Raw genomic sequence first — 72,089 nt, 5'->3', positions numbered from 1 at the left:
TCAGGAAGAGATGGAATGACATATGGGGAAAGGTACGTTCCACTGCAGCAAGACACCAACTCGCTGTACAGAGGACTGGCGGTGGACCCCCATCTCCTCCCCCACAACTAACATCATGGGAGGAGCAAATCTTGGCAATCAAGCATCCTGAGGGCCTGGCAGGAGTAGCAGGAAGACTGGACTCTGGTAAGTCAAATCTTTACTACTATCACCCCCCTACCTGCATGCCATTACATACCCTCACCCTCACTCCCATCGCTTCACCACCTCACACTACCCCCACATCACATCTCACTCATCCCAATGCCAAGCCCTGCATGCCATACCAATGCATGGACACCACTCACAGACCTGCATGGACCCCCATCACTGAAGCATGCACACTAGAGTTAATCAGCTAGCCCACCAAATAACTCACTCAAGGCAAAGCTGCCAAGGCAATAACAACCATAGGCAACCTACCCATGTACAAGATGTCACACACAGAAACAATAACACTGCTTTTACATCCCCACAGGTATCGCAGCCAATGTCACTGGAGAAGAGGTGCTAGCAACATCCAGTCCCCCCACAGCAGAGGCCCACAGTGATGACAGCAGCTCTGCCCGCCTGGATCTGGATGACCAACCTGGCCCATCAGGCACCTCTGGACAGTCGGTTACCCAGGCACACTGTCACACCATCACGGAGCCTCCCCCTCAGGAAACACCAGCACAGCACCCACCCAGTGGGCCCATACCTCTGTCCCCAGGACACGTCAATCAGCAGTGTGTCTACCACTGCAGGGACCCCAAGGCACACCACAAATCCAGGACAATCAGGGACCTGGGGTCAGTGGCAGTGGGCACACGGTTCAGGGGACAGAGGCACAGGACAACAGGGAAGCTGGGAGGACTGCTGTGCGACAGGGGGAGGACAGGCCCGAGAACCGACCTTCCAGGAGGCACTCACCACAGTCCTGGGAGCCTACCAACATGCCTAGGATACGCTGGGCCAGATTCTGGACAAGATGGGGGAGAACATGCGGCTGCAGGAGGGACAGTACATGGGGATCAGGGTGGACTTGAAGTCCATTAACACCACCCTGGTCTCTATTTCAAGGGTGCTGGCAGACATGCCCTCAGTATGAAGGAGGCAGTGGCACACCACCAGGCCCCTGACACTAGCCTGTCTACTGAACAGCCCTCCACCTCCGCTGCTGCTAGTTCACAGGAGGCCCCGCCACAGGACCAACAGGCCACCAGCACCCCTCCCCCTGAAGAAGGTGAACCACCCCGCAAACATTCCCTGCAATCCAGGCAGAAGCCAGAGACTATTGCCAAGACCCCCGCCAGGAAATAAGGCTCTCCTGATTGTCACCCTTGTGTCCCACTCTGTCACCCTGTCCACTTTGAACTTCCATTGCTCCCCTTCCTATGCCCCCTTGGACACTGCACCTGTGATACAAATAGACTGGACTCGAACCATGACTTTCCTCCATCATCAAACCATCCCATTGCACTACCCCCTCTTCTTCAGAACACTGCATTAAACACACTTTGAAAGACATACAAGTATGGTGTCTGTTAAATGATTTCAAAATGTATTCGTTTAACAAGGTTCAAACATTGCAATTCAACTGTACAGGAATGTTAACATAGGAAAGACCTGTAGTTGGCTGCACTGAACACACAAGGAGTAATAATGGGGCACCAACATCTGCAAAAAGAGATGCCAAAGGGTACAGTGAGTGGGCATAGAAGTAGGAATTCACAGCCTGGCAGTGACAATGTCACACATCAAACTGTAAATGAAATGTGAAATAACAGTGTCTTACCTGTGTGTCATTGGAAGTATTAACGAATGACTGCACTTCTGTTGTCCTCATCCTCATCCTCTGCCTCCTCATCTTTACTGTCCACAGGGTCCTCTGCTGCCTCATGACCATCTTCAACCTCCTCCTCCTGCAGAAAAGGCACATGGTGTTGCAAGGCAAGGTTGTGCAACATACAGCATGCCACAATGATCTGGCACACCTTCTTGGATGAGAAGCACAGGGATCCACCAGTTAGATGGAGGCAACGAAACCTGGCCTTCAGGAGGCCGAAGGTCTTTTCTATTATCCTTCTTATTTGCCCATGTGCCTCATTGTAACGTTCCTCTGCCCTTGTCCTAGGATTCCTCACAGGGGTCAGTAGCCATGAGAGGTTGGGGTAACCAGAGTCACCTGTAAATATTGAGGGACAACTGTTAGCCACACACTCACCCTTAGGGCCCACAACATACCCATACACCAACATCTTCTGGGTGGAAAACAGGGCTCACCTATTAGCCACACGCTGTGCCTCTGGAGTTGGCCCATCACGGTGGAGTTGGAGCGACTGGTGGATGGGTCCTACCCCAGTACCGACTGCTGTATGGGCCTCCAGACCAACAGGTGAGTACACCGTGAGTACGATGCATGGGGCATGAATGCATGGAGTGCTGTGTGTGAAGGCCTCGTGTAGGGGAGGTTGGTGGATGGACCCTGGTCAGCCTGCAACATGTATGCTGGGCCATGTCTGTGAAAATGGAGATGGGAAGGGGCATGGTGGGCCATAAGTGTAACAGGCAGGACGGTCAGACTAATACCTTTCCCTGTGTGTATTTCCCAGCAGGTCAGTGCCCATCAAAAGAAGGGTATATGGTGTCCCATCGCCAAGCACGTGCAGACCCTGGGGGCTACGGCAGGCGGAGCACCCACCGTTTCCAATGCTGGGCATGGAAGCGGACGGAGGCCTAGCTGGGGATGGCCTCCCAACGAGGAAGGGGTGCCCGTTGAACCCTGACCCCCCCCTGATGGCCCACATACTGGCGGTGGCCTATCCGGAGCTAGATGGGCGATTGGGGGCATCACACCAGCATCAAGGGGGTGAGTACAGTGCCCTTCATTACAACTTATGCCTGGTGGGGTGGTATCCGGTTGGGGCATGTGGGTCTTGTGGGTGCCCCTAGGCCAGGCCTGACATTGCAGAGAAGGTCCCATGTTGGGCAGGGTTCTGATGTGAAGGTCCTCCAAACAAGCTAGTAGGCACCCACTACTGGGCAGGGATCTGTGGGTCTCAGGTATTCTGCAATTGGCGTTAGGTGTCCCTATCCATGGGCTGATGACTACCATTGCAACTGGTAGTTCATTGCCTAGTGCGTAGGGCTGCTCCCTGTGTGAGTGTGTTGTGTACGCCAACGGTGGTGTTGGTGCTGCCATTGACCAAGTGTATCCTTTGTCTCTTCCCCCTCTTTTTGTTTTGTCACCCTGTCCTTATGTGCATTAGCATCATCTGGTGGAGGAGTAGAGGCACCAGTGATGGAGGGAGCTGCATCCCACAGGACCCAGGAGGCCAAATCCACCGACTGTGAGGGCACCAGTGGGACGGAGGGTGAGGGGAGCACCACGGCGGAGACTGGAGGGGACAGTTCGGACACGGATACCTCTTCTGAAGGAAGCTCACTGGTTGTGGCAGACACCTCTGGGCCACCCCAGCTACAGGTGCCGCTGCCACCCCCCATACCAGCACCGCCCTCCCAGCAGACCCTCAGCGAATTGCCAATGCCCGCTCACTCAGGAGGATGGGCATCTCCTTCACCCCAGATACCTCAGGCCCTGCCCCAATTAGCCCTGCTGCCCTGAGTGAGGAGGCTATTGACCACCCTTGATCCATCTCTGTTGGGCAGTCCACCATTGTGAATGCCATCCAGGGGCTGGCAGCCCAATGCAACAGACCAATGCATTTCTGGAGGGACTCATACTGGCTTGGCGGCCCAACAGAGATCAATCCAGGCTCTGGCCTCCTCTCTGATGGCAGCCATTGTCCCTGTTTCCCCCCTCCAACTTCCTCCATCCAATCCCATTCCCCTCAACCACAACCTATCCCAAGCACACAGGCAGATGAGCAGGCACCAAGGACAACACACAAGAGTGGACATGGCAAACACAAGCACCACACTTCATCCCACAGGCACTCACACAAACACCATCCAGATGCTGACATACCAACATCCACTGCCACCACGGTGGCCCCTCCCTCCTCCTCGTCCACCTCACTCCCAGAAGCATCTCCACTCACACCTGCAGCCACTACATCCTCATCTATTATCAACATCACCAGCACACCTATCAGTACACACCCCTCACTGGCACCCCAACATCCATGTACACATCCCCGTGTCTTCTCCCACTGTGTCTTTGCCCCCTCCACTCAAAGTACACAAACGCAAGCACTCAGACACCCAACAGCCATCCACCTCACAACAGCATCCAGCCCATGCACCTGCACCCAAACACAGCAGACTGACACCTCCTACAACCACTCCCTCTTCCTCCACTCCCTAACCATCTCCCTTTTCCCACTCCAATGTCCCTAAGAAGCTTTTCCTGTCCACCATTGACCTCTTCCCTACCCCTCCCTCGTCCCTCACGTCAGGCCAGGGTGGTCAAACCCGGGCAAGCATCTCAGCCACCCAGTCCACGGGCACAGTAGTGTCACTAGCAACTCCAGGTGGAAAAGGATCCCATCCACCAGCCAGCAAGACGGAAAAAGTGCCTGCCCCAAGTGCTTCAAGGAAGGGCAAGGAGCCAGCCCCAGCTGCAGGAAGGAAGGGCAAGGAGCCAGCCCCAGCTTCAGGAAGGAAGGGCAAGAAGCCATCCCCAGCTGCTGGCAGGAAGGGGCCTGCACCAGCGGCCAGTGAGGACAAGGGGCCTGGTGCTGTGACTGAGTCGGAGCTCCCACCACCAACCATGGTGGTGCAGCCGTCCGAGGCTGCAGGGGATGGGCTGGAGCCTCCCCCCGCCATCTTCATCAGCACCGCTACCAGCACCACCAACACCAGCCCTAGTGGGCAGCAGTCTGAGGCTGCCAGGGATGTGCTGGAGCCTTCCCCACCACCACCAGCAGCAGTGGGCAGCCATCCAAGGCTGCATGGGATGGGCTGGAGCCTCCCCCCACCACCACCAGCAGCACCACCACCAGCACCACCACCAGCAGCAGCAGCCCCTGTTGGCAGCCGTCCGAGGCTGCAGGGGATGGGCTGGAGCCTCCCCCGCCACTACCAGCAGTAGCAGAACCACTGCCACCACTGAACAGCGGTCACCACCGGAGGACAGTGTGTAGTCCTGCGTCCATGGGCTATTGTGCAGCCTGGCCCCTGCACATCCTGTGAGACTGAGCTGAGAGACTGTGACCTTGCACTCCCCAAGATCCAGAACCAGTGGAGAGGCCATCCACTCACCCCATCCTCCCCTGGATGAAGCTCTCTGAGCACGATGCCCCCTCTAGAAACAGTGGAGAAGACATCCACTCACCCCATTCTCCCCAGGATGAAGCTCACTGGACACGATGCCCCCTCCAGAACCAGTGGAAAAGACAACCACTCACCCCATCCTCCACAGAATGAAGGTCAATGGGCACGATGCCCCCTCCAGAACCAGTGGAGACCCAATCCACTTGAGAGACTGTGGCCTTGCACTCCCCAGGACAGAGCAAAGGGCATGTTGCCCCCTCCAGAGCCAGTGGGAAGTCACCCCCTCAAGAGACTGTGGCCTTGCACTCCCCAGGACAGAGTAATGGGCATGTTGCCCCCTCCAGAGCCAGTCGGCAAGTCACCCACTCAAGAGACTGTGGCCTTGTACTCCCCAGGAAACAGTAATAGGCATGTTGCCTCCACCAGGACCAGTAGCATTGTACCATCTTCCGGCTGAGATGCCCCCCTTTCCCGTCCCCCTGAGGTGCCCGCCTGTTTTCAACCTGATCCCCCTGCAGTGTTCTCTCCATGTTGTTGCAGGAGTGAGGTGGGGTCTTGGACTTTGTCATGTGGCCATGTGGCTCTGTGGCCCACGAACACAGGACTGGGCAGTGTCCTTTGATTTGTGAATATGTATATACTTTTTTATTTGGATGAACGTATTCCTACTATATTTATCTTATTACACCCACTTTAATCTATTGGTGTTGTCCTTGCATTAATCCTGAGGGGCACGGGGTCAATATGCTATGTTACTGCATCTGCTTGTGTGTATGGTGTTGGGGGTGGGGGGAGTTGCGTGTTGTGTGTTGGGTGTGTGTATCCCTCTCTCCCCCCTCCCCCTTGTGTGCTAGGCGGCTCCATAGCATTGTGGTTCTTCCCTGAGTCTCCACAGGTGAGTCGCTTCCCTTCAGTGCAGTGTTTCTGCCAGGATTTTGATGTTGTTGGTACCGCCCTGGAAAAGGTGGCGGACTGGCATGTCTTAATACAGTGGGTGGAACATTGTCTTCTGCCTGGCTGTAGGCGGTTACCGCAGTGGTGCCTGTTGTTTCCGCCCTGGCGGCCGGTTTGTTAAAGTGTCTCTGTCTGAACTGTTTCCGCTGTGGTTGTAATTTGGCAGGAATTACCGCTGGCCTGTTGGCGGTATTACCGCCACTTTATCACCGACCGCCAGGGTTGTAATGAGGGCCTAAATTCTTTAAGGGGCAATTGGAATCTATTTTTAGTATTTGCAGAAATTAAAAATCTGTCCAACTCCTACTAAGCCTTTTATCCATTGAAGGTCGAAATATTGAGTACCAAAAACTGGAGAATAGTAACATCTGTTATTTATTGCACCTAGAAACGGCATATGTTCAGTATTACATTTTGTATGAAAAACACATTATTATTATTATGGACGGAGGTAATTTTTGCCATTTAGGAAGTTCATGACTCGATATCCGGGGTCTTCACTCTATAATTACAGAGACATCTTGGGGTTGGAAGTATTATGGTGGTCTTTATAGCTATTGACTCTCTCTCCAGATCAATGCCAGAGTAAACGCATTTCATCCCATATATTTAAGATGCAAAGGAAATAGTATATATTTTGCCTTTTTATCTGCAGACGAACTGGGCTGGGGTCTTTAGAAGTGGTTGGCAATGCAGTTGAGACCAGGCTTTAGAAAGGTGAACACCGTTACTATCATTATATAAAAATAAGATGCTTTATTATTCGAGTAGCCCAAAATCCTGGTTTACTTGAATAAGAAGAACTTGAGTTTTGTAAATGTTTACAATATTTAGTTCAATGATTTTAAGATGATTGAAACGTGCGTTATCAATTACTGGAAGAATGAACATCTTTAAGAGGTTGAGCACGCCTCTATTATTTGAAACTTCTATCCATTACTTTCTTAATGGAGTGCCTTTGCTTATGAACGTTTAAAGGCTTCATTTGACACAAGTGGTTATGTGCAGTGTTTTATTGTTAATATTGGTATTCTTATTAGTTTAGAATGTTTGAATGTGATGAAAAACATCAGAAGAAGCAAGGTGAGAGTAGGTGAGCATAGTTATGAGATGATTGTCAGTGGTAAACCCCCAAAAGTATTGGATGCACCATATTTGATGGCATCTTATCCACTGTCATAACGCTACATTACAATGTAAGTATAATAGGCACTAGGTAACTGCAATAACTAATTTGACTAGGTAGTTGATATGAACATGAAAATAATCTATAATAGTATTGAGATGATAGCAGATGATGGAGTTGTAAAGTGATGTACTAGACGTAATATAATTTTAGATTCATACCCCTCACCTGAGTATATATTCATGTAGCAGGAGCTGAGCACACTTGAGACGTAGCACTTGCCTCCATGTGACAACAAAATATGCCTCCATGTATTTATGTGCAGCTCTGGAGAAAGAACTGGGCAGTGATGTTGATATGAACTCTGCCTGTGACCATACATATTGCTGTACATGATTGTACAGTGCATACTTACTCTGTGCATGCTGTACTCACATGCACTTGAGCCCATAAGTTATTACAGGGCCTAGTCACAGAAGTAAATTTGTGGAGGCAAAAGTACATTTAGACAGTTGGACTGTCGCAACGGCATGTGCCTTCTTTAGGTCTGGCTTTAGCCAAGACCTTTTGATTCTAAAACAAATATAAGTATACTATGTATATAGTCACTAGAAAAAACAAAGGTTACAGGGACGTCATAGTTAGGCTCACATTTTAAATGTGCAATACCAAAGAAATTCACCTTTTAGAGTTATCTCAAGTAACTATCACTCGTGCCCTAAGGTAACTATAACTTGCGCCCTGCCATGCACAGCTTTTTCTTAAACAATGTTACGACAAATGTTACATTGATATTATTAACGGTGTTATCAAAGATGTTTCATGAGTGCCGTAATTTGTGGGGTAATTAGCAGTGCATGGCAAGGGAGAAAGGTATAGTTTACCGTTTTCTATAAGCATTCTATAAACGCTTTTCTATAGAAATATGGTCCTGACTATAACTACCTAGTGGCACCCACCACTAGGTAATATGAAATGATATATACATATATGTATATATATATATATATATATATATATATATATATATATATATATATCTCTACAATGCAAACATTCAACCCCAGTCACAAAGCTTTTAATCCATTGTTTTTTTTTGCTCACCACGCCACCCCAGTTTGGACCTAGCTGTATGCAAATTAGTCTTGACCCTGTTCCTCATGGGAACAGTCCAGCCCGAAATGCCAAGCCAGGTCCTCTCAGGACTGGAAACAAGCATCCTAGGACCGGTTTCAGGGTATCACCTTTCATCGGCTAGCCTAGCTTGAATCCAGTGGTGCAGTGAGCACGGGACCCACGTCCGGGCATACCCTTCCCATGTGGATTGACAAATGCAAAAAGAACAGATGGTGGACAGAATGCTGAACTATGTAAACATTCACCCCCAGTCACAAAGATCTGGGTTTAATCCATCAGTGTTTTGGCCACAAGCCAAAGAAAACGGGCACTTTGCAGTGTGTGCAATTTAAAAAATCCTTTATTGCAGCGGAACACACTCTATAACACCATTGCATTTCAACTTCAAAAGCCTTTCTCAAGGTTTTATACTTAATTAAAAGGTCGTTTAGCCACCTGTCTTCATCCATTGGTCTGTTGATGTATGACTCACTTTTTGCTTCTGCCCACTGCAGCATAAAGCATGAGGCAAGGGATCACCCACTCGAGCCAGTACATAGCTTCACTCCGAGTGACTGCATTTTGCTCTTTCAGAAGGAGCACATCTGCACCAAAGGTAGTTCTCTTCAATGCCAGTGTTTCTGCTTTTACTTTATTACTTTGGTGTTGGCTTTGTGTTTAGATTCTGATGTGATAGCAGGATGTTTTCTACCAGTTCTTCCATGTTGAGCACAGGGTATACTGCAAAGTTATCACAGTATACCATGGCACAAAAATATAACTAAGGCTTAACTGTATTATTGGATTGTGGTACTCTTGAGTCACTCATGCTGTTGCCTAGGGAACGCAATACCTAACTCAGATTTACAAAGGCACGCAAGGCCACCATGCATGGCCCTATATTGAGTTGCATTACTCTGCACACTATAATCTACATTGCTGCTAAATTTCACATAGTTCTGTATGCCATGCCACTGTAGCTATTCTACTATATGATAATCCACTCTACACCATTCCACTTTACACCCCTCCACTGTACGAGACTCCATTCTATGCCACTCCACTCTATACTATTACACTATACGCAACACCACTGTACGCCACTCTAGTCTATGCCACTCCACTGTACGCCACTCCACTGGATGCTACTCTACTATACGCTATTCCAATCTACACAATTCTACTGTATGTCAGTCTACTGTACAACACTCCACTGTTTGCTAGTCCACTTCAGTGTACACTACTCCACTCAATGCCACTCCACTGTATAGCACACCACTCTCCCCTTTTCATTGTACACTATTCAATTGGACCCCAATCTAATGTCCGCATTTCCACTATATGGTATTACACTTTCCCCATGCCACAGTATGCCAGTGTACCCATTACACACCACTTGATTTTACGCTACTCCACTGTACACTATTACACTCTATGCCATTCCACTGTACAACATTCTGCTCTACGCCGCTCTACTCTATTACACTGTACATACCTCCACTCTACATCAGACCACTCAATACTATTGCACTGTATGCAACACCAGTCTATGCCTCTTCAGTGTACGCCACTCCACTGTACTCCTCTCAGCTATACGCTAATCCAGTATTTGTTATTCAAATCTATGCCACTCCACTCTATGTTGTCCCACTGGATGCCACTCCACTGTATGCTATTCCACTCTATGACACTCCATTGTATGGCACTCCACTTCACACAACTTTATTCTACACAATTCAACTGGACACCACTCCAATGTATGCCACTCCACTGTATGGCATTACACTCTACCCCATTCCACTGCATGTCACTCCAGTCTACACCACTCCATTATAAACCACTCCACAGAATGCTACTCCAATATTCACAAATACACTGTACTGTAAAACACTCCACTCTACACCACACCACTCTACGCTATCACATTGTAGACAACTCCACTCTACACCAGTCGACTGTATTTCACTGTATGCAACTCCACTCTATGACTTTTTAGTGTACGCCACTTCAATGTATGTCACCTCGCTATATGCTACTCTAGTATATGCTATTCCATTCTACCCAGTTCCACTGTATGCCACTCCACTGGATTCTACTTCACTGGATGCTACTCCCACTCTATCCCACTCCAGTGTATGACACTCAACTCTATCCCACTCCATTCTACGCTATTCCATTGGATGCCACTCCACTGTACTCCACTTCTCGGTATGTTCTTACAGTCTAACACATTCCAGTGTAGGCTACTCCAGTCCACAGCACTGCACTCTATGCCATTGCACTGTAGACTATTGCACTATACACTATTCCAGTCTGTGCCACTCTACTGTACACCACTCCACTATATGCTAATCCACTGCACTCTACACCACTCCAGTGTACAACACTCCACTCCATTCTATGCTAGGTCATTGTGCATCACTCCACTCTACTCCACTCCATGCCACTCCACTATATGCCATTTCACACCACCCCACTCCACTGCACACCACTCCAGTCTACACCATTCCACCATATGCCACTCTACTCTGTACTATACTACTCTACACTATTCCACTCTATATTATTCTATGAAACGCCACTCCTCTGTGCTCCACTCTACTGCATACCAGTGTACATCAACCCATTCTATGCTGTTACACTCTACGCCCTCTACTGTATGGTATTACACTTTACCACACTCAACTGTTCCCCACTCCACTGCATGCTGTCACGCTCCACCCCACTTCACAATACACCAGTCCAGTCTAAACCACTTCACTGTATGCCACTCCACAGTATGCTGCTACACTATCTGCTACAACATTTTATGCCACTCCACTGTACGCTACTACATTATACACTATTGCACTCTATGCCACTCTCCTGTACTCAACTCTAGTGTATGCTACTCTACTCTATGCTATTCGACTTTATGCCACTCCACTCTATACTACTCAAACAATCAGTGATTTTTAAAGCGCTACTAATCACTCGTAGAGTCTCAAGGCGCAGTTTGTGGGCGTGCTGCTCAGTCGAAGAGCCAAGTCTTGAGGTCCTTCCTGAACTGCTTCAGGGATATGGTCTGCCTGCACTTGAGAGGTAGTGTGTTCCACGTCCGAGCTGCGAGGTAGGAGAAGGATCTTCCTCCTACTGTGGTTTTCAAGATCTTGGGAATGGCCGCAAGGACGAGCTGGGAAGAAGGGAGATGTCTGTTGGGCACATAGAAGGAGAGGTGGTGATTGAGGCATGCCAGTCCTCTGTTGTGTAGTGCTTTATAGGTGTAGATCAGGAGTTTGTATGTGATGCACTTGTTGACTGGGAGCCAGTGCAGGTCTCTGAGGTGGGATGAGATGTAGCTGTGTCAGGGTATGTCCAGGATGAGTCTGGCTGCTGTATTTTGGATTCATTGCAGTCTTGATTGTAGTTTCTTGGTGATGCCGGCATAGAGTGTGTTGCCGTAGTCCAGTTTGCTAGTGAAGAGTGGGTAGGTGACTGTCTTCCTCGTGTCGGAGGGGATCCACTTGAAAATCCTTCTCATGACACAGAGGGTGTGGAAGCATGACGATGAGACGGAGTTGATTTGGTGGGTCATGGATAGAGAGGAGTCTAGGATGATTCCTAGATTGCATGTGTGGTCCATGGGAGCTGGGGCATTTCCCAATGTGGTGGGCCACCCAGAGTCGTTCCAGGTGGAAGGGGTAGAGTTGATTATGAGGATCTTTGTCTTGTCCGAGTTGAGTTTGAGGCAGCTGGCTTCCATCCAGGTGGCGACTGCTCTCATCCCATTGTGGAAATTTCTCTTGGCCTTTGCAGAGTCATCAGACAGGGAAAGGATCAGTTGGGTATCTCAATTGGGCTACTCCACTCTATCCCACTCCAGTGTACCTCCTCCATTTGATATAACTCCACTTTATGTAACTTCATTTTATATAACTCCAATCTACAAGACTCTACTACATTCTGTGCCACTCTGTTAGACTCTACTCCAGTCTATGCCCTTACACACCACTGTCCAAATTTTCACTCTATTGTATGCCCATACACTCTATTGTACAACACTCTGCTACACTTTATGCCACCTTTTGGCATTTGACTTCAGTCTATACCTTTTCACTCCACTATTCAAAAGCGTACTATACTGTTTGTCACTGTACAACACTCTACTCCACTCTACTCTATGATACCATAGTCCAATCTATGATACTACAGTCCACTATACAACAGTATAAGCAACTCTTTGTGTGCCACTGCACCCCACTTTACTCCACTCTACTCTGACACAGTACTTCACTCTACTCCACTACTCCACTGTGCGCTGCTCCACTCCAGTCAATGCTACTTAATGCCATTGTACTTTGTAACATAGTATTTTGCCAATTCACTTTATCATACTCTACAATACTGTACTGTAGACCACTCTACTCTACAAACATCAACTAGACTGTAGGCCACGCTACTCTACGCTAGCCTACATCACCTTCCAATACTGTATGATACCCCACTACACTCTACTGTAGAACACAGTACTCCAATTTATGACACTTTACTCGACTGTATGCTATGCCACTCTGCTCTACTGTACTCCACACCACTATAGTCTACAACACAATCCATTACCTGACACTTTACTCCACTGTACACCCCCTCACTCCAGTGTACTCCACTTCGCTATACTACACTCTTCTACACTTTTCCTAGTCTACATCACTGTACTATACTCTGCTCTACACCGTTCCACTGTCGGACACCCTACTCCACTGTATGCAACTCCACTCTACAACACTGTACTACACTCTATGACACTCTAGTCCACTCTATGCCCAATTACTCTATGTCACTGTAATACACTGTGTGACACTCAACACCACACCATCTAACTTCTCTCTATGGTACCCCACTCAACCATATGACATGGTACCCCACTCTACTACACACTGCTCCACTGAACTCTACAACACTCCTAGTGTTAAAACTCCACTTAATGACACTCTCCTTCACTCTACTCCACTCTAAGACACTTTACTTCCCTCTATGACAGTCTACAATACCCTGTTGTACTGTTCAACACACCATGCCACTGTACAACTTGCTGCTCCAGTCTACAATACTTGACTCCACTATATGAGACAACATGCCACTACACTATATAACACTTAACTACACTGTACAATATGCTATTACACTCTCCTCAACTCCACTCTCTTCTAATCTGCAATATTCCAGTCTGTGACAATAGACTTCACAACACTCTCCTACAATGTACTGTACGACACTCCACATAACAACTCTCCACTTGTGACACTAGACTCTATGACTTGAAGCACATTTTCATTAAAAAGTTTTAAAACATTGACATCCAATGAAAAAAACAAAGGTTGAAGCTTAGTTATAGTTAGGAAAACCTATTGTTCCCATACAAACCAATTTTAAACTACACTTATTTTTAAAATGTTAACATTATAGCATTCATTTACAATTATTCACCATCTCCCAATTAATATAAGAAGCGGACCTCATTACACAATCTTTTCAGCTCAGTAACCAGACAACCCTAACTATGATTTGCTGTTGGAAATGGCCCTTTCTGCAGGGATTCCCCTGTCTTTTTGGCTTCTGACCTCCCGTTTTGATCCTGTGTTGAATTTAGTTTTTGCTGGCTTTAAGACTCTGGGCACTTTACCACTGCTGACAAGTGCTAAAATGCAAGTACTCTCTGTCTAAATTGTATTGGTGATTGGTTTATCCATGATTAGCATGTTTGATTTGCTAGTAAGCCCCTAGTATAATGCACCTTGTGTGCCCAGGGCCTGTAAATGAAATGCTACTAGTGGGCCAGCTCCACTGATTGCGTCACCCACAGAAGTAGCCCTGTAAACATGTTTCCAACCTGCCACTGCAGTGTCTATGTGTGCACTTTTAACTGGCAGTTCGACCTGGTAGGTGCACCCACTTGCCAGGCCCAAACCTTCCCTTTTACTACATGTAAGTCACCCCTAAGCTACGTCCAAGGCAATCCCCTGGGCAGGGTGCAGTGTATTTAAAAGGTAGGACATGCACTGGTGTGTTTTACATGTCCTGATAGTGCCAAATTCGTTTTTCACTATTGCAAGGCCTAGCTCTCCCACAGGTTAACATGGGGATTGCTTTGAAAGACTCTGAACTCACAGTTTAAAAATACATCTTTTGGTGAAGTTGGTTTTTAAATTGTAAGTTTGAAAATGCCACTTTTCAGAAAGTGGGCATTTTCTTGCTTAACCATTCTGTGCCTTTTCCTGGCTGTGAAATAAACGTCTGGGTCATTTAGACAGTTAGACTGTTTGTGAATTCACTTTAGACAATCACACAAAGGGAGCTGAGGTGTGCCCTACATATCCTGATGGGTCGTCCTGGGCTAGCGTGGTGGGAGGAGCCGACACTTGCACTTGAATAGGGCTGTGCCTGTCCTTGCACAAAGCAGTCTCCAAACCTCTGAAGTGTGTCTGGGGCCAGGGCAGGAAAAGCAGGGTCTTGTGCACTACAAAGACTTTCCTTTGAACTTTGCCCACTTCAAAGGTTAAAATGAGTATAGGTATTGGACCTTTGATATCACAACTTTAGAATCCTGGACTGACGACGTTCTAACAGGAAGAATAGCTAGAAGCTGTAGGAAGGACTTCCACTCTGCCTGTTGCTTTGCTGTGCTGGCCTGTTGCTTGCTGCTTCCATCCAGAAATTGAAAGTACTGGACTTTGCTTTCTACATCCTGCTTCCAAAGTTTCTTCAAGGGCTTGAACTGAGTTTGCCTCCTGTTAGAAATCTCAGGGACATCAAAGCCTTCATCTGCCAGCACCTGGGCTCTGTTGTTGAGAGTCCTGACTCACCAAGTGGTGCTTAATCCAGTTCCTGGACCCTTCGGAGTGAGTCCTAGTGCAACAAAGAAGAAACCAAGTACATTGACTACGGAGCAGCTTCGGAGCTGGTGCCGCTGTACGACTCCATGCTGCTGTACACACTGGCACATTGGTCCCCGCTGAGTACAGTGACCACGACCAACGTCGCAGGCCCGACAATGCCGCAGCACCTCTGAAGTCCCACCACAGCATGAGTCCTGAGTGCTGTGTCCCCGACGTACATGACACCCGACTCCGCTGCAGCACCTGTGGCCCCGTGGTGGGGTCACAACATCGCACAGTCGATGCCTCATGTCTTGACCTGCTGGATTCATCAACCCCGCTGGATTGCAAGGAACTGGTGCCTTGCCACAGACGCTGCATCACCTCCCCTCAACCACAGGAAACTGCCACCTCACCTCCCCTGCTTAGCAGTAAGGAACCAACACCTCACCTACCCAGTAGCAGTAAGGAACCAACCCCGCACCAGCTCCAGCAGCTTCTCACCTCCCGACTCAGTGGAACACATTAGTTTCAACATAGTTTGCAAAGGTGCTGTGCCAGGGGTCCATGCAACTCAGTGACTAGTCTGCACTACCTCGTGCATGGCGTTGGACGATTGGGAACAACTACATCAAAACATGGTGAAATCCCCTTTTGGAGCTGTTGTGTTTCTAAGAGCTTTACTGAGATTTAATCTTTGACAATTCATATCTTTGCTTGTGTATGTTGGATGTTTGTTGTTTTTGGTCTTGTTTTACTCAGATAAATATTGGCTACTGTTCTAAACTGATGTGCAGTACTTTTGTGGTGTTTTCACTGTGTTACTGTGTAGGTGTATAAATACTTTACACATTGCCTGACTGTAAACCAAGTCTAAACTACACAAAATTTAAACATTTTGAAGTTATAGTTATAACATCCATTTACAATTTATCGACCACCTTCCAATTATTATAAGCAGCAGACCTTATTATACAATCTTTTCAGCTTGCTAACCAGACAACGCTAACTACAACCTGCCAATGCATTGCTATCATGGCACCACTTGCCTCTGAAAGAGCGATTACATTGTAAAACCTAACCAGAATCCCAACTACCACAATGCATTAGGTCGTTAAATAGAAGAAGGAGCCCTCTATTTTTTGGAGGCCGCTTAAACACTAAATTAGAACTACTTCCTATCTGAAAAGGATGACTTTAACCCCAGCCCTCCAAAACTGGTGCATATATCAAGAAACAGACACCTTGTTCAGCAGACTTTAAAAAACACAAAGGAGTGAATACATTTCTTGTTGCCTCTAGGAAACAACTTTAATGATGCAGGCCAGATAGAGTTCATGTTGGATTTCAGATATGTTGTTCCTTCCCAAAACAACTGCAAACAGTTAAAGGGTTTTAATTCCTAGTAGTTGTCCTTTGCAATCTTGGTGGGAGGCAAAGACACCTTGCTATTTCTTCCTTAAATAATTTCATTATTTACCCTTCCTTTGATCACTAATACAGTGAAAAAGTTGATAAGCACTGTGTCAACTCTATGCTTAAAAACTTTGCTAGATAAACAGACATTTGAGGTGAGCAAATCTAGAGTGTCGCTGGTGTTGTAGAGTGTTCCTTATTGGAGCTGCTCTCCACCTAAATTTGGGAACTACCCAGAGTTCTAGCTTGTATTTTGCATATGTATATATATGTATATATATATATACTCATACGTATATAGTGTAACAATTAACAAAACTATTATTATACATGATTTCTTCATACTTCAAATATACTATATATTTATAGTATATGTATATATATATATATATATATATATATATATATCTCAATCAAAAATGTAAACAATGAAATACGCACACTCAGGACTTCAGAAAGAAAGCAAAGAGCTTTAATCACACAACGCGTTTAGGCTGTCTCCGCAGCCTTGGTCACGTGTGTTACACCTCCAATCATTAGCAATTAAATAAAGTATATTCAGTTACATAGAAACAGGACCTGAAAAAGGGAGATAGGGAAAGAAACAGAATGGAATTGTTTCTCACTGTGTACCTTATCGATTTAGGAAGAACACAAACGTAAAAATAAAATCCCTGAATAATTGATTGATGTAAAGTATTCAAAACCTGAGTAAAGGGAAAATACAGAGAAATAAAAATATCTTTAGTATATCTGTAACAAGCAAAGCTTACATATAAATTTGGATAAATTATTTTTCCTCCTTAAGCCAATGCATAAATACATGTAAAGATGGAATACATTAACCCCCTACCCATATTATCTTATTTTATAAATATATTGACAAAGAATCCCAAACCTCCTTCAAAAATTCAATAATCTTAGCCTGTTCATTAATACGATGTTACATTCAGCTATAATATAATTATTCAACATGCGATAAAAAGAGAAAGAAAAAAACAAATGTGCAGAACATCCTTATCTGCATATCAGACACTCAGTGCACCACCTGTGGTTAAGCATAGAAGAGAAGGAGTGAAGATAAAGGAAATCCATATAATATCCATCTGGCCCCCTTCTTCCTGTAAGAACATAACAAATATCAAATAAACTTATTACACAATCCTAATCAGATAAATAACCATCCAAACCCTAAAACCTCTCTATATATTATACAATACATGACATATCAAAACTTCAATAATTTACTCCACTATTTGAAATCACATTAACAAAGAATAATTGCATAAATCAGCAATCCATAAATCCTCCTACAAGTGAGTATTTAATTCCTCACCTGTGTTCAATCCATTGGGCATCTTAGTTTCCAAATCCAGAATATATCTGGATTCTTTTTTACGGAAAATTTATTTTCTATTTCCACCTCTATGATAAGATGGCACATGTTCAATGCCAAAATATGACAGCAAAGAATTATCAGAATTCTGTTTGTCCTGAAAGTGTCTAGCAACAGGATAGTGTGAGTCCTTTGATGCAATAGCTCACATGTGTTCAAGAATGTGTTTTTTTTACACTATGTTTAGTACTTCCCACATACCACCGATGGCAGGGGCATTCTAACACATAGATAGTAAACAGAGTACTGCATGTCAAAAATTGCTAAATCTGTCTTAAATCTCCTGGTTTGCATGTAGGATACTCTTGCCGCATCACACTATTACGGCAAGCTTTGCAATGTCCACATGGAAAAAATCCCTGTAAATTGTGTTCCCTAATTTGAGGAATATTAGTAATATCATTAGATCTCAAAATATCATGAAAACTACGTCCCCTTCTATGGGTAATCTGTGGTCTTCTTTGAATTATATTACCGATAACAGGGTCACTCCTCAAAATGTTCCAGTTCTTTGAAACAATTTTCCTAATCTGTGCTGTATCCTCATTAGTGGTCATAATGAGTCTGATGTCATCAGTATCATCTTCCTTCATTTTAGTTGCATTGTCAAATAGGGTCTGTATTCTTTTTACTCCTTTGATTTTTTCAGTAGCCTTCCTAATCACCCAATTGGGATAGCCCCTTTGCTTGAACCTCACAATCATGTTTTTCGCTCACTTTCAAATGCCTCATCAGTGTTGCTGATTCTCTTAGCCCTCAGCAGTTCTCCATACGGAATGTTCCACTTCAAATTATCTGGGTGCCCACTGGAAGCATGCAGTAAATGATTACCTGCTGTGGCCTTACGAAACAATTCTGTATTTATCATCTTGTCATTGATCTTTACTTTAGTATCTAAAAATTCTATTGATGATTTGCTCATATTATATTTTAAAATAATATTCAGATCAATGTTATTGAGTTTATCAATACACTTTTTAGCCTCATCTTCAGTTCCTTTCCAAATAATAAACAAATCATCAATATATCCAAGCCACAAAATGGCCTGTTTTGTTTCAGAATACCTTTCCTCATCCTTGAAAATCTCCTCTTCCCACCATCCTTGGAACAGACAGGCAAAACTAGGAGCAATGAAAGTTCCCATAGCAGTACTACTAAGATGCCCAATGGATTGAACAATGGTGAGGAATTAAATAATTACTTGTATGAAGATTAATGGATTGCTGATTTATGCAATTATTCTTTGTTAATGTAATTTCAAACAGTGGAATAAATTATTGAAGTTTTGATATGTCATGTTTTGTATAATATATAGAGAGGTTTTAGGGATTGGATGGTTATGTATCTGGTTAGGACTGTGCAATACGTTTATGTTAAATTTTGTATGTTCTTACGGGAAGAAGGGGGCCAGATGGATATTATATGGATTTCCTTTATCTTCACTCCTTTTCTTCTATGCTTAACCACAGGTGTGCACTGGGTGTCTGATATACAGATAAGGATGTTATGCATATTTGTTTTTTTCTTTCTCTTTTTATCACATGTTGAATAATTATATTATAGCTGAATGTGACATCATATTAATAAAAAGGGTAAGATTATAGAATTTTTGAAGGAGTTTTGGGATTCTTTGTCAATCTATTTATAAAATAAGATAATCTGGGTAGGGGGTTAATGTGATCCATCTTTATATGTATTAATGCATTGGCTTAAGGAGGAACGATAATTTATCCAATATTATATGTAAGGCTTTCTTGTTACAGATATACTATAGATGTTTTGATTTCGCTGCATTTTCCCTTTACTCAGGTTTTGAATACTTTACATCAATAAATTATTCAGGGATTTTATTTTTACGTTTGAATTCTTCCTAAATCGATAAGGTACACTGTGAGAAACAATTCCACTGTTTCTTTCCCTATCTCCCTTTTTCTGGTCCTGTTTCTATGTAACTGAATATACTTTATTTAATTGCTCATTATTGGAGGTGTAACACACGTGACCAAGGCTGCGGAGACAGCCGAAGCGTGTTGTGTGATTAAAGCTCTTTGATTTCTTTCTGAAGTCCTGAGTGTGCGTATTTCTTTGTTTCCATTTTGGATCGACTTGAGGTTTACCGGCTAGCTCAGCCGGTTTTGCGCACCACCCCTCATGGGCCACCCTGAGCCCGGAACGAGCACTTGTATTGGAGATATATATATATATATATATATATATATATATATATATATATATATATATATATATATATATATATATATATAGATATAAATTCACTGAAAAAAACATAGGTTACAGAGAAGTTATAATTAGGAATAGAATTAAAAAATATAGAAATTCACTTAAAAAAAACAAAGGTTACAGAGACGTGATAGTTAGGCTCACATTTTAAGCATACAAACCATGAAATCCAGCTGTTCTAGTTAGTTATTTCATATAACTAAAACTCGTGCCCCCATGAAACTATAACTCATGCACATGCATTTTTTTCCTCAAAACGTTTATTGCAAATATTACATTGATATTATCAATTATATTATCAAAGATGTTGTGAGTGATGCAATATGTGGTGTAATTAGCAGTGCATGGCAAGGGTGTGAGTTGTATTTGTTACTTGAAATAAATCTAACTATAACTGCTGAATTTCTATGGTTTTGCACATTTAAAATGTGAGCCTTCCTATAACATCCTATAATATTTGTTTTTTAGGTGAATTTCTATGGTTTTTAAAGAAATCTGTTTCCTATCTATAATGTCCCTGTAACCTATGTTTTTCTAGTGAATTTCTATGTTTGTTTTCACTTAAAGTGATTGTAATTAGTATACGTTAATTCAACCACCACCGTGCAAGACCTTTGGCCTTGCATGGTTGAGGTTGGCCTCAGACCGTCCAACCCTGTGCCACGCATGGCCTTCGAGCGTGTGCATCGGGGTTAGGCTGCAAGGCCTGGCCTGTGGCCAGGCCTTGCAGCCGACCCTCTATAACCACCCAACCCTGGGCCATGCACAGCCTTTGGCGTGCGTAGCGGGAATTGGCTGCAGAGCCTGGCCTGCAGTCAGGCCCTGCAGGCCATCTCCCTACAACCACTCAAGCCCATGTCATCAGGGTTCACAGATAACCTTTCAAGCTCGAAATGCAGAGAAAAAAGACTTACTTTGCCTTCACCATGTTCAAGAAATTTGAATGATTAGTACTTTACAAAAGTGTAGCTTCAACTTGGGCACTTGCTTTGTGTATATGCTTTCCTTTGAGGTTTTATTTCTGTGAAATGAACATCATGCCAGAATGAATCCTGCACTGCATAATTCTCCAAGAAGAGGCCAACAGTTTGAGTGGATTGCCTACCAAACTGGAGTACTTTCTACTGGCTAATTAGTAAGTGCTACCCCTTTTGGTAAATGTATAAGGAAGCAGTGGTAATGTCTCCAGTAATGTTGTGTATATGTAACATTGCCATTGTGATTCTTCCTGAGGCATCTTCATAAGATAACTTTACAGAGTGGAACCACATAGAAAACACACTATGATGACTTGTACTTTATAGAAGCACAAGTTTCTATTTTTCTTTTTGATGAAAGGGACCACGTGGGAGCCTCAAGGCCGCCACAGTCCGAACAGGCTCCCCGCCTCATGCGGGAGCCCGCATTGCTCCTGCAAGCAGGGAGCTGCTGTAAATGTAGCTCCCTGTGTGCAGGAGCAACACTTTCATCTCTTTCCCTGCCCATATGTCTGCAGGCAGGGAAAGAGATAAAATCTCCGCTTTCAGCAAGCAAGAGCATTTTTAAAGCTTGCGCTTGCTTAAAGCAGACTGTTTGCGTTTGCTTGACGGTAGCTGTCACAGCTCCTGTGAATCAAAAGCAAACAGCTACCTCTCAAGGGTGGGCATCTCGGGAGGTAGCCGGACTCGATCCGGGGGAGTGGTGATACCCAGGGCCATAAATGGCTCCAGGAGGGGGCCTATTGCCCCCTCCTCAGATCTTCACAGGCCAGCCCTGGGGAGGTGGTGGTCCCTGGGGCTGTATATGGCCCAGGAGGAGGGCCATGCCTCCCCCATATTCAAAATTAAATGAATTGCCACCATGGAGGTGGTGTTCCCCAGGGCCCATGGGGGTCTGCATGGCCCCAGCATCTGATTTGGATAGCATCCACAGAGAGGTGGTGGGGCCCCAGGGGCTCCACCTGGCCCCTGCTTTATTTTCTTACTGTGGCCCCAGGGAGGTGGTGGTTCCCAGAGTCCTTGGGGAGTGCGCATGGCCCCTACAAAAAATTTGCTTTAGCACTGGGGAGGTGGTGGTCCTCATATGCATGGGGTCCACACAGCCCCCAAAATGTTTATAACATTTTAGCCTATCGTAAACAGGGAATTCAACCCTGGGGAGGTAGTGGTCCCCAGGGCTTCGTAAAGCCCTTAGAGGAGGGCTCTGTGTGCCCCCCAATATTTCTTAAATGAGTGCAATGACCCCGGGACATGGCCCACCCGGGGGCAATATTAAAAGCAAGCGCATGAGACCACGCTTGCTTTTTTAAAAATGTATTGGTGAAATTTGCGAATATTCACAAATTTTGCTGAGAATTTAAAAATAATGCTTTTTTGTCCTGGCCTGGACTAGGGCTAGGGGTTTAAGGTAATTGTACTCTGCCTTTTTTTTCTTTTTTTGGAACTCTGCTAAAGCGTAGTCACAAAATTGGTGGCAACACTTCCTGGTTGAAGTGTTCACTGCCAATAAAATCTCAGCACAAGATCGGGACTATTCACAAATTATTTGTGCTTCTAGATATACAAATTTGGATTTCCTTGAATATCTCAAGAACTTCTGAAAGGATTTACACCAAATAGCAAAAAGTGTTATCTGCAGACCAAAAGCTACCTTTCTGTCAAATTTGGTGTAATTCCCTCCAGCGGTTCAGGCTGCCTGACTTGACTAAAGATATGATCAATAATGTCATCAGTGATGTCATTTGAAATGTCATCAGTGAGGCCATAAATGATGTCATAGAACATGTAACAAGTAATGTAATATGTGAGGTCATAAGCAGTGCATGGTGAGGGCACAAGTTATAGTGGTCTCTGCTAACTATAACTAATGAATTTCTGTGTCTTTTTAGTTTAAAATGTTAATGCTTTTACTGACATATTCACCTAACTATAACATTACTTTAACCTCTGTTTTATTTCAGTGAAGTTTTTTTTTTTTAAACAGATCTTTTAATCACACCTAATGATAAAGTTACTTTAACCATTGTTTCTTTCAGTGAATTTCTAGGGCTTTTAATATGGCAAGGGGATGGCCACAGGACCTTATGTTTTTTAATGGGGAGTGGCCAACATACAGCCTCCGCTCATAGACTCCCCGAGGTGGGCTCCCTGGGGCTTTTAAAAAAGGAATGTGGCCCTGCAGCCATTTTGTTTTTTATTTATCCCGCAGGTGTCCTGCAGGATTGTAGCATTATTGACATTTGGCTCCATAGGGGAATGCCTACCCTACCCCCTTACATCACTTTTTACTTTTTACTTAAGGACATGGAGACTAAGGGGGTCATTCTGACCCCGGCGGGCGGCAGTCACCGCCCGCCTGACGGAAACCGCCATTTGCCCGCTCCGCGGTCAAAAGACCGCTGCAGCCATTCCAACCTTCCCGCTGGGCCGGCGGGCGCTAACATTGTTAGTGCCTGCCGGCCCAGCGGGAAGGGGGCCTGCAACACTGAAGCCGGCTCCGAATGGAGCCGGCGGTGTTGCAGGTGTGCGACGGGTGCAGTTGCACCCGTCGCGCTTTTCACTGTCTGCTAGGCAGACAGTGAAAAGCAGGCTGGGGCCCTGTTAGGGGGCCCCTGCACTGCCCATGCCAATGGCATGGGCAGTGCAGGGGCCCCCAGGGGCCCCTAGACACCCGTTACCGCCAGCATCTTCCTGGCGGTGTAAACCGCCAGAAACAGGCTGGCGGTAAGGGGGTCGGAATCCCCATGGCGGCGCTGCTTGCAGCGCCGCCATGGCGGATTCGCCCAGCCGGGGGAAATCCGACGGGAAACCGCCGGACCCGGTTTTCTGACCGCAGCTTTACCGCCGCGGTCAGAATAGGCAGGGAAGCACCACCAGCCTGTTGGCGGTGCTTCCGTCATTCGCGGCGCTTTGACCGCCAGGGTCGGAATGACCCCCTAAATTCCTAAGTCCCTTAATGATTGTCAGCAACATTGTTATCATGTTGCTGGCAGCCAATCAGAGCACTCGCTCTTGACGGAGTATGACTCCCATGGAAGAGAGATGGCCCAAAATAAATAAAGTTTGGGCCAATCAAAACGTTCTATTTTTAAATTGGCGCTCCCGGGAGAATTTCTTAAGCCTCTCGCAAACCCATCTGTCCAAATATACAATTTTTTTAACCTTAATTTCTCAAAAACTAGTGAATGAATTTACATCAAATCACAAAAATCACAATCTGTGGACAAACATCCAGCTTCCTGCCAAATTTAGTGAAAGTCTGTTCAGTAGTTTTTGCTGTAGCCTGTCCTAAAGTAGTAAATGGAAAATGCATGGGGATTTAGCATTTTGGAACACCCCCTTTTTTCTTTGTCCCGCTTGATGGATCATCCAGAACTTTCCATGCACATATAACTAACCAGTGGGTAACTATTGCCACTCCAGTCTGTGCAACAGTAAGGAAAACGTTGGACTTCTGGTGGGTTACATTTATTATTCCCACTCGAAATAGCTCAGCAGATGGAAAAGTATTGGACCTCAGAGTGGAAAAATTTACTTTTCCCACTCTGGTATGTGCAACAGTAGGGAACGCATTGGATTTTAGAGGGGTGACAGTTAACATTCTCACTCCAACAAGTGCAACAGTAGTGTTGGAATTCTGAGGGGTAAATTTCACTATTCCCACTGCAGTGGAAACAAGGGTCTCCAGCTCCTTGAGACCCTAACGGGTGAGAAGTCGTGCTTTACAAGCATTGATTGATTGATTGAGTAGGGTAAGTACTTCACTTCAAACATATTACATATGTAAGTAGCCACCTGAATGTAGAAAGAAAATAAACTTAATAAAAAAAGTATTGATGAAGATGACAAATGTTTGCATTAAAAAAAAACTAAAAACAAGGAATCAATTTACATAATTACAACTCAATAATTTTCAATTATTAGTTAATTGTTATTCAAGTACTAACAAATTAACTTCATACCCTATTCCACTACAATTGTAGCAGTTCACACTTAAAATACAACTAGAAATATAAATATTTACATATTTAAAAGCAATTAAATAATTAATTAATAATTAATTGCTACTTAATTATTGCATATACAGACATAGCAACTAGAATACAATTACAATAATTAAGTATGCCATAATTTACATATTTAAATTTCAAATAAATCATTAATTTACAAATAATAGTTGATTAATTATTACTTAATTAGCCTCCAACACTAAACTCCTACGAACCTAGGATCCTGGAACTAATATATAATGAATATGAATAAGTATTCGGTATTTTATGTAACTAAAATTCAATTAAATAATTAATAAACAAACAATAAATAATAGTTATGTTTTATTACTTGATCGACTTACCACCTATACCACAGTTCCATAAAGTACATAATTAAAAATCAATTACATCATTAAATAACAATTGTTTTAAAATAATTATTTCTCAACTTTCTACTCGAGACCCCTACAAACAATGCAGAGTGCAACTAAAATATAAGTAATATAATACATAAGTATTCCACCGATTACAGCATTAAAAATCCATTGAATATTTGAATACAAACCTAATAGCCTGCAAATAACTAACAAAAATAAATCAATTTTACATAAATGCCATAATACTTATGAGTCCAACATTATAACTTACTATTCAAAATTAAATTAAGAAAATCTAAATCACTTAAATTGACATGTTATTTTTATTTTATTTAAAAAAGAACATATACACAATAGTATCACATAACATTAATACATCAACTAAACATAATTAAAAATCGATATTTTCAACCACTAGATTACTATAACCGATAGTGAACGCATTAACATCATTTAAAACGATATTATGTACCTCAGAAAATTTAATTCTTGTCAACGATAATCTTGTATCACTATTTTTATGTAGGACAATATTTCATTTCCTATATTTCTGTTTCTTAATATTTACAACTCAACATTTTGTCCAACCACCAGTCACTAGTATTTCAGTGTACCACAACAATATACACTGTTGAGCTGCAGACAGTGCTGCACACTTGTGTAGGACTTTCACCAGAAACTAATGTCCATACACAAGTCCTGCGCACAAACTGCCCCAGGGAACCACCCCTGCTGTGCATGGCCTCACACAGCTGTAGTTGTTTGCCAGTATGATCTACTCCAGGCAGACAATACTCACTCTGACGGCCTTTGGGTGGATAAGTGGAGACTGGCCTACTTTATTTCTTTTTTTAACTTTTTCTTTGAGGGTTCATGGACCTAGTTTGGGTTGCAAACCCAAAATGGCTTACAGGCCCTTGTTGACTTCCTGGGTCCTTGGGTTGCACTCTGGTAGCTCTCTAATCACTCGTGGATAACTTTGTATCTTTTAAGTGGGATTTAGTTCTCAAAGTCAATCTAGGTAAGTCATTTATCATCGCATGGTTCTAATCAGTGCTTTCCATGTAGATTGGGGGTGAATGACATGCATATAAAACATACTTCTACTTTTTTATACGTGGGTGTTCAATTCAATTCTTCTGCCTGCCGGAAGCACCAAATAAACTTCAGAATTTATCATTTTCTAAAGCCCATTACATCTTTATTTGTATTCTCTACCAAGCTCGGCCTCACCCCCATGAAAGAAATTACTGCCATCTACCAGGCAAAGTTTACCTCCATGACTACATACGACTAGGGCATTAGGGTATACCTAATCTTTAAACATGGTATCATTACCCCGGAGCGGCTTTTCCTACCTATGTCACAGTGTATTGGGCCGATTGTTTTATTCAGATCTTATAAGGCTTCAGACTATTTTATTAAGGCACAGGGTGTGTACCTATGGATGGCCATCCTGACTAGATTATTTATGAAGTGCTGTCTAGCGCTAAAACAGCTCTGGAAATCCCCTGGATAAAACAGATTAAAAACGTGGGCACTAAATTGGAGATAACCCAACTATTTGGTATCCCAACTAGTAAACCTTTTGTCATAATATCACATTCTCGATCTACTGTTTTGGTCACAGTACAATTTAAACATTATTATTAGATTTGTATTGGTTTACACTGTTATTTTGGAACATACAGGCGGGACAAATTTTCTCTAGTAATAACTGGATGTTTGTTTAATGGTTATAGAGGTGCATGATTCACTTTTTGTGATCATATAAGATGGGGTATGGTTTTTGGACGCACCATTTCTGTTTGTTTATGTGTATGTTAATGTATGTTACCTTCTGGTAGACTGTACAACACTTCATTTGTTCTTGCTTATGATGCTTTAATTCAATCAGTTTCTGTGTGTATTCATCAGTGGATGTGAGGTTGTATGATACTAGTGGATTGTTTATATTACATGGGAATGGTGTAGTGTGGTATGATATTGATTATTTATTTTTTTTTTACTGCAGTTGTGTGGTTTATTGCACTGTTTCTTTTTGCAACAATGAACGTCTGCCAGTGAGATAGTGTTTTCTTTAAATCTTATTTGTTTTACAGTGGTTTATAATAGTGATGGTCTGTCACAACAGCTAAACGTGTTTATTTTTTAAAACGTTTGTAGTGGGTTAATGTGGAAAGAATAGTTATATTTAATAGTTATTTTTATAGCATCATTACATGGTGTATTCATAGGAAAATGTTGTGGATCACTAATTCTGTAATTGCTTAATCATTAGCTATATCATTAATGTTAGTGAGGCACAATAATGATGTAAATCAAATGAATTCCGTTTAGATAAAACGAGCAGACTATTGGTATCATTGGTTGATGTCATCAGTGATATCACAAATGATGCCATTAGATATATATTTAGTAAGTGAGTAAAAATTTCCTAAAGCGCACAAACGCCGAGGCCTCTTGGCGCTAGCATCCTACAACTGAGCTGACAAAGAAAGAAAACTACTTGATGCCAGTCAAAAATGCCAGTTCTTTAAAAAGTTCCTAAAAAGAACCCAATTTGTTTTAGATCTCATAGGCAATGGCATGGAGTTCTAAAGCTTACACGTTAAATGAGAAAAACTTCTGTCTTCCCAGTGAGGCTATTAACTTGCGACAAGGAACATACCACTTAAATGTCTTCTGAAAGCAGATAGAGCCCCTTACATGCAGTGCTTTGTGAACCATGCATAAAGCCTTGAATACCCTTTCACAAACAGACAACCAATGAAGGCTGCAAATCCTATCAGAGATGGGGGTAAATTTTCAAAAGCAGACAGGCTGCTGCAATTCGCAGGGACTCAAGTTTTAATTGAAAACATTTCTAAATTCCTAAGTAAAGGGCATTACAATAGTCTATCTTGGGTAAGACTAATGCTACCACAACCATTTTTGCATGTCTGGAGGAATAAAAGGAAAAACTGTTTTAAGCATCTTAAGTAAATAGAAGCAAGATGAAGTTATATAGTTCATCTGGTCAGAGAAATAGAGCTGCCCGTCAAATATGACTCCAAGGATTCTCACTTTTCCAACTAGGGATGCATGCGGGCCAAGATTATGAGACCACCATGAATCATTCCAGAACAAAATTTAATTTTCAGAAATTGTAACCTCTGTTTTCTCAGAGTTTAACTTCAGACAGTTATCGTGCATCAAAGTTATAATATGTACCAGAGAGTTGTTACATTTTCTGGCAAGAACATCAACATCAGATGTAAGTGATATGACTATTTGCATATCGTCAGCGCAGGATATTGTAGAAAAATCATATGAACAAATACGTTTTGATGGAGGGTGTCATATATGTTAAAAAGCATAGGGGACAATGATGATCCCTGGGGCACCCCACAAGGAACGAAGAAAGAGTTTGATGTGTACCCTCCAAGTCTGGCAGACTGTTCTCTATTGGATAAGATGGAACTAAAGATGGTGAGGGCTGGTCCTCCAATCCCCACCCTCTCTAGCCGGTTGATAAGCACAGAATGATCAACTGAATCAAATGTGACAGAGAGGTCCATCAGAATCAGCTCAGCCCTTCCTCTCCCATCCACCAGCAGTTTAATCTCCTCAGTAGCAATAACTAGTGCAGATTCAGTGCAATGTTGCAGCCTAAAACCATGTTGCAATGGATCCAGAGTATTATTGGTATCCACGTATGTCATCAGGTCTTCATTTATGGCTCTGTCTAGAATTTTTTGCATGGAGCCATAGATGGGAATTAGACCGGTAATCATTGGAGATATCATTTGAGATGTCATCACTGATGACATTGAATATGTTATGATTGATGTAATATGTGAGGTCATAAACAGTGCATGACAGGACACAGGTTATGGTTAGTTTCCTGAACTAGAACTGTTGAATGTCAGTAGTTTTTAGGTTTTGTTGATTAACCCTAGAGGCACTTTAACTCTGTTTTTTCAGTGTATTTTAGATACGTTGTAAATCGTTTGTTATGGTGTAATCTGCAAAGCTAACCATAACTTCATGTTAACATTTTTTTTTATCATACATCAATTTTTGTACATCAAACTCTGTTTATGGCTAACCATCACTGAGTGAGACTTTGCCTGAAGCGTGTGAAGTGGGTGGATGACAGCACACTGTTCCTAACTGCAACCAGGGATTCTCTAGTCAGACACTGTTCCCAAAGAGCCAGCAATTCCCACACTCCATATGGCCTTCAGTCATGCACAGCAGGGGTGCACGTCATATCCAGTGGCAGGCAGTTGATCCCCACTGTGCATGACCTTTGGCCATGTGCAGTCAGAGTGGTTTTGGGCTGCAGTGCCTGGTCTCCTACTAACCCTGTGCCCCATACTCTTCAAGTAGGTAGTTAACCCATGATATGCATAGCGCTCTACTGTGTAAAATGGGGATAGCCAGTGAGTCTAGCCTTTGGCTTGACCCTGCACCAAATTAAGTGCAGGCAGTCAAGCCCTATTATGCAGGGACTTTGGCCTTGCATTGTGGTGCTTGACTGTAGTCATTGGGGCCATCCCTCAAATGTGGAAATGGCTTTTAGCCGTGTGCAGGGGGTGGAGGTGTCTTGTGGTAGAGGGGGTAAATTGGGGTAGATTGGAATTAAGTGTGGTAGCATGGGGTGGAGTGAGATAGATTAGGGTGGAGTGGGGTGTTTGGGTGGAGTGGATTGGGGTATATTCGAGGGGAGTACATTGGGGAAGGTTGGTGTAGTGGTAGATTGCAGTGAAGTGGGGTAGATTTGTGTGTAGTGGGGTAGATTGGAGTAGAGTGGAGTGCTGTAGATTGGAGTGGAGTGGGGTAGATTGGAGTGAAGTAGGGTAGACTGGGTAGAGTGCAGTGGAATAGGGTAGATTGGACTAGAATGGGATAGATTAGAGTGGATTGGGGTTGATTGGAATTATGTGTGGCTGATGGGGGGAGTGGGATAGATTGGGGTGGAGTGGGATAGATTGGGTTGGAGTGGGGTGTTTCAGGTGGAGTGGAGTGGGGTAGATTGGAGTGGAGTATATTGGGGCATGTTGGCATGGAGAGGAGTGCGGTAGATTGCAGTGGAAGATTGGAGTGAAGTGGGGTAGATTTGAGTGCTGTGGGGTAGACTGAAGTGGAGTGCTATAGATTGGAGTAGAGGGTGTAACTGGAGTGAAGTAGGGTAGATTGGGGTAGAGTGGAGTGGAGTGGAATGGGCTAGATTGGAGTGGAGTGGGGTAGATTGGAGTGGGGTAGATCGGACTGGAGTAGATTGCTGTGTGGTAGAGTGGGGTGGGTTTGAGTGGGAAGGAGTGTGTGGATTCAGGTTGATTGAGACAACCTGGGGTAAATTGAGTGGAGTGGAGTAGATTGGAGTGGGGTAGATTGGAATAATTTGAAGCTGAGTCAATTAGATTGGGCTAGATTGGGGTGGATTGGAGTGGGGTAGATTAGGGTAGATTGAAGTTGACTGTGGTTGAATGGGATAAAGCAGACTGGATTGGGGTAGATTGGAGTGGAGTGGATTAGATTGGACTACATTGGGGGATTGTAGAGGGGTAAAGTAGGGTAGATTGGAGTGGATTGTGGTAGATTGAGATGGAGTGGGGTAGACTGGAATGGGTTGATTGGGGTAGATTGGAGTAGAGCGGAGTGGTGTGAGTGGAATGGGACAGACTAGAGTGGACAGGAGTGGGGTAGATTGGAGTAGAATTGTTGAGACGGGCCACTCACCTGAAAAGCAAGATGTCTGCAGGGGTGATGGTATGCCCCCTGACCTCCTGGTACACCTCTCGGCACTTCCTGGTGGACACAGAAACCCCGGCAGATGTCCCAAAAGGAAAGGGGGAGTGGAAGAGAAAGAGAGAAAACACTGCCACGTCTAGCCGGTCCAGCCAGGCACCCTGTATCTTCGGGGGGCAGGTCGTTGTTGACAGAGTGATAGTAGAGTTAGCGCACTCAACTTCCTTGAAACTGAATCTCTCTTTCTGATATGGGCACGGGAGCTGTAGAAGAACACCGGGATGCTCCAGCACTTTTCTTGGGTAATAATAACTGTTGGCACAATTACTAACACTGCATTACCAAAAACACAAACTGAATACCATAACAATAAGTACTGCAACATTAGGGCTGGCTTCACAGAGATTCATTGTTGCACACTACAATTAGAACTGTGGTTGCACTTATCATGTACGAGAAAGACAAACAAGGTCATTAATTATATCATGTATAATTTTCCTGCATGCATAGGGTTAAACTAACAGGAACAAAAACATTCAAAGAAATACAAATGTCCACTCAGGGTTTAAACAGTCAGGGTGGCACCGTGTGTTTGGTTTCACTGTGTGTGTGTCAAAAACCCTTCAAAAGCAAATTTCTCAAACCTGAAACAGCCATGAATGACACAATTTAAATCCAATAGTTATGCTATTAGAGAAAGAAAAGTCACGTAAATGCTCTTTTAAAATTGCACTGTCACTTTTTGTAGTACTTTAGCTCAAGCAGATTTCCGGAAGCACATTTAGGCAAGTAACCACAATAATAATGTAGAATGTTCAGAAATACATTTGTCTCTTCAAGATGAGCACTCTGCCAAAACACAAGGTCTGCAATACACCAGCTGTTCTAGGAAAGCGCAGCGCTCAAAGAACAAACTCCCTGGAGAATACTAGTCATTTAGCGCAGTCTTTTCCGGAGTTCTGGGGGAATGCCTGGAGTCAGGTGGTACAGGAACGAAGTAAAGAATTGCCTCAAAAGTCCTGAATACAAGGATGACAGCAGGAGCTAGACTGCCAAATCAGATGCTGAGATCAGGAAGCAAAACAAAGCCAATCAGGGAGGCATGATTCACTCTGCTATTTATAGCCAATCAGTAAAGCAGTTGAGTTTCCACATGTGGATGAGTCACCACACCCAATTAGAAGCACATGTCTACTCCTGCTCACATTAGCAAACAAGCATTGATAAACAAGCATTGATAAAACCAATTGTGTAACACAGCACATTATGTTTACTCAGAAACATGAAGGTTTAACCAAGAACAGAGATATGATTTAACCCTAATCCCTGAGGATGCTGACAGATAACGCAGGAGGCACCTTGGGGATTCCAGACAAGAATGGGGCAGATTGAAGTGGTGTAGGGTAAACTGAGTGGAATGGGGTAAACTGAGTGGAGTGGGGTAGATTGGATTGGAGTGGGTGAGGTAGATTGGAGCGTAGTAGGGTAGATTGGAGTGGAGTAATTTGAGTGGGGTAAATTTGGGTAGATTAGGGTAGATTGGAGTGAGGAGGCTTATACTGGGGTAGATTAAACTGGAATGGAGTGGATTGGGTAGACAGGAGACTAGTTGGGTAGGGGTTGATTGGAGTGGAGTGGGATAGACTGGGTGGAGTGGGGTAGTCTGGAGTAAATTGGAGTGGAGTTGAGTGGGGTAGCTTGAAGTGGGGTGTGGTAGATTGAGCTGGATTGGAGTGGAATGGAGTGGGGAGCTAGAGCTGCCATCTATGTTACAAGTGCTAACAGACTTTGCAGCTGCCTCTGGGCTTAGGGTTCATAAATCCAAATTGTGTATTTTGACAGTGACGCCACCAGCTGGTATGATGGCTGGGTTCAAAGAACTGAGGCCCTCATTACGAGTTTGGAGGTCAGTGGACCGCTGCGTTGGAGTTGGCGGTCGCACCGCCGCAGGCCCGGCAGTGAAGGCCACCATATTACGAGTACTGGGAAGGCACCTGCAGAACACAGTCAAATTTCTGTCCGAACCGCCACTGTGGATGGACTACTGTGGCTGGCAGAAGGCATCTCCAGGCCAGCAGAAGGCTGTTTCCCATGAACGTATTACGAGGTTGCACACCACCAGGATTTCTGGGGCAGTTTTACCGCCACGAAAGCCTGGCAGAAACAAACAACATAAAAGGAAGCACTCACCTTCAGGAACACAGGCACGTCTGTAGGTGTCATGGCATGCAAATTGCAGGTATTCTCAGTGCTTTTGATGGCCATTGACATCCAGGACCAGCAACTCTGACATAGACACCAGTACACCAGCCTAGCACACACTAGAGGGAAGGACATTAGTGCACACCCACAGCACACACACACAATCGCACCTCAACCACACATACATGTAGAAGGAAAGCCAGGACAAGGTTGTTACCATTGACACCAGCGTTGCAGTGGTGCAGATGTAATCATGTAACTAGTTAAAAAAATCAAACTGTGTACAATAGGCTCAAGGGCCTGTCTAAGGCCCTCATTACAACCCTGGCAGTTGGTGTTAAAGCGGCGGTAATACCGCCAACAGGCCGGCGGTAAAAAAATGGGATCACGACCACGGTGGAAACTGCCAGCACAGCCAGCCACTTTAACACTCCGCCACGGCGGTAGCAACAAAACACTGTGGCGGTAACTGCCACCAGACAGGCGGAAGACAATGTACCGCCCACCCCTTTACAACCCGCCAACCCACCAGCTTTCCTGGGGCGGTACCAACGCCATCAAAAGCACAGCAGAAACAGGACTTGGAAGGGAAACCACTCACCTCTCGACACTCAATGAAGAACCAGGACGCCATGCAGCCCGAGCTGCAGGTCATTGTCCATGCTGGTCTACCCCCTCATGTACCAGAAATACGAAAGGCGGTGGCAACGACCACTGTGAGTACTGCACCTATTACACAGGGGATGGGGGTAGGAAAAAGAGAGTGACACAAACATGCAACCTCCACCCTCACTCTCACCCACAGCACCATACACACAAACACATGCATCAACATTCCATTTACAACCCGTAACCCCATGGGAGAACGGAAGGACCAAAGGAATTGAGTTAAACAGTGATATTTTAGAAACAGGCAGATATACTTAATAAATAGAAAAACAGTATATACAAAAATATAGAATATGTACATAAGACGGTACATTGTCCATTCAAAATGTCAGTGGGCCAGTGGGCCAAAAATCATGGGCTAAGCCCACACTTGACTCCTGTCTCAATACGGAGAGAACACTGCAGGGGCATCAGATCGAAAACACACAGGCACCTCAGAGGGATGAGGAAGTGGGGGCACCTCAGCAGGAAGATGGAATAACGCCACTGGTCATCGAGGGGACTCCATGCTCACTGCTTGGTCCTGGGGAGTGCAAAGTCACAGTCTCACAAGTCTTTCAAGTGGGTGGTTTGCCCACTGCTTGGTCCTGGCGAGTGCAAAGCCACAGTCTCACAAGTCTCTCAAGTGGGTGGTTTGCCCACTGCTTGCTCCTGGGGAGTGCAAAGTCACAGTCTCACAAGTCCCTCAAGTGGGTGGTTTGCCCACAGCTTGCTCCTGGGGATTGCAAAGCAACAGTCTCACAAGTCTCTCAAGTGGGTTGTTTGCCCACTGCTTGGTCCTGGGGAGTGCAAGGCAACAGTTTTCCAAATGGATGGCTTCTTCCACTGGTCCTGGAGGGGGATTTGTGCCCAGTGTGCTTCATCCTGCCCAGGATAGGGTGAGTGGATGCATATCTCCACTGGTTCTGGAGGGGGCTTTGTGCCAAGTGTGCTTCGTCCTGCCAAGAATAGGGTGAGTGGATGTATATCTCCACTGGTTCTGGAGGGGGCCTTGTGCCCAGTTATGCTACACTTGGGGTGTGGCAGTTCACAGTCCCTCACCTGGGTGTCTGAGGCAATAGATTTGCAGGTAACAGGTTGCATGATAGTCCATGGAGGCAGGGCCAGACTCCATCCTGCAGCGGCTAAGGCTGCAAATTGGTGGTAGTGCCGGTGCTGGTGGTAGTGCTGCCAGTGGTGGTGGGAGGCTCTAGCCCTTCTCCTGCAGCCTTGGACAGCTGCCCACTGGGGCTGCTTCTGCTGGCAGTAGTACTACTGTCAGCGATGCAGGTGGCAGTGCTTGGGGCGGGGCCTGCAGTGGTGCTAGAGGAGGTGCAGGTGGCGGTGCTGGCCGTGGTGCAGGTGCCGGTGCTGCCACTGGTGGAGGGAGGCTCCAGCCCTTCTCCTGCAGCCTCGGACGGCTGCCCACTTGGGCTGCTGCTGACAGTAGTGGTGCTAGCGGCGGTGCAGGATTCAGAATCAGGATTTTTGAAAGGACCTTCGGCCTCCTGAAGACCAGGTTCCGGTGCCTCCATCTGACAGGTGAATCCCTGTACTACTCACCCAGGAAGGTGTGCCAGATTATCGTTGCATGCTGCATGTTGCACAACCTGGCCTTGAGACGCCAGGTGCCTTTTCTGCAGGAAGATGAGTCTGGAGATGGTCTTGTGGCAGCGGTTGAGCCTGTGGACAGTGAGGAAGAGGAGGCAGAGAAAGAAGATGTTGACAACAGAAGTAATATAATACAGCAGTACTTCCAGTGACACACAGGTAAGACACTGTAACTTCACTTAACTTTTCATTTTTCTGTTGGACATTGTACATGGCAGCCTTGTTTCCCTATGTCTATGGCCACTTACTGTACCCTTTGGCATCTCCATTTTCAGATCTCTGTATCCCACTCTAGCTCCTGCTATGTGTACTGTTGCCCACCAAAGGTCATTCCAAAGTACATTTAACTGTCCATATGACTTTCAATGCTTTGATAATGTTGAACTAATACATATTTCAATCATGTGACAGACTCCAGATTTGTATTTGTTCCAAGAGTGTTTATTTACATGCTCATAAGTAGAGGGGGATGTGAAATGGGCTGGGGTGATGGTGGAGGAATGTCCAGGGTAGAGTCGAGTCTCTCGGTATCACAGGTGCATTGTCCAATGGGGCATAGGAAGGGGAGGAATGGCAGTTCAAGGTGGACAGGGTGACAGAGTGGGGCAGAAGGGTGACAATCAGGAGAGTCTTATTTCCTGGTGGGGGTCTTGGCAATGTTCTCTGGCTTCTGTCTGGATTACAGGGACCGTTTGCGGGGTGGTTCTCCTTCTGCATGGGGGTGGGATGCTGGTGGCCTGTTGGTCCTGTGGCAGGGCCTCCTGTCCACTAGCGCCAGCGGATGTAGAGGGCTGTTCTTAGGTGTGGCTAGTGTCAGGGGCCCGTTGGTGTGCCACTGCCTCCCTCATGGTGTTGGCCATGTCACCCAGCACCCCTGCAATGGTGACCAGGATGGTGTAGATGTGTTTGAGGTCCTCTCTGATCCCCAGGTACTGTTCCTCCTGCAGCTGCTGGGTCTCCTGCAACTTGGCCAGTATCTGGCTCATTGTCTCCTGAGAATAGTGGTATGCTCCCAGGATGTTTGTGAGTGCCTCCTGGTGAGTGGGTTTCCTGGGCCTGTCCTCCCCCTGTCGCACAGCAGTCCTCCCAGCTTCCCTGTTGTCCTGTGCCTCTGTCCCCTGAACTGTGTGCCCAATGCCACTGACCCCAGATCCCTGATTGTCCTGGGTTTGTGGGGTTGCCTGAGGTCCCTGTTTTGATTGACGTGTCCAGGGGACAGTGGCATGGGCCCGCTGGGTGGGTGCTGCGCTGGTGTTTCCTGAGGGGGGAGGCTCTGTGGTGGGTTGGGACTGTGGCAGGGTAATCAACTGTCCAGGGGTCCCTGATGGGCCAGGTTGGTCATCCTGATCCAGGTGTGCAGAGCTGCTTTTGTCACTGTGGGCCTCTTCTGGGGGGGACTGGATGTAGCTGGCACCTCCTCTACAGTGACGTTGAATAGGAGTCCTGTGGGGATGCAAATGCAGTGTTAGTGTATCTGTGTGTGCCATCTTGTGCATTGGTGTGTTTCCCTGTATGATTGTGATTTCCCTGTCAGCTTTGCCTTGTGTGCGTGGTGATTTTGTGGGCTGGGTGAGTCTCTCTACTGGGCATGCTGTGGTGATGGGTGTCCATGCGGGTCTGTGATGGGGTCCATGAATTGGTGTTACATGCAGGGCTTGGTATTGGGATGGGTGGGTTGAGATAGTGGGGTATGTGTGAGGTGGTGGAGTGATGGGGGTGAGGGTAGGGGTAGGAGTTTGTGATGGCATGGAGGTAGGGTGGGGGGATTAAGTAGTAAAAATTTGACTTACCAGAGTCCAGTCCTCCTGCTACTCCTGCGAGGCCCTCAGGATGCATTATTGCCAAGACTTGCTCCTCCCATGTTGTTAGTTGTGGAGGAGTAGGTGGATGTCCACCGCCAGTCCTCTGTACGGTTACCTGGTGTCTTGCAACCACAGAATGTACCTTGCCCCGTAGGTCATTCCACCTCTTCCTGATGTCATCCCTAGTTCTGGGGTGCTGTCCCACAGCGTTGACCCTATCCACGATTCTCCACCATAGCTCCATCTTCCTTGCAATGGAAGTCTGCTGCACCTGTGATCCGAATAGCTGTGGCTCTACCCTGATGATTTCCTCCACTATGACCCTTAGCTCCTCCTCTGAAAACCTTGGATGTCTTTGGGGTGCCATGGATGTGGTGAGAGTGGTATGTGTGAGGATGTGTGGGGTGATGTGTTGGGTGTTGTGTTCTGAGGTACGTGGATGGTGTATGGGTGATGATGTACTGTGCCTCTGATTGAGTGGGTACTCCTGGCTTGTCTCTCTTTGCTTGCTATCTTTTTTTTCACTGTAAGGGGTTTTGGGTAATGTGGGTATGTGTTTTATAGTGATGTGGGTGTGGTGTCTGTATGTGTGTCAGGTGTGTGTAGTTTGATTTGTCCAATGTGGTGTAGTTTTGTAAGTGTGTGTGTATTTTGAGCGCGGCGGTGTGTACCGCCAATGGTTTACTGCAGTTGAAAGACCGCCACGGTGATTTGTGGGTCGTGATGGTCTTGTGTGGTTGTCTATATAGTGGCGGATTTCTTAGTGTGGGTCATAATGCCCGTAGCGGAATACCGCCGCGGTCACAGTATGTTGGCGGCAGTACACGGCGGTAGGCGGCATTTACCGCCAGGGTTGTAATGAGGGCCAAAATGTCTCTCAATACCCTGAGAACACTGGACACAGAATGACGCCCAAACTTAACTCCTAACTGAAATGTGCTGATCTCCACAGGGCCGGGGCATTAATGGGCATGCAGGCACCTCAGGGATGAGTGGGTGAGGTGTGGGGGGGTGGTTTGGTCATGGAGGAGGGTTCCTTTGTTCTGAACTTTGAGGGGGGTCCTTGGTGGTGGATTTGGAGGGGGGGCTCCTTCGACTTGCCCTGGGAAGGCATTGGTTTAGCTGGGAGCGGGATGGGCCTTTGCTTTGCCTTCAAGGTGAAGGGAGTGGGTTTTGCCTTGAGTTTGGGAGGGGCAACTGCAGACTTTGTGGGGGTGGAGGTCTCAGGTGGTGGAGGGGCATGGCAAGAACCGGAGGAGGACTGGGAGGTGGAAGGCATGGGTTTGGGAGGGGTAGCAGGGATCTTGGGGGGGACAGGGACTGGGCCAGTAGGGGGAAACAGGAAAAACTCTTGAAGGAAATGTTTCTTAGGGGTACAAGGTAGGTCATGGGAAAGGCGTTTGGGAGTGGAGGGAGAGGGATAGTTGAGGTGTGTACGTGGAGGTGCCTTGGGTGCAGGAGCCTGGGTGGATGACAGGTATGTCTCAATTGTCTTGGATGTGACCTGTACATCTGTCTGCCTTGTGCCATGCTGCCACCTGGTGTCTGTAATCACTGTATGACTCTGGGTGGCTTAGGGGGTGGGTTACATGTGCACATGAGTTGGTTCCTTACTGTGCACAGGTCAGTGCCATTCTGTACCTGCTGTTGTGTTGTTGCACCAGTGACATCTATGTGCATGACCACTGTTGCCTGCACTGGCAGATCCAGTGCTCCATGTGTGCTGCACTAGGTGCATTCCTCTGTATTACATCCTCTCCTGGGAATCGACATTGGGGGGCTGTGCAACATCACTGTGCATGCCAGTGCGAACTGCCTCACGTCTGTATCTGTTTGGTGTGGGGGAGGGACCATTGGGGAGGTATGTTTTGGGAAATGTGGATTTGTTATGGGCATATGATTGTGGACTTGAGTTGCCATCTCAGCCTTGGCTCCTGTACTTACAGTGCATGTGTGCTGACTGGGCATATGTGACTCCTTTAGTGATTGATGTTCCTGTCTTGTTCCATTTACAGGGAATTGTTGTGTTGCACTCCGGTCCCTGCCTCACCTGTTGCCTCCCTTGACACAAGTCTACAGCCACTGGCCGCCCCCCTGTAATCATTGCTGCACGTTGCTCCCCCTTCTGTAACTCTCACATATGTTGGTATCACAATGGTTGCCTGCTGCACATGCAATGGCAGTATCTTACATACTCATGACAAATACAGACGTAGACAGTAACTATGCTCAATGGTGTTTATTTGGGAAGGACAAGTGCAAGAGGTGGGGTTATGGTGGGTGGGTTCATCAGAGTATATAGGCCAGCAGTGGGTAGTGGCAGTCCAGTATGGTGGATTGGGACAACAGAGATATGGTGGTGCACACTTCTGATTGAGAAGTCAGTGGGGCATGTGTTTGTGGGGGAGGGGCTGACTGAGGTCTTGTGGGCACATGAGAGGGGATGTCCGGTGTGTCTATGGTTGGGTTGCTGGGAGTGACTGACTAGTCCCATAAGATGGCCCAGGCAAGTCGACCCCATCCAGATATCCACTTGGGCCTTCATCCTGGTGAGGGCTGTCTGACCCTGGCTTCCTCTGCAGGGTGGCAGTGGCAGGGTCACCTGTGGATGGAAAGGCGGAGAGTTTGTATGTGGATGTGTAGTTGTCATTTCCATGGTGTGGTGCATGCAGTGGTCCGACTTGCTCCCAGTGTTTCATTGACAGCAGCAGCACTGCAGACATTAATTTGGGCATGGGGATTGTGCCATGGTAACCTGTGTCATGGTGGGTTGTGAATGGTGGTTGGCACTGCTGTCATTTCCATATGCTGGGACACTGTTGTGGCAACCAGTAGGAGTGGGCTGTGGTATGGCTTCCCATGCAGCATTCCACTTTGATGTAGGACTGTGATTTTTGCTGTTTGAGGATAGATACATTGTGCGATTTGTGGTTCTAAACATTGTGATTGTCATCCGTGCATGGGGGGGTAGTGTGTGGGGATAGCGGGAGAGGGGTGGTTTGGCATGCATGTGAGAGGCGTGCGGTGATTGGGAGGGTCGCAGTGGTGTGTGATGGGGTGGATTGGGGAGTGGTGAGGAGGCATGCTGGACAGGATTGTTTGGGGCTTTGGGGGGAATTGAATGATTTACCTGAGTCAAGACCTCCATTGATACCAGTCTAGCCCCCTGGATGCATGATGATCAAGACCTCCACCTCCCAGGATGTCAACTCAAGGGGAGGAGGTGGGACCCACCGCCAATCTTGTTCAGGGCAATCTGGTGCCTGGAGGCCATGGAATGGATCTTCCCCCTGAGGTCAATCCATCTCTTACTGATATCCTCTCTTGTGCGTGGATGGGTGCCAACTGAGTTGACCCTGTCAATGATCTTGTACCACAACTCCGTTTTCCTGGCCAACAATGTTTGCTGGACCTGGGCTCCCATCACTTGTGGCTCTACTCTGACGATCTTGTCCACCATGATCCGCAGCTCATTGTCTGTGAGCCGTGGGTGCTTCTGGCGTGACATGTTGTTGAGGGGAGTGCTGTGCGGGTAGGGTGCAGTGTGGGGGGATTTGTGGTTTGGGGGTGTTTGAAAGTGGGTGCAGGTGGGTAGTGGTGGTGGTGTGTGCTCAGTGTGCAATGTCAAGGTGTTTGTAGTGTATGGGTTTGCTTCATGGTTTGTGTCTCTGTGGCTGGTCGTGGGAGTCACAAGGGATTGTGTGTGTGTGGGGGGGGTTTTATTGCACCGTGAGCAGGTGTGTGTGGTGTATGTATGTTTTTCAGGTGTGGGGGGTTCAAACTGTCCAATGTGGTGTAGGCTACTATTGGCGGTGCCTTTTTGTCTGGGGCGGTGCAAACCGCCAATGGTTTACTGCATGCAAGTGCCGCTGTGCTGAGAAGTGACTCATAATGGGGCGGTCGGAATGTTGTCAGCGTAGTGGGACTGGCGGTTGGACAGTCACTCTTTTGCCATAGGTTGGCCTGGCGGGTGTTTGTTTTGTGGCCGGATTTGGGCACTTACTTCTTTGTGACTTGTAATAAAGCGGACGCTGTACAGCCACCAATGGTAGAATGGAAGCAGCATTTTGAATGGCGGTCTTGCTCCAAAACCGTCTATCTCATAATGAGGGCCTGAGAATTAGTTGGGCTTCCCATACCTTTATGTATCTGGGGCTGAACATATATCATGAAGTGGATGACCTTAGGGATGGTAACGTGGATGGGTAATGTGAGGGTTAAAGAGTTATCTGTCTTTCTGGTGTTCCCTGTGTCTAGAGATTATGGCAAGACTAGCTGTTAAATCTGTTATGCTTAGGGTGGTCTTTACCCAAAGTTTATGATTTACTTCTCTGTTAGACCTGTCAGGCCTAGGGCGGTCTTCCTCAAAACATTGCCGATCTCTTTTTTGTTGGTCTTAGGACTTGTGCACTTTGTGTACTTTATCATTGGTAAACAGTGGAAAAGTGCTTGTGTTCTCTCCGATAAGTGTGGTGAAAGTGGCTTACACCCAAATTACACATTTAACTTTCTTGCAAATTCCTAGAAAAGGGGTATTGCATGTACCCAGAGACTGTTAATTAAATGTTACTAGTGGTCTTGTAGCACTGAGTGTGCCACCTACATAGTAAACATGTCTCAGGCTTGCTATTGAAGCCTGTGTGTGCAGTTTAAAACTGCCATTTTGAACTGGCAAAATAAACCTTTTGCTAGCCCCAAACCTTCCTTTTTAAATATATATATGTCACCCCTACGGTAGGCCCTCACTAGCATTTGGAATTTGGACATGTACTATTAACTTTTAAATATACATGTCCTGGTTGTAAAAACTCTTAAACTCATTTTTCACTACTGCAAGGCCTCATAACTTTGGGTTACCTCATCACATTTCATAGGAGATAACTTTCAATTGGGAACAGACCGACAGGTCAAGTTTAGTGTCTAAAGAATTGTAGATCCCTTCTTTAATGACAAACGTTTAGAAAGCTAGCATTTTCTTGTCCTAACCATTTGGTGCCTGCAGCCTGTTCCTGAGTCACATGACTAGGTGTAGCTGGCAGACAGTGTGACAAAGGAAAGCTAGGTGTTGGCATGATGGGCCACTGTGACTTACTGAGGGGGAGGAACTGTCACTTAACACACTTGCACATTACAAAGGCTGTGCCTGAGCACTCTCGAAAAGGGTTTGTCACTTATCTTTTGTGCCCACAGACAAGTTGAGGCTTGAGCAGGGAGGAAAAGGATGTCTTATACCTCAGCGTGGTGGAAGCCTCCAGAAACTTCTCCTGCTTCAAAGTGGGTGCCAGGTAAAATATTGGACCTCAAACCTCAACTCTTTAATACAGCTCCAGAGAGTGGAAGGCTCAGAAGAAAGACAGGTTGGCTGTTCTACTGTAAAAAAGGACTGCCACTCTTCTGCCCTGCTGTGTAGGTGTAGCTGACAGTTGGACTTTGTGTATTACTCCCAGATAAAGAGACAAAGGGGGACTAGGTGTTGGCAGAATTGCCCGTCTCTGACCTACCACTGTTACACATCCCAAAGGCTCTGCCTCAGCAAACTCACTAAGGGTTTCACACAAATCTGTTGTATCCCCAGACAAACTGGGGCCAGGGAAGGGAGGCAGGAAACTTCACATCCCTCTGGGAATTAAAACCTCCAGAAACTTCTCCTACTTCAAAGTTGGCACCAGGTAGAACATTGGATGCTCAGACCGAATTCTTCAGTGTTACTCTGTACTAATTAAAGTCTCAGAAGGACTGTTCTGCTCCTCTGCTGCAAGAAGGACTGCTAATCGGCTGCCCTGCTACTCTTCTGCCACAGGCTGCCCTGCTGCCTGAGGGAAAAGGACTAGACTTGCATCTTGAACCAAGAGCCACCAGAGTGACTTAGCCGGCCTCCTGATCAGAGTCTCAGGAACTGAAAAGGTTCCAACCACCTTGGATCCAGCACCCAGTGTTGCACCCAGTGTTGCCCCTCCCTCCAAAAGGTGCCACCCCAATCCTGGACCCTTGGACATGGGCCTGAAGGTGCTTTGCCAGACCAGCTGTGATCTTTTGGGCAGAATCAATGCAGCAGGTTGCATCTCTCTTCAGCTCTGTATACAAACCGCTGCTGCACAACGCATCCCTGAGACAGGACTTTGCATCGCAAGCCACCGACAGTGGCATACTTGGTGATGATACAGGGCCTTGCATCACAAGACTAGACGGCTTCATAAGAACATTTGCTGGATCGCTTCATATCTCAGTTCAACTACTGCTGGCAACACATCCTAGGAGAAGGATCTTACAACACTCATTTAAGGTACTTTGGGGCATATTTATACTCTGTTTGCGCCGAATGTGCGTCAAAATTTTTGACGCACATTCGGCACAAACACTGCCCCATATTTATACTTTGACGTCCGACCCCGCGGGCGTCAAAGTTCCACCATGTGCGTCATTTTTTAGAAGGGGGAACCAGCCTTGCGTTAATTAAATGCAAGGTAGGCGTTCCCTTCCCAAAAATTACTTTAAGGCCTGTGCCCCATATTTATACTGTGACGTCATTTTGATGCACAGGAGGGGGCAGGCCTTAAAAAACGGCGCCCAGCCTGATGGGCGACGTTTTTTAACGCCTGGGTCAGGGCAGGCGTTAAGGGACCTGTGGGCTCAGAAGGAGCCCAGAGGTGCCCTCCAATGCCCCCAGGGCACCCCCTGCCACCCTTGCCCACCCCAGGAGGACACCAAAGGATGGAGGGACCCATCCCAGGGAAGTTAAGGTAAGTTCAGGTAAGTATATTTTTTCGATTTTTTTGTGTGGCATAGGGGGGCCTGATTTGTACCCCCCTACATGCCACTATGCCCAGTGACCATGCCCAGGAGACATAAGTCCCCCTGGGCATGGCCATTGGGCAAGGGGGCATGACTCCTGTCTTTGCTAAGACAGGAGTCATTTCAATGGGGGTTGGGCCAAAATTTTGCCTCAGACCTGACTTGCCCCATTTTTTGACGCCCAAGCTCCATTTTCCCCTACGCCGGCGCTGCCTGGTGTGAGTCATTTTTTTTTACGCACACCAGTCCGCAGCGCCGGCTAACGTCATCCAATAAATAAGGCGCCCGCATGGCGCTTTGGAATGGCGTTAGCCGGCGTTAAAATTTTTGACGCACAACTGCGTTGGCGCAGTTGTGCTTCAAAAAGTATAAATATGGGCCTTTGTTCAGCAAGCCTAACTTGGTCCCTGTATCCAGCGCATGTGCCAATGCGGTTGGCCTGAACTAGGGACTTTGTCCTGGTATGGCATGGCCTGAAAATCACAGTTATTGCTTTGTGCTTCTAAGCACTGTTCTCACTAAAATCTCTAAAAAATTGCATATCTCAAGTTCTACTGTGAAATAATCTTATATATTGTACTCTCTTTTTCTAAATTGTTGTGGGATTTTTCTTGTGTTGTGTTTTCACCTTGTTACTGTTAGAAGTGCAGCATAAATACTTTACACATTGCCTTTACGTTAAGCCTGACTGCCTTGTGCCAAGCAACCCGAAGTTTGAGCACACATTAATTTTGAGTTTGCTTTTATTTTACTTTGACAAGAATTGTGATTGCTGCTTGAGTAGTTTCATCCCTCTCAACTAGTAACACCAATTCTTATACTGGCCCTTACCAGAAAGTTCTTCCTCAATAAATTACTATGTTACTTTACAATTCTAACAAGGAGGATTCCAGCAGTCTGGTATAAACATCTGGATTGTCAGTGATCTGGTTTGGTTTGGGGTCAACAATGGGTCTCATTGAAGAACAAACAAGAGGTTAAGGGGTATATTTGTACTTGTTTTGTGCCGAATTTGCATCATTTTTTTTCACTAATTCGGCGCAAAACTAACTCCATATTTATACTTTGGCGCTAGACCTGTTTAGCACCAAAGTTATGGAGTTAAAGTAATTTTTTGAATGTGGAAACCTAATGCGTCAATGAGATGCAAAGTAGGCTTTCCCGTGCAAAAAATGACTCTATGGCCTTAGTGCCATATTTATACCCCCATGCTAAAATCACACATGGGGGAGGAGGGGTAAAATAATGGTGCAAAGTTTGCTTTGCAACATTTTTTAATGCCTGGGTCAGGGCTGGCATGAGGGGACCTGTGGGCCTACTTCCATGGTGGAACACCATGGAAAAAGACGACAGGTGCCTTCCCCTGGCCCCAAGGATGCCCCCACCCACACCCGAGGGACAGCAGAGGATGGGGGCCCCATCCCAGGTAAGTACAGGTAAGTATTTTTTTTAAGTGCCATTGGGGGCCCTGAAATGGGCCCCCCTACATGGCACTTGGTGCAATCGTCATGCACAGAGGACCCTGGTCAGCTGTGCTGGCCATTGGGATGGTGAGCATGACTCCCGTCTTTTCTAAGACAGGAGTCATGTGATATGGATGGTTTTGCATCTGAAAATGACACTAGGCTTCATAGAGTATTTGTTTTTTACTCTAACCTGCCTAATGTCATTTTTTGGTGCAAAACCCCCTTCTTCCATACCGCCAGCCCTACGTCATTTTTTTTTACGTAGCATCCCCTTTGAACTGGCTTGCACCATTCCAAAAATATGCTGCCCGGCTGGTGCTCAGAGATGGTGCAAGCCGGTGCTAAACGTTTTGGTGCAAAACTGCATCAGTGCAGTTCTGCACCAAAAAGTATAAATCAGGGCCTAAAGGTCTCATTAGGAGTTTGGCGGTCTTTTGGCAAGATTGCCACTGTGACGGAGCCAAAAGACTGCCACCTTGGTGGTAATCTGACCACTGTATTAAGAGTCACACTGTGAAGTCGGCCAAAAAACAGCCAAATTTCCAAAGCCACCAGGACACTGGAGGCCGGAAAAGAGGTGGTCCCACCACCAGCACTACCATGCCGACAAAAATACTCCCATCGTATCACGATCCACAAATCACGACAACGGTTCTTCCCTGGCAGAAAACCATTAGCAGTGCGAACCGCAGCGGTCTCAACTCACATCACACTGAACACAATACCACATTGGATAGTTTGAAAACTCAGCACCTGACACACATCCACACACCTGACACACCTATACACTGCACCATAAAACACACCCCTACACAACCCACAATCCTTTGCAAACAGAACACCACATACAGCCACAGACAACCAATATTTTTGAGAGATACAAAAGCAAGAATAGGCACCCATTTAAATTTTACTATGCACACATCACACACCTGGACAACAAACAAAACACACATTTTACCACCACACACAATCCACAACAACCGTCACTCACTCACATCACAGCACCTACACCTCACCATTTATCTTTTTCTGCAGCTTTCATCTATGAAAACACTACCACACCAAGGGCCAGATGTAGAAAGCATTTTGCATGCTGCAAACTGCGAAAATCGCAGTTTGCCATTGCAAAATGCCATTTGCGATGAACATTCACAGTTTGCGAGTCGGTACCGACTCGCAAATTGTGAATGTGACTCGCAAATAGGAAGGGGTGTTCCCTTCCTATTTGCGACTCGCATCGCTATGCTAAATTGCTTTTTGACCGCGAGTGCGGTCGCAAAGCAATTCGCAGTTACCACACTGGTGGTAACCCATTCGCAAAAGGGAAGGGGTCCCCATGGGACCCCTTCCCCTTTGTGAATGTTGCCAATAAGGGTTTTTCAAAGCAAGCAGTGGGCCAATGGACCACTGCCTACTCTGAAAAACCGAAACCAAAAGTTTTCGTTATTTTTTTTATTTTGCAACTCGTTTTCCTTTAAGGAAAACGGGCTGCAAAATAAAAAAAAAACTGCTTTATTTAAAAAGCAGTCACTGACATGGAGGTCTGCTGACTTCAGCAGGCCACCATCCCTGTGAGTGCAGGGACTCGCTATGGGGTCCCAACTATGCTACCACTACCATGTCCCCACAAAAACACCCATATTTCAATTGTCAATGTAGAGCCACACCTGTTCAGAGCCCAGGTCCAGTAAACATCAATTGCCAGGAGCTGTGGCAAAGAATAGTCGACAGGATAAATTCTGTAGGCAGCTATCCATGCACAAAGGAGGACATCAGGAAGAGAGTGAAAGACCTCAGGGGGAAGGTATGTTCCTTGGCATCCAGGCACCAGCTGGTGGTACTCAAGACTGGCGGTAGGCCCCTACCTCCTCCACCTACTTTCACATGTTGGGAGGAGAAGGTCTTGGACATGCTGCATTCTGAGGGCCTGACAGGAATACCTGAGGGAGTGGCGTTGGGTAAGTTCCCACAAAATCCATGTCACCCAATTGTCATGTGTTGCATGCTCCCTCACCACATACCCCACCCTAAATTACATACCACCCACTACGCCTCTGTACAAATGTTCTAGTACCTCTCTCTGGCATGCCCATGTCCACCAAACTCACCTGGCTCCACAGCTCTTGGGAATGGCACATGAAGTACTGGGAACTCATACCACTACTACTTCCAGAATACAAGATCCCCCCATTGTTAAAACCTGAATAGTACACCAAATGTGAGATGTCATGCATGTGAAACTATCAATCTAACCCATTTTTATTGCGAAAGTGTGAAACAGTTAATGCCAACGACAGCAATGCAATGGCCCACTATCATTACAAACAAAATACAGTTATAGCTGAGTGCCCAATCCTAATGTCCTTAGAATAAAGATTCCTAAGATTGAAATTAACTCACATGGGGTGGGAATTTAGATGCCAAAGTGGATGCACTTGCTGTACATCCAGTTACAGGTCAATGTCTATTGCTAACTCCCTTACTGTGTCCATACTCTGACACTGTTGTGTGTTGTACAACTCCTTTTTGTGCCATATATCATGCCAGACAGTTCACCAGGATAAAACAAACCAGACTGGGCATGGGCTGACAACATAAGATGGTATCAGCATTCCAATCACTACAAACATTGCTTAACAGCTTCAAGCCTGGTGTATGGTATTGAAATTACAGAGTATCATGTTGTACAAAGTAAAATTGTGCAGCAGCTGTCATTGCCATTTCTGGGGATCATAGTAAGACACTGTCTCCATCTCACACAACATCAATAATACCCTAAATGTAACAGGAACTCTGTGTTCCACTTCTACCACAGGTAACCTTGCCAATGTCACCATAGGCAGGATACCAGAGAGTGTCACTACCCCTCTGGATAAAGGCCCCAGTGAGGAAAACACCCCTGGATGTGTGGACACTGAAGACAAAGGTGGCCTACCAGGAGCACCTGGTCAGTCAACATCTATCAGCCTCACCCTGCCCACATTGACTCCGCCCAGCCCTATTGCATCTACATTACAGGCAGCCATTTGCCCCCAAACCTGTGTCCCAAGGACTGTCTCCTCCATTGTGTGCCCCACAGTACAGGAAGATGAGTCTCCTCTTGTCACACCTGACAATGATGGTTCTGTCACCACTGGGAGTGGACACACTGTGTCAGAGGCACAGGCACATGGGGGTAGGGTGCATAGGAAGGATGCTGTGGGCCAGAGGATGGGGACTCAAGGGGACAGTCCTGACCAGGAAACCATCTCCCAAGTCTTGGAAGTCTACCAAAATTACCAAGGCATGATGGGCCAGGTAATCACCATGATGGGGGAAATTCAACAGCTGCAGAGGGACAACCACCAAGAAGTCACAAAACCCCATCCTGGCTTCCGTTGCTGGGGTGCTGAGGGACATCAACACTACCCTCAGTAGGTTTGTAACACAACATCAGGCCACTTCCACTAGTAATGACTTTTCAGGCCCTTCAACATCTGCGGCTGCTAGCAAAATTGAGGCCCTGCCAAGGGAAGGACATGCCTCAGACACCTCACACTCTATAGCAGAGGACCCCTCCCCCCGCAAACATGGACATCCACCCAGACACCCAGGAGGAGCAGATGTCAAGACCAAACCCACAGCCAGGAAGTGAACCTCTCTTGACGTGTTCCTCTTGTGCACCACAGATACACCCTGTTGCCTGTTCTGAAAACAATCTCCATTTTCCCATGGTGCAAGGACACTGGACTTGTGCATCCTAATGGTGCAGCAGTTACCCTCATGATTCCAGCCACCATGATGGACTGCTTCACTGTTTATTTTGTGTGCTTTTAAGTTACTAGTCACACGTATTGTTTTACTGTCCACGACAAATTACATGTACATACAAGCCCTATGTATGTGTCATATATCAACCGTATACAACTGTTATGCATGCCAACTCTAATATCAATATGCCCCTCTGCATTGTAGAACCTTTGTATGGACATCACACGTGGACTCTATCAGCAGGAGACTCATTATGTTAGGATCATAGCATGAAGACATTCAAAAACAGTTGTATACTACATCTACACACATCTATTGATATATTGATAGATATACAAACAGCACATAGAGTGTAACTGATGGGAATGTCAGGATGTTTGCTAAGGTGTCAGACACTGCTAAGCCACAGGATCCCGAAGTTAGAGACATGTCAGTCTTCCTACAAGCCAGGAGACATACAGATTAGTCCTTTGTGTTACCTGGTAAAGCCTTGTCACATACCCATACCTTAGCTTTTATTATCCATAGCCCATGGTACAGACAGATATTAGTACTGATGTCCCCAGACCTGGGATCCTTCACTTATAAGAATCACATACCTGTAGGCTTGCCGCTCACCTATGTCAGTCCACACTGTGGGTGGAAATGCAGATTTGTCAAGTGATGCTGAAGCAGGAGATTTCAGGGCAGATCTCATCAATCAGTACTTCAACTTACACAAAGTATGTGATGTAGTCTTAATGCTGTGATTTAATTTGTAACCTAGAGTTGATGGGTAGCATGTAACCCTCCTTTTTACCATCAACTGTGAGGGTTTAGGTAGCTCCAATGCCTATGAGTGAGTTGTGCATGCAGACTGTAATTATGTATTGTGTACAGAACAGAGTGGTCTACAGTGTACATTTTTTTTAATGCACGTGCAAAGTCACTCTTGTGAACATGACTTGTCTGAATTGAGGAATGTTTTCTACTATGTCCTATCTCTTATCTCTGTCAATCGCAGATTTGCCGAGTTCCAGTTTGGCTCCTCATCTGTGGCAAGTCACAGACAATATCAGAAGCAGATGGGAATTGCAGGCAGACATGAGAAGTGGACATGACTGAAAACAGGTAATAATTACCATGAGTATGTGGAGAGTAACTAACATAGCCAGACTGTCAGGGCACTGGGGTGGAATTGTGTTTTCCCATCAAGATAACCTGCAGGGTACTGGAAGTGGTCAAATGGTGTCATTTGTATGCCCATATGTGTCTGAGACATGTGAAAATGTAGAACCATACTCTCTACCATCACAATGGTTTCTGTTGTATGCAATCTACCTTGAACCTAGCTGCCAGTGTGTTCCTATTTTGCAGACCAATGTGCATGTCAATGTGTAAATTGCCACTAGAACACATTGCTGCCTTTGGCGGACTTGGGCCAATGGCAATGTCAGCCGGCGGTGACTGTCCTGTACACAGCGGACGTGATAACTGTCTTCTGCAGTATTGCTCACTTGATTCCTGACACTGCTTCCAGCAAGACCTCCACTACCTGAGCAGCTGTGTACTGCCTCCGGGAGCTATCATGCCATGTGCTTGAGGTGATAAGGCCCCAGCCTTTACCCCAGAAGAGCTGGACAAGCTCATGGAGAAGGTCGTACCCCAGTATGAACAGCTATATGATGCACGAGAGGAGCAGGTGAATCCAATGGTATACCAATGTTTGAAAGGTGGGGTGTATGATGGTGTACCTGAAATGTTGTGAAGGTGTTGATTCATGCAGATGCTAAACTGTGCATAAGTGTGAACTGAGAGGATGGTAATGCTTGCCTACTTGCTGTCACTGAAGTGTTCTGTCCACTTGTGTTAATATGGTGCATGTGGACATGACATTTTGCTTTTGTCTGTCATCCATGCAGGCTAACACCCATCAAAAAAAGGGAATCTGGTGTGCCATCACCAAGCAAGTGCAGACACTGGTGGTCCACAGCCAGTGGAGCACCCACTGTAGGAAGCAGTGGGAGGACCTGAGACTCTGGGCCCGGAAGACCGCAGAGGCCCAGCTGGGGATGTCCTCCCAACGAGGGTGGGTGCCCATCAAACCTTGACCCCCCTAATGGTCCACATTTTGGCTGTAGCATACCCTGAGGTGGATGGGCATTTGAGGGCAGCACAGCAGCCACAAGGGAGTAAGTACTAACTAAACAGACGGACTCTGCCAGTTAAGTGTATATGATATCTCAGTATCTCAGCTGTGACAATGTGCTACAGATAAAGGTTCTCCTAGGAAGATATAATACTACAGTTGCCAGCATTGATACACAGATGTGGCCATTGTATTGTGTATAGGGACATTACTCACCTATATTAACCGAATAGTATGACAGCATCTGGTGATACACATGTGACAGTGTTAAATGTGTACCTCTACACTGCTATACATATGTGTAACCTGCTGTGTCGTCCTTCCCACCTCCTGATCTACAGTCCATATACCCAATTGATAAGTTGTCCAGCTCTTTGGTATCTGACCAGTCCTATTCAACTAGATCTAGCTGTATGTGCTACATAGGGACTGACAGATGAGTAACAGGGCAAAATAATCCTGTCCTGTGATCTGAAATAGATGGAAACATCATGTAAGGCTGCCATCCCAGTCAGGAATTTGACATGGCATACTTACTACACTCTCTCTGAGGTATGAGGAGGTGTCCCCATTGTTATGTTTGAACTATACATTGGCAAATGTGATGTTTGACCAGGGTGAACATACTATATAGGGAAAAGCCTGGTGGTAATAATACATTAACAGTACAAGACATTTCATTGACGTGTTTTAAATCATTTTGTACCATGTATATGGTGTTGAGAAGGTAAGTGGCTCACCTGCTGATCACTTAGGTCATGTATTTTGCCCATGCTGCATAGGGCAGTACCATACCCATATGGGTGCAACATAGACTGTTTTGTGAATACATCATATGTCAATTGGTACTTCTTGCCTTTTGTTATGTTGAGGCCTCTCCTTTGCATTACTTACATTTGCTAATCTGAGGCTGTTAAAACAGAATTTGTAATGGGTCAGCTCATTGCAGCTTGACTAAATAGTGCAGCAGGTGTTCCATTTGACATAAACATTTTGGTGGAATGGTATATGTCAATCAGTCAATTTGCTGGACTTTAGGTGTATGTGTCCATCATGGTTATATTAGAAGTGGGTTATGTCAGTGTTACTTCAGCCTTAAGATTTTAGGTTACACATGTCTGGAAAGATGTTAGTGATGTAGGTTTTTTGACGTAGTCATGTAGAGTTTTCTACTCAGCATGAATAGTGGAATAGTATGTGGCCTTAATGCACCTGATTAGTGTCAATTGTATTTGAGGTGTTGGTATGCTCCGTGTGGTTGTCTGTGGGTTTATCCTGTGTGCTAAGTAGACCCATATTGCTGGACATGATTTTGTTGTCTATGTGTCAATGAGTAAGATAAGTGGGTCCAGAAGCTCTCTCTAAACATTTGTAATTGACTTTTGATAGACTTTTGATAGATGTTTTAATGACATGCTGTGTAATCTTATGAGCATCACTATTTGGGTATGCCATATGTAGTGATTTCATCTGAGCTATTTGACATTGTGAATGTTATGGACAGAGTCACATGTTAGGTATGTGATTGTAAAACAACATATGGGTTCTAGTTGAAGTGAGATGAGTTTACTTTCATGAAACTTGAGTACTGGTGATGGACTGGATAAGTGAAGATTAGGAGTAGACATTATATTGTGATGTCATTTAACAGCATTTGCTAAGGATGATTTGTTAATACACAGTTATGATTTGTCTAGGGAGAGACTTTTGATGTTGCCAATTAATCTTGTGTCTGAATAGTTTGTTACAGCCGAATTGATGGGATGGTGATTTAGTGGTCAGATGGTTGGCTTATGTTGTGGGTGAGACTGTTGTCATATAGGATTGTTGGAAGTATGTAGTTGTGACATGATGCAGTTTCTAAATGATTCCTACCTGGGGCTTTCTAAGACATAAATGTCATGTTACTATTGTGTATGATGTAATGTCTGTGTATGTTAAGAATGTGATGATCCTCTCTCTCTTTCTCTCTCTGTTTCTCTGCATCAGCATTGGCAGGAGAAGGATACAGGGCACAGTTGAGTGGGGAAGCTGCTGGACACAGGGCCTGGAGTACTGATACCACTGACACCGAGGGACCCAGTGGCCTGGAGGGGGAGAGGAGAGCCATGGGGGAAGACGGGATCCAGTTTGTCATCTTTGGAACCCTCCTCAAGTGGACACTCCCTGGCAGTTGCGGACCCTTGTGGGACCACCCCAGCACCATCTCAGTCTGTCACCACCCTCACTACCACCACCCTCCCAGTAGCTCCTCACCCAGTTGGACGTGTCCACTCTTCCTAGAGGGTGGGTGTCTCATTTGCCACAGGCATCTCTGCCCATGCCCCTGTCAGGACTTCAGCCCTTAGTGAGGAGGCTATTGACCTCCTGAGGTCCATCTCTGTGGGTCAGTCGACCATCATGAATGCCATCCAGGGACTGGCAACTCAAGTACAACAGAGTAATACGTTCCTGAAGGGCATTCACTGTGCACTGCCTGGCCTACAGAGATACTTTGAGGCTCTGGCCTCCACACTGATGGCAGCCAGTCATCCTTTCTCTCCTGTCCCCCTCCACCTTCCCCTTCCCAACCTCAAACCCCTCTTCCCAGACCTAGCCAAAGCACACAGACAGACAAGCATGCATCCACCTCAACATCCAAGGGTAGCTCAGACAAACATAAGCACAGCCAGACACACAACCGGAATGCCCACAAGCAACATACACCTGCACACACAATAACAGTCACAACCTACACTGACACCCCCACCACCCTCAGCATCACTGACAGCACATCTGACACACCTGCAGACACCACACCAACATTCACAAATCCAGCCACTACACTTATCCTACCCACAGACAGCACCACAGCAGACCCTCAGACATCCAGCCCAGTCACCACAATTGCAGACACCACAACCACAGACATGCCTATGCCGCACATACACCATACCTGCTGTCACCACCCCAACTGCCACTCACCCACCCACCACTGCATCCCCCAGCACCTCCACCCCCTCATCCCAAGACACAAAAAAGCCTCACTTATCCACTCAACTGACACCCACCACCCACAAACCTACCTTGCAGAAACATGCACTCAAGACATCCACACCAACACCTCAGACAACCACTCCCCCTCACTCCACACCCAAACCATTTTGTTATGACCGTCCTTGTGTGTCTAAAAAAGCTTTCCTTTTGGAGTTTGCCCTTTTCTCTGCTCCTCTCCCACTCCGTGATGCCCTTAAACGGTCTGTGTCACTGCCCAAGTCGAGCCCTTCCACCTCCAAGACCTCCCCTGCCCCCATGCAAGTTCCCATGCCCCTCCCCTACAAGAAGTCATCCCTTCCACCCAAAAGCCAACTCTCCCCTAAACCTAAGACCAAGCCCAAACCACCCCAATCCAGATCCCAAAGGCCCCCCTCTAAGACCTAAACACAAACCTTCCCCTCCCCCTCTGCTACCCCACCAGATAACCCCTGAGGTGCCTGTCTGCCCCATAGATGCCCCTACCTGTGGAGGTTGCATGGCAGTCAGGTGTCAAGTTTGAGGCACACATATGTGCATTGTGTGCATTGAGACTTCAATTGATGGACTGGCCTATGGCCTTTGTTTTTCTATTAATATGATTCTAATAATAATTTGAACCAACCAGTTGTTGGTTTCCTGGTTACATCTTCATCACGTATTTCTTTCCCTAGTATGGAGTTGTTCCCGACTGACATTATTTGTGTCTGTATATGTGTGTGTGTGATCTGCTTGGGCTTTGTGTGTTGTTTAGGCAGTATGTGAGGTTGTGTGCAGTGCTTTTGTCTGAAAGTGGTAAGGTATGTGTTGTGTGACGGACATTTGTGCGTTCAAGAGATTTTGTTGTGTTGGTATTATGTGTTGTTTGGGTTGAGATGTGTTTGTTGGTGTGCTGTGCGGCTTTGTGTGCTTTGACTGTGTGCGTGCTATGTGCATGAAGTGTTAGATACAGTGTTCTTTGTAAGTCAATCGGTAAGTAGTATGATTGTGTATTTCTATGTATTTTTTGCCTGTTGTTGTTATGTTGTGATGTATACCTAGATAGTGTTCCCTGTGGGTCCCTGCCAAGTGATTGGAGATGGTGCGGTTGAGTTGTGTTTGTGACGTGTTGTGCAGCTGTGTGTGAGTGTGGGCATGTGGTAATCTAGAGATACAGCAAATTTCTTCACCTGCGTGGTGGAGGCCATGGGTTCCACTCCAGTTGGACCAGAGGTGCATCTGTCATGTTTTAAATAAGGTCCTATGTTTGCTGCTTAATGTCATATAATATCATCTGTTTTACTAAGGAAGGCCATCGCTAGGGTTACAAGATGACATGAAACAGCAGGAATACAATGTTGTTCCCGATGATTCAGGATACCAGGAACACTATGTTCCAGTGCCAGCAAGGTATTCTGGCAGTTGTGGACCTGGCTCACCCCATATTTCAGAAATGGTATCCCTGATGATATGTAGTAGAAATAGAAATAGAGTAACATAATCCAAAATATGTCTGTTCTGGCATTGTTTGATCCTGTATCTTTAGCTTTTCTCACTAGAATCCTGCAGCTACTTCTAATAGACTGTGTTTTTATTGTCTGTCTTGTCTATTGCATGCTTTTCCAAAATGGTTATGATTCCATCCTTTCTTTCTATTTCACGGTATCATCAAACCTTGGATTTTCACCAGTTCTGCTGTTTCTGACCTCTGATGTTTTATCAGAGTGAACTATGACTATCAGGTAAGTGTGAGGTCCCAAAAATACCACTGATACCATATTGGGAAAGAGTATGGTGCTTTGGATGGGTGTAAATAGTTCTTGAAAGATGGCCATGGGACTTTTAGAAAGATTTCAGCATTGGAAAGACTGCAAGACTGGCAGAATTTGGCAGTCCTTCGTTGCATGCAATTAAGTGTTTGAAATCACACCGACTTTTGGCTTTGGCTCTTGCTCTTGCTCTTTGCATTCCAATCAAACTCCTATCAACTGAAAATGTGGAATACAATGGCTGAAGTCATTGAAGTTCTGCATGGAGCCACCTTTGCCCACGATAACAATGTGTGAACTACCTGAAAGGTATGCAATCAGATGGGAAAGTAAAGTATTAATATCACTTATGTTTAGATGCTTGTGTTTTGAGCCACTAATCCATCTTACTGAGCCAGGTTCAGAGATTGAATCTTTGAGGTCTCAACAGATTTCTGTTTAATTTCATGGACAGAGACCAACCAACGTGCACAGAAAAGGCCCTGAGTCCTAAAAAATAAACATTAGAAATAAGGGGACAAGTTAGGGGTACCATGACCACTTGGGCCTTATGGGAAGGGATAGAGACTCCCCCATGTCAAACTTTAAAAAAATGTTTTTTGGGGGGCAGGCTAAGTGGAGCAATGGTTATACTGCAATGTTCAGCATGTCACCCCCGGAGATCATGACAGAATGTGGATTGGCAGCAAAACTAAAAACTAAACGGGGTTGGGTTCCCGCAGGGGATTGGGCTCAGTGTCTGCCCTTGCCATAAGCCCCACACTTATTACACCAATGGACATCGTACCTTACATTTAAAAAAACATAGAAAATCATTCAAAAAGATAACGTTTAAATTGATGTTCTAAATACTTTGGGGCACACGGTATAGTTACTTGAGATAGCAAAAACTGGTGAATTTAAGTGGCTTTGTTCATATCATGCTTTTTTAGCATTGTTACCTATCTATAACATAGGTTTAACCTTTGTTAAATCCTTTCTTCAATGTTGCTCCTAGATAAGATAAGTAGTATTCATAAATTTCAAAGGAGGGGCGGTTTATTGTGTGTTTTTATTTAAATATATTTAGGATGTGTGAGGTGTATTTTCAATTTTTGGAAATCTTAAGTAGTTTGGGAATGGGATAGTATAGCATTTATTTGGAGTAAGACAAAACAAGTGCTCATTCTGGGTTCGTAGAGGGAACTCATAAAGTTAGTTGTGAGATTTTGCTTGTGTATTTAAGACAGTACACAAGAATAATATGAAATCATAAGGTTAAAAATATTTGAAGTGTTTTTAAAAAGTAACCGTTGATACAAGTGTGTTGAGCATTTTTCATATCTTCTTGCATGAATGAGTTGTTAAGCATTATTGTTTTCTGTGAGTTTGTGGGTGGTTCATCGCATTCTGTTTGCAGGTTTCAGCTGAGGTGGAGTATCAGGAATGGCAGTACGAGTCATGGCATTTGAGAGCACGCTAACTCTCACAAGGTTTGGCACCCATTTTAGATTGGTCATTGTCTCATTGTTTATTAAGGGAAATATGTTGTCAATGATAACGTTAATTTGAACATTAAAGATATATCAGACAAGGAGACAATTGAGATAAGACAGTTAGCCAGAGTACGGGCATCTTTTGGATTTGGAGCCAGTTTAGTGAGGGTTCAGCATACTTGAGGAGGGTTATGTTTTCTGAAAAAGAAGATTCAGTAAATGATATTCCTGAGAGAAGAGTACGTCAGGAGATTACAAAAAAGTGGAGAAAGCATGCAATGCAGCTTTTGGATACAGAGTCTATTTTGCGAAAGAAGATGAGAGATTTGCATTATGAAGATGATTGCTGGTTCCTATTGGAGGGGGAGCAAAATAAACATAATAGAGGGAAGAAATCTATGAAGACCAAGCATATGGAGTAGCAGCATTTGTGCAAAAAGGGAAAGGTTGGTTTTAACGCCACATGTAAGAGAGGTGTCATTAGTGACACTCAATGGGTTGTCCTTGATAGCACACAAAAAGTTTAAATGATACCTCTGAGAAGGAGTAAGGTGGTCAGTATATGAAGGAAGTTAGTCAAATGTATGTTTTTGACAGGATGGTTAATTCAGCGGGTAGTTGTTGGAAGTTTTGGAGATTCTCCCTGCTTCTAAGGAGGTTACTAGAAGTCCCCGTGGAGAGGAGATATTTTTTCGTATGACATTAGGCATCCAAGAACTGTAGATTGGTGGACTTTGGAGAATGTGGGGATGTTTATTAAGAAGTTGATCAGAAAGCCTTTAGAGAAGGAGATGAGGAGTGTTTTGAGTATGGAGTGTTCCAGACCGGTTGTTAATGAGGAAGTATATTGTATCCCCAATTTAAATCCAGGGATGATCTCTTTTTAGCCAGGAAAGGCTTTTGAATGTTTTGAGCTTCTTGGCTCACACTTTGGATATGGCTGAAGAGGCCCATTGGAAGAATATTCCTGTTGATTTGGAGTTATTGAGCCTACAGAGCCAAAAGGCATTCGGTTTTCCAGGTAATGCTAATATTGGGCTGACTGCGGAAAGAAGAAAGGCAATGCTGATGAAAATCGAACCAAAATTAGGAGATATGGATATATGTCTGATGAAGAAACAAGTTATTATTCTAAAGAACTATTATTTGGAAAAAGTCCAGTTACCAGGACCTTTACAGCCTTGGATAAGGTTCAGAGCAATATTATGAGAGTTTTTGGCAGAGGTGTTTTTGGAATGGCCAGTGGTAGGCGACTCTCTGCCAGCCGAGGTTTGCAAAGGTTCCAGAATAATTTCCATCAGAGATGAGAGTGGACAATGTGTCTATTGTGGCACATGTAAACTTATTAGGTGAAACCAGATTCATACTCTATCAGATTTAGAAAAGGAGCTGTGGTTTAATTGTCCAGGGCACAACATAAGAGAGAGGACAGTGTGTTTTCCAGGCCAAGAGTATGTTATTGCAGACTGGAATTTGAGAAATCTGAAGGGTTTCAGTGACTTTAAGCTGGAACAGAAGTGTTTTCAGGAAGTTGGACTTGGAATGTGGTCCCATGAAAAATGTTTTTTTTTTCAAGCAGATTAACCTTTCAAATAGAGAGGTCTGACAGTGTGAATGCATTACAGCAAAATTGGTTAGGGGTTCTGTCTTACAAATGACCCCTGCTCTTTACAATGATTCAGAGGGTTCTGTTGAAAATGAGGAGAGAGTGTCAGATAGTGTCGGTGACTCCTTTTTGGGTTTCCAAAGCTTGGTTCCCAGGGGTGATGAAGTTGATTTGCAAAATTCCTTTTCTAATCTCTGCTGGAGAAGGCTTATTAAAGAATGGAGATGGGGAAGGGCATTATTTGGTTATGTGGAAGCTTTTAAACTTTCTTTTCTAGAAAGTGTCAGGAGATCTGCTTGTTTGTCAGGCATTCCTGGCAAGACTGCTGAGTTACTTGAGGAGTCATGGGCACCAGGCACAAGACAAAGATTTAGAGGAGTTCAGGAGGTATGATTTCATTGGTACATGGAAAGGGATCTGGATCCAGTGGAGGCTCCTGTGGTAGGAATTGTGAATTATTTTGAAGAACAATTCAGGAAGGGTCTCAGCTACAGGACAATGAATTGCTACAGGTCAGTAATTTAGGCAGGACACATTCATGTTGATGATCTTTCTGTAGGGAAGAATGTGATGGTGTGTAGAATTATGAACATCATTAGGTTAAGAAGACTGGCTAAGACAATATATGAGGTCCTGTGGGATGTAAATTTGTTGTTGAAGTTGTTACAGTCTTGGCCAAGCAACAGATATTTAGTGTTGAAAAGACTTAGCGTGAAATTTGCATCTTTGTTAAATTTAATTTCATGCCAAAGCGGTTCGGACGTAAAAGCTTTGGACGTAAGTAGGAGGATTTATAAACCAGATGGTGTGTATTTTGAAACATAGAAAGGGACTAAAACAATGACTGAGACAATTTATTATCCACGGTTTAGTGAATGTAAGAAACTTTGTGGGGTAAATTATATGCAAGATTATAAATGTAGAGTGTTGGAGTTGAGATCACATGAGTGAAGTTAGAGTAAGTTTGAAGAGACTTAATCTTCATTCTATTACAGGGTATATGGCAAGTAAGTCTTTTTGGTGTGATGGAAGTTTGGAGGAGGTTATGAAGGTGGCTGATTGATCTAGATAGAGTACTTTTACAAGGCATTATTTTAGACTGTTTGAACATATGGCGAGTTCGGTGTTAAAGGGCTTTCAACAAGCATAATGATAACCTCCGATCTTGTAATGGAATGGCGATTCTCCAATTATTATGCAGGGAGAGCCGGAATTTCATCAACAACACTGAGGCTAACAATATCCCTCCCACTACTCCCTTCTTTGTGCAGTAAAAAAAAAGAAAGGAGAAGGTGAAAGGGGAGATGCATACATTTACTGCAATAATCTTGGGGATATGAGATGTTTTTCATATTTGAATTTTTCATTTGGATACTTCTTTGAATAGTATTTGCCGTTTAAGTGTTGATTCTTTTTGAATCTCTACAAAACTTTCCAAAAGAAAAGGTGAACCAACCCCAGCTCCTTCTTGGAAAGTTTCGGGAGTGTTCTGTCAAGCAGGGGCAGAGAATAAGGGGGAGCTTTAAATAAATGTTTCCCATGCAATTTTCCATTAGAACTTTATGTTTATGTTTATGAATTTATAAATTGCATGGCTACCCTATGGCTTCCCAGTGCTAGGTGAGAGTAGGTAAAGTGGTGTGGGCAATGTTAGACTGATATTTCAAGTTTATTGTGGAAAAAGCCAACTTTTAAGCATTTTCCTGAACCTTCCTCATCCAGATGCCTGACCTTTAGGGGCATTGAATTCCAGAGTTTGGGAGGTCAGATATTCAAATTATCTGCCACCCCACATGGCCCTCTGTATACTTGGGATCTTAAATAAGCCACTCTGAGAAAATAGTAGGGATCTGGTCAGGAAGTAATGAGATAAAAGACCTCTCAACTTAGAGGGGCCTTAAAGTTGAGTAGTTTGTGTGCCAGGCATCGCGATTTAAATCGGATTCTTGGGCAGCCAACATAACGTTCTTATAGTCTCCTTCACTTGTTCAGATCTAAATATTTTAAGAAGAGTTATGGCGGGTGCATTTTGCACTACCTGCAATCTTTTCGTAACATATTTTGGTGAGCCCATTTAAACGGATGCCTTAATTCAGGTGGGATATCACCAGAGATTGTACCTCTATTCTTCTGGAGTACTATGGGATAAGATCCAGGATCATTTGAATTGTACTTAGTAAGCCAAAGCAGTTGGCAACCAATGTTGTTGCTTGGGCGTCCATGACTAGAGCTTTATCTAGCCACATTCCCAGATTCCTTATAGGGGATTTGGGAATAGGAAGATTTCCTAGACAGTCTGACCAGCTTAACCCTGTCATCAGGATTTGGTTGTTTCTCTGAATCATTAGCTCCGTTTTGTCGCCATTTAGTTTTAGGCAACAATTTGCCATCCATCTGGCAACTTTTTCCATGCAAGGGGTTAGTTGTTGATGTTCCAGGCTTAGACCCTGATCCAAAGAGAGCACTAGTTGTGTATCATTCGCATGGTAAACTATAGCCATCCTGAACTTCTGAAATCCATGATCTAGAAAGTTCTGTCCTTTACAAAGGAGGAGAGCTAGTCCAGTGCCTTGCATTGCTTTGGACTTCTACTTCCTTTAACCTCTCAATCAGGATCATGTGATCAACTGTGTCAAATGCCGCACTGAGGTCTAATAGACTAATTGTGGCAGCACCTCCCTGATCCAAAATGCATTTGAGCTCCTCTGTAACTGCTAAAAGAGATGACTTCATGCTGCGCTGTGCACAGAAGACAATTTGTTTCTCTAGAACCTTGCCCATAAGAGTTAGGAGTGAATTGGATGGTAATTAACCAGTACTAATGGATTTAAGTGGGGTTTCTTCAAGAGAGGTTTGATTACAGCATGCTTTCATTTATTTGGGGCTACACCTGACTCAAGTGAAAGATTAGTAATTTTGACAATGGTTGGGAGTAGTACTTGTAGGCCTTTATCCAGTTGTGGATGGCTGAGTTTAGAGGGGAGCCCGAGTCAACCTTACGCATGACTTCTAATAGTTATTTAATAGTGAATCATAAATGTCCATGACCTTTTTCTGAAAGAAAATGGTTATCTTGTTACATCTGTCTACAGTGGGTGGCAGAAGAGCACTACCCTTATCCGCAGTGATTAGTGATTTGACAATCTTAAATAATTATTTGGGAAATTCGAGGCCTGGCTAATTGTTTCCTCATATTGTGCTCCCTGAACATTTTTACCTTTGGACAGCGCTAGAGCCAAAATGGCTGAACGTGTGCATACTCTTTACTGGGAAAGTGTGCTTTTGGTATTTGATGTAAGCTCATTCCATAGTTTGTGAGCAATTAAGGAATTGTGACATCACTTTTAGGACCAGGGGACCTGCCCCTGTATTATAGGAAGAAAAAGGAAAATAACATATTTGGGCAGCATAGAAATACTCTGGTCCCCTAGTCCTTATGGGAGATGTCGGGGGGGATCCAGAGGGAGAAAAATAGTATTTCTTTTCAGCAGCATCGCAGTACTGCAGGACTACTGCAGTACTGAGGTACAAAATAATAATAAAAAAGGGCAGCCCTGAACTTTTGAACTCTAATCCCCCTGGGGTGGGCCATGGCCCTGAAATCAGTGCATTCCCATTTTTTTATATTTGGAGAGGGTTACAAAAAGCCCCTTTGGTCACCCATCGTGCCAGAGGCACGGTGAGTTGTAAAGGGTCCTAGGATCCAAAGAGAAGGCAAAGATGGTGGCAATCATACAACACTTATATTGCAACGTGTCCTCCTGTCCCTGATGACTGGGAGAGGATGATGCATACCACAGCAACCTGACCAAATGGAGTAGGCAAGGAGTAGTAAACTGTCATCTACTGCACCAGCACTAAAGGAGCATATATCAATATTTCACACAGTGCAGCAAGTCCTCTCCTGCACCAGCACTAAAGGAGCATATATCAATATTTCACGCAGTGCAGCAGGTCAGCTTGTTGCGCTGCATTGCATGAATGCGGGATCACCAAGCAATAGTGAGTGGTCATCTATAATTATTTTCAGACATGCTGCAAACAAAGCATTTATTGAAGGCCCATTTGTCTGAGTGTCTGTTTAACTTCTATTTAGGGGTCCCTGAAAAGTGTAGTCAGGGAAAAAGCCAAGGAGCTGCTTTCCACCTGCACATGATTCAGAGGATATGCCTTTCTCAAGGGCACATCCTCCCTGTTTCTGTAATTCAACAGGAGGGACAACACTGGTCTGGGCATGGCCCATGGCAGCCGAGGCCTTGCAAGCAGTCTGTGTGCTCTTTCTAGGAAAATAAGGGAGAGAGGCCCTGTGGGCCCACTGTTTCCAAAAACATTTTTGACACCATATATTTCCCTTCCACTTCCTCAGGGACTCCCACCACTCTTACATTGTTACATATATTACAGCCTTCAGCATCCTCACAACTTTTATCTATGTGGTCAACCTTTTCAGTGAGAATGGCCATTTGTGTCTTCAGCTCATGTACCAGTGGGCATATGACCTTGAGAGAGGGTTCATTATTTTAAACTTTGTCTGATAATTTGTGGTGATCATCTCACCGGATATTCAAAGTAGTATATTCCTTTGAGGTATTCTTAGTCTCAAACATGTAATCGAGTTTAGCATCCAAGGTGGCGACATGCCCCCCAAGTCTGTCCCTGATCAAGCTGAGGCTCTTCAGTATGAGGTGGGATTTTGCCAGGGCCCTGCTGGAAGTGTCCTGGTCTGACCTGGTCTGACCCATCTCAGGGATACTGATGAGGGACAGTTGCAGGTCCATCCCAAAGCTAGAGTAAGTCACACAGCCCTGCAACTTGGTGAGTTGTCACCCAACTCCATTCTTCATGAGGTGGTGTTTCAGTTACTGGTCCACACAAGCTATGTCCTCAGAGCAGAAAAGACTGACAAGCCCACAGGCTTAGGAGCACAAACTTGTTCTGTCCGCAACCCTCCGCCTCAATAGTATACTCAAACCCTGGTGCTCTCCCCCCAGGGTAGATCTAGTTTGTGGTGAATTGCCAGGTGTCATTCTGCAATGCATGACATATGTTGCTCAGTAATAGGGGGATACACACTTCAGCACAAAACCCCTTTCCCCAGGGCCAATCAGTATCACTTTCTCGTATCCTACCTCATACAGTCCTAGGTACCAGAATGTGTGCACCACTCCATGTTGCCAATGGGCCTACATTCACTGCCTGGAGCTGGGCCACAAACACCTTCTCTCTTGACCTATGAGGGCTTCTGCCCGAAAGTGAGTGGTGCTGAGGCTTCGCCACTGCCTCATTCAGGCCTTTTGTCAATTCAGGCTCCACAAAGACCGCACCTGTGTGACATCAAAGGCTGCCAAATATAGTATTTGCAGGGGGCAGGCGGCACCTTTGAAATTCGGGTCTTATTATACATCAGAGCAGGCTACCACCAGTATGCCCAATGGGCCACTGTGCTCAGTTCGACTGCAGCTCAGCAACATCTCCAATCCCCGACTAGCAACTTTGGGACGATCACACCTCAGGTGGATCAACCCCTGCTTTCTGGCTCTGTATACGCTTCGGACCCTTGATTTTGCTCCTGAAGCGCCTCTCCACACTGTGGGATGGAGGAGTTGGTCACAAAAGTTGTTCTCAGGCCCCACCACGAACAGGATGGTTGGGTATGCACTCCAGGCAATGGGAGCTCCCTAAACTGATGCCACCTTCCTAAGCCTGTGGGCTATTCGCCTACATCCCCTGTGCAAAGAAATGTTGTGGCCACCATTTCAAGATGGGGGGACTTGGTCCCTGTGACTTGTGTTTTGAAAAAAAAAATACATATGGCAGGTTGGAATTATCTTGCTGCCCTGGTTCTTATGGAGGCAGCATACAAGGTACTCCTTCTGGAACAGCACTGTCCCCATGTGGTACGTGAGATCTCTCATTGGAGCCTTGGTACCACAAGACCCAACAAGCATCAACAAGTGAAGCTTGCATTTCATGGTACCGTTGGTGGCACTTCAGCTACGGTTCAAAGGAAGAATGTGGTACCAGAGAAAAAAATGTAAAAAACACAGTGGGGTGAGGGCAGGTGGTGGTTAGCCACCTGTGAGGTGGTGGGGCAGGGTGCAGGGCCTAGTCACAGGCCAGGCTCTATGGCCAACCAGCCTGGCAGTGCCCTAAACCGCTATGCTTGAATGGCCCAAAGCTATGCTCAGTGAGGTAGTGGGGTGAATATGATAAAAAGAAACAGAAATTCACAGAAAAACAAAGTTTTAAGTGATTTTATAGTTTGGTATGGTAATACGAGTTTACATTATGTTAAATAATTCTCAGAAATTCACTGAAAATACCCAAGGTTAAAGTAAAGTTATAATTAGATCTTCTAAAACGATTTTAGCTTACATTTAAAAAAACTATAATTATCCAAAAAGTCATATTTATGTCTTAAAAGTATAAAAAGTAACATTTTAAAATCCAAATAACCTCAAAAATTACTGAGCTAACTATAAGGGTGCTGATTACAAATGATTAAAAAACAAGCATTAAAACAGTTTAGCCACAAGAATGTACTAACAATCACTTATGACATGTTAAATCACATCACTGATGACATGGTTAAATGGAAGGGGCAGGCAGTGCATTAACCATATCTTCACTGACTTCTCATGAAATGTAAAACAATTTCAAAAGTCCCACATATAACTTCTATGTATTTGAATTACCTTCATCTTTTTGAGTGTTCTGTCCAGTAGCTTTCACACATTTGTAATCCATTTTTAATATTCTATTTCTTTTCATCCACAGAAATGATTTTCTAATGATAAATCCTCCATTTAGTCCGCTTCATGCCCAGGCTTTGGAAAATTTCGGGAGCAAATGTCCCCATGGAACAAATAAGTGTCATAAATTAAAAAGCAACTTAACATGCTTTTTGTTGCGCTAAACCGTGTGTATTTTTATTTTATTTTTCTATTTTGATATCACATTCTGATCATTGAGATAAGTCAGCCAAAAGTAAGATTAGTTTCCCTTTTCGTAATTCCTAATCAAAGTATGTGTTTAGTACTCCCTTCTGTGGTTTGCAGTTTTGCCAGTTTGGAATGATATGCTGTGTATTATCTGATGTATTTTTGCTTTCGTCAGTTAGGACGGTTGTATCCATCGTGCCATACAATATCACAATACATGGAAGTCCATAATGTAAGAATGATAAACAGTTTTTAATTTCCTTAATAAGTTCACTTGTGAGTTTAATGCTCACCTTTAACCACCCCATTCACCTGTAATTCCATTGTAATAAGTTATTACACGAGTTGTTCCATCACAATGCCTGCTACCCCAGTTAGCTGTCAGTGTAAAAGGCAGCTCATTGAGCAGCATTATAATTGTTTCCTATAAAATTAAAGTGTAAACTAAACTTTTCATATTTTTCCCCAAGCTATTCTGCTGTCGCTGTTCACAGTGTTTTTAATACATTGCCAGAGTTTAATAAACAATTCAGGAATCTATGGGCATTCAAAGTTAATGAACTTTTTTAGAAGCCAAGGGTCTTCAGTGGGGCAAGCATCAAAGGTGTAGACCGAAGGGTTTCACAACATGAATATGTTGGTTAAGCAGTCAAACTTTCATCAGAAACTGGATAATCCACAAAACTGAAGCCACTGAAGTTCAATGTTTTTTAAATGATGTTTGGTATGCTATCCTATTTTTTTAAGAGCGAGACACTTTGGAACTCCGAACCTGTACCTCAAAATGCTGGTATTACTGCTATTTTGAATAAACGTCAAACCTTCACATCTGGCTCATTAGATCACAGTCCATACTTCCCAGATGCAAATTAATTGCCACACCTTTGCTTTAAGGCCCTCCAAAATATCGCTTCTAACGGACTACTGTAACTCTGCCTGTCAGGCATAAGCTTTGTCCCCCTATGGACCTTTGGCACTTCTCAGCTACTTCACAGATATTTCACAATGTACGCAGTTTTTAGTGTTAAGAACTAGACGTCTCTTCGCCTCCTGGAGCAGCAGAAGACTTGCACGACTCATTGTGAAGTAAAGTTCCTGAGCAGAGATTTAGGAGAGATCTAGACACAACTCTCTGGAATTTTCAGGCAAGACAGACTCTCAATTGGAGTCAAGTTAGGACTAGGCGCAGTCCTGCAAGCATGTCTCACCTACTTGTGAAGCATATTATCTAAGAAAGAATGAAGAACATCTCATTTCAACAGTAAATCACTTCCCTTTTGATTGATTTTAGCAAAGATTATTAACGTGGTCCCCAGACTGGTGGGGGTCCAAAACGCCTGCGTGGGGGTCCTCAATTGTTTAGAAAAGTAAATAAGATTAATAAAGTATAAATGCATAACAAAGCATAATTGAAAATATAAAATGTTGAAGTGCTATGATTATGAAGGAATTTTAAAATTGGTGGCTAAAAGTTGTTCTCCTTACATTGATTTATGGGAACCACATATGTACAGCAAACAGAATTAAGCATGGACGATTTGTGCCCTCAATTTCAGCACTGGTATTTGCTGACAAACGTCTATGCTTTAGGGAAAAAAATGGCAAAGTAACATGATGGGGTGTAGCATATTGTCACATCTTTCAAAACCAATTTTTGGAAAGCTCCAACCTTCCCAATAAATTTGACTTGCATATATTTTCTGATTGTGATTTAAATAAAATATTTCATAATGTGTCCATTGTATCAGTTTGGGTCCCCAACTTCAGTAGTGATTCGGTGGGATCCACAGACGTGAAAAGGTTAAGAAGAGCTGTATTAATGTATTCCAAACTATAGGTATAGTTCTCAGCAAGGAACATATCAAGCTGTTGAGAGAAGGTGGAAGTTTGTAGCTATCTGTTAATTTTCCAATTTAAATGGAATGATACCATAATGTTGGTCAGTTATTGGCATTTATTTGCGGATGCTGGTTGGATGGGCAATAAATACTGAGAATTATATGCTGCCTTTACAGTAGTCAAATCCCCATGGGAGGAATCCTGTCTAGTATACAACAGTACAATTTTACAAAGGGTACATTTGAAATGTATTGCCTACTTATGTCCAAAAGGTTTATGAGTATTGCTCTCCAACATTTGTCACATTTAAGTTATCTATCTTCCTTGGATAACTCTTGCAAAAATAATTCTTACAAACATTTGCTTGAGATTCAGAATGTTTTGTCATTTGAGAACTGTGAATTTTGTGATTTAGAGGTGCATCAATCATATTTTATTGGTTAACTTACATATGAAAGCTTTCTGAAAAGTAATCCTTACATTTGTTCTCACTCTAAAATATTTAAAACACATACATACACCCAAACCATCAAAATGGACCATCAAATCCAGTCTAAAAATGCATGCTTCACATGTGCAGATCAGCAACTAAACACAACACGAAAACCACCACAATCATCATGTCACTCAAGACAGACATTATATTCCTCATCAAAACTTGACTAAACGGTTTCTCCTTCCCTTAAATGACATCCATAATCCACCCACCTTTTTCATAAAACATTTTGACTGTGAAGGCTGCAACCGAGGCGGAGAGGCAGTAATGCACAGGAGCTCACTATCAATCAACACCTTCCAGATGGAGGAATTCCCCACCTGTGACTTCTTAGGTGTGAACTCACCCGTTGGGGAATGAACCCATCCAAATTCCATATCATCTATAATTCCCAAAGAGACAACCTACTTGTTATATTTCTGGTGCCCACCCCTAAGTATTCCTCTCCTTATGTCTGTAATAGAGATGCTCTGAGTCAGATAATATTAGGCATTGTCTGTGGACCCGATGGTGAAGGGTACAGATAGTTAAGGTTTCTCTTTCTTTGTATTGCCAAGGGAGGTCTGGTGTCATCTCTCTCAGGTTGTCCCCCTGGGTCTTGTCCTTCCTCTTCATTTGAGCCCAGGATCAGGAGTAGTGCGGCCCCCAACAGAACAATATGGCAGGAACCAGTTATGAGTAACACAAGAGGGTAAACACCCTATCTTTTCTTGAGCCTATCACCCTCCTCGTGAATATAGTGCCATGGTGCTTGCTGAGAAAGCAAAGTGCTTACTTCTTCATACGTGCCCTGTGATGTGTCGGAGGCCTGCCCAACACTGCAATACTCCCCCTTTAGTGGGTCACAACTGGGAACATCATAACGACCATCTTGGGATCCTTGGGCCCCTTAGGTACCCAATAATATCACTCTTTTAGAACAGCTAATTGATCCCATCACACAACAGTTCCTACTGTCTGCCAACAACATATTCCTAGGTGACCGGAACCAACATTGAAATGACCCCATCAACTCCATGATCACACATCTAAGACATTTTCTTGACACTAATAACCTTTCAAAACTGCAAAGAAAGACCCAACACCCATGAAAGAAGCAACCATAGACTTGTATATTCCTAAATAAAAAATCACTGACTGGCTTGTATACTACCTTCAGAATGGCCAGAGCACTACATCATCATTGCCATTTTCCATGCGGCTCGTGCAGAGTGTGTGGCCTGACTTCTCCATCTAAAACCATCAAATTTTACCAAACATGGGTTTGGACTCAAATGTCTCACACTAACTGCACCATCTAGAACAGCATACATATGATCACATGTCCTTGCAAGAAGAGATATATAGGCATGACAACCTTTAAGACACACATTGTGGATCATTGCAGTGGGATCCGTTGTGCTGAGAGAACAATAAGAATGAGCTCACACTTTCTTGACAATAACCATACAGCAAATGACATACAATGGACACTTATTGAATTCAAACCCAAGCAATCCAAGGAAGCTCTATTCCAGAAAGAACAAAGGTGGGGTTTCTGTCTTTCCACACACAGGGCGGGACTGACCAATGACATCCCCAGGGCAGAAGTGTCATCGTGATCCCCCATCTGATACCCCTGTCCTTGACTTACACACATCTGGACAGTAACAGTGTATAGATTGTAGGCACCACTAGTGCTGGATGGGAGGGCAGCACGATTGATCACTGTAAGATTTTTTTTTTAAAAGAGGGGTGACATCCCATGCACTCACTGCCATTTTTTGGGTCTCTTTGGGATTTCCTTTTAACCCAGTAATGTTGTCTCATACACGCAGTGCTGGATGTGGTACTATTTTAATGAGCTACATCTGGCGGATGTTGACTGCCCAGCCATCTTTGTACTGATTGGTTAAGCATCTGATTATAACCTATACATAGTGATCTACATGTTACGTGCAATAATATTAATCAGTTATTTCTGGAACATAATCATGTCAGCCGATCTTTTCCATAATCGTATTGTTGCACTGGGACATGACATGTGTACCTTTGATGTATAATGAACTCCCTTTCCATTGTAGCCGCCGAATTGTCCTGTTGGCTTGATACTGTTTAGACGTACCTTTTAGAAACAAAGTAAGGCTCACAGCCGATGCTAGTCTCAAGATGGCAGCCATACTTTGAACACAAGCTCCAGTCTAGTATTTTTAATAGCCTGAGTGTTCACGAGTTTCAGCTGTTCCAGTTTAGGCAATGGTAACAAGCTTTAAAAGCCTACTACCGGTTCCTGTCTTCACTCTGATGAAGGCAGAGCACAGGGTAGGTCTCTAGCAAGACGTTCTACGGGACTCAAGTGAGTATCTCCCCTTGTGGGACAGGCAGTGGGAATGACTGCCTTTTTAGATTCTTTAAGCCGTGGGCGTAGTTTACTTTGTTTCACTCTCAATACCTTACCTTTAAAACTTTTCAGGTTAGACGCACAAGGGACTTCCTCTCTGCCACTCAATTGAACTTTTTAAGCAATCAAGTTGGTAAGCCAGATTAAGTCTTGTTAATAAACTGTCTGCTGTTGTTTTCATGACTATACTGTATGATGATTTCTTTGCTGTATGTCACTATTGTGTTTTTGTGCTTTCTATGTGAGGATTTCCTCATTTGATTATTTTTGTGCTTCTTTCTAGGTCAGCTATTTACAGAACAGGAAGACACTACACACTTATTTTTCAATGGGTGGATTACATAGGGATATCCATTCAACCCAACACCCTTGAGAGTAGGTTATGTTTACGGTCCTGAGGATTTGCCATGTTCCATGTGGACATTAAATAGGTATGAAAAATGTCAACCTTATTCCACCCACACGCCTGAGACAGAAGGATCATTGCACCCATTAATGACTCACTCTGTTGCTTTTAATCATGACAGGGGCTCCTACACACTAAACTGATTTTGAATCTCCCCTATTCATTTTTAATTTATCTTTCCTGCACCAATCTACTCACTCTCATAGCACCACACCTTTACTGGACCTCACCATTCACATCAGCAACCAGAAAAGATCTCCAGCAAAGAGCTCCCTGTGGGGTCCGTTGGGCATTGCAGCGCCGGCCCAACGTGGAGCTGTCTGGTGATGAAGCATGACACCCC

This window comes from Pleurodeles waltl, chromosome 1_1 (genome assembly GCF_031143425.1).
Source record: "Pleurodeles waltl isolate 20211129_DDA chromosome 1_1, aPleWal1.hap1.20221129, whole genome shotgun sequence".
NCBI classification, from domain to species: domain Eukaryota; kingdom Metazoa; phylum Chordata; class Amphibia; order Caudata; family Salamandridae; genus Pleurodeles; species Pleurodeles waltl.
This window is presented reverse-complemented; position numbering follows the sequence as displayed.